We start from the raw sequence: 64,922 nt of genomic DNA, 5'->3' as shown, positions 1-64,922 counted from the left end.
AATGTGCATCGTGTTTCCTGGGGGATGGAATTGAGTTTTATGTCAAATTTATAGTGCACCTCGCCCCTCCCCCAGCCGTCTTTGTTGGGGGTGGTATGGGGTCTTCAGCACTCACACACTCCCAGCAGTGGGCTTTGGTTTGCAGTTGTTCCTGGAATTTCTCCCTGGAGATCTGGGTCTCCTTGTCCCAGAAAAGTAACTGGCGGCGGCGGCGGCGAGCAGGCGGGCTCTCTGGAGATGGGGGGGCTGGGGGCCTCTTACGCTGAGTGGAAAAGGGAGGTACGGCTATATGCTACTTTTTTTTCCTTTTCTGTCATACAGGTTTCTTAGGAAGGGCTGGGGCAGGAACTTTGGCAGCTCTTGAGTGTATTCATGTATCCAGTACATAGATATTACACTGAATGTTGTTGATTGCTATTGAGCATGACTCATAGTAACCTTATGAACAAAAGGCCTGAAGCCTTTCTATATCGCCATTTACCAAACTTAATAGAGTTTCCAGAAGCATATTGTTTAGGAAGTAGATGTGGCACTGAATGAAATGGATTAGGAAAAGAGCTCCCTTCACTATTTTACATAAAAGCCCCCTGTAGGCTGGCAGTGGCCTGGGTTGAAAGAGCACCCGAGGGAGAGGGGCAAAGGAGGTTTGGAAGGGACACTACTCACCTCAGGACTAGGTGGGGCTGGCAGATGCAGCTCTTGTGGAGGAGTCACTTCTGCAACAACACCTTAGGTTGTGGTTCTGTCCCCTTCACCCTTGCATCCACCCAGGCTAAAAGCTGAAAGGCCCTCAGGCAAGTTGGAAGACAGGATCCAATCTGCAGTAGCAGAAACTTTGAGGGCTTACCACACAGCAGGAACTCACCAGTGAGCAGAGCCCCTGGCTCCCATGGCGTGGGCTTCAGCTCTTCAGGGCCCAACACCTCACTTGGAAGTGGCTCTGCTGCCCCTTCAACTCTGAAGGGAAATGAACAAGAGAAATTAGGACACCCACCCACAGCACTGATGCCCCCATTGCCCTGGAGGTGGGGGGTCCTGTCCTTACTGTACAGGAGCTGGAGGTGAAAGCGGGGGCACTGGGGCTTCACCCTCCGGGGCTCTGGGTTCTTCCTTGGACACTGCAAAAAGAGGACCAGAGCTTAGAAGGCAAAAGAGATAGGAACACCACCCAGTTCCAGACTGTTCTTGCTGGGGGCCTGACCATCTGGTGCTGGGCGGGCTCTGCGCTCCCGAAGAGGCCTGGCATGGCGACGCTCCTCTAACAAGATTGCTTCATCTTCCTCGGCCATCAGCAGGTCAAGGTCTTGGCGGCTGACCTCTGGAAGGTCCTGTTCACCCTAGTGAGAGAATAGCAAAGAAAGGGTACTCGTATCTCATTTCTGAAAAGGCAAATGGGTCTAGGAGAGTGTACAGAGAAGGCAGAACTCTGGGGATTGGGCTGTCAAGCAGGTTTGAAACATGGGTCCTTATCTGTAAAATGGGAATAAAGATTCTGACTTCATAAGATATTTGTGGGGCAGTAATAGGTTAACATGCAGGGGACCACTTACCTCTATTTGTAGCATGTGTATGGGCTCCGCTTCCTGGAGGGTGATGGCCTCAGGAGAGAGCACAGTGCTTGGCATCCTGTCTGGAGGATCAGGGGAGTCACACTAACCTCCCTGTTCCTTTCCAAGACCCAAGACCCATACAGTGAGGCAAAGTACAGACTGTGGCGTCATGTCAACTTATTTTCTAGTCAAGTCCATGCTAATCCCTAGCAGTCTGGCCATGAGTCAGTGTTTAATCACTATTAGCCTCGTTTTCCTTTTCTGTAAAGTGAGAATAATTTTTTTACTTCATTGAGACACCTGTGAGACAGTTTATACACATAAAGTCCCTTTTGGGGCCAGACTTCAGCTCTTGGGCCTCCATATATCTCCTACCAGAAAGGTTCTCTGTGCTCACCTGGCTTCTTGGGCTCTGTAGTGACCTCAGGGGGTATCGCCTCAACAATCCTCTCTGGGGTCACACCCTCTAAGAGATGTCGAATCTTCGGGAAGGAATTGGGGACAAAAGAAAGAATTCAGCATCAGCCCCCTGCTATTCTACCTTCACAGCTTTAGATACCCAAATCAAAACCAAACTTGGCTGCTGACTTACCGTGATCCTATAGGACAGAGTAGGGAGATCTGGTGGCATAGGCTATAGGGAATTGGGCTTTTAACCCAAAAGTGGTGCCCCTCTGATGGTTCAAATCCACTAGAGGCTCTAAAGGAGAAAGACAGGCTCTCTCTTCCTGTATGGTTTATAGCCTCTCAAAAACCCACTAGAGTGTTAGCGATAAGTCAGTTCCACCTCGACAGTGAGTGAATGGAGAATAGAGTAAAATGGCACTGCAGAGTTTCTAGGACTATAGTCATTACAGGAAAAGTGTCACATCTTTCTCCCATGCATCAGCTATTGGGTTCAAACTACTGACCTTTTGATGAGTAGTCAACTGTGTAAACATTGCACAACCAGGGCTCCTTGATCTTCAGACAATGGAAGTACCCTTTTATGTCTAGCTCTCATTGTCTTAACATCAGTCTGTAGTGATCCCATGCCTCATCTCTCTTGCCATTCCTCTCCACCACATCACCTGGCTTTGGTTTTATCTATGCAACATGCATTGCACCCTATGTTCTTTATCATGAACAGAGGTGAAGAGATTCTTGACCTTATCAAGCCTATGCCAGGGAATACATTTGTATATGATCCCAACAAGTTGTTTGCTGTCAAGCCAGGACTCTCTAGTGGGTTTTTCAGAGACTGTAAATCATCTGAGAGGAGCCTGCCCATCTTTCCTTTCATGGAGCAGTGGGTAAATTAAAGCAGTTCAACTCCTTACTACTAGGCCATCAGAACTCCAACAAGAGTCAACAAAAGGTAAAAACACAGTTCTAAAAATGCATGGAGTTCCAGAACAGCTCTTCTAATTATGGAGATAAAAGGCATGAAAAGGGGTGTGAGTCAGGTCTATCAAGGACATGACTAGAAGAGCATGAGGATCTTGGCCAGGAAAGGAGCTGCCTCCTATGGAGAGAGCATCCTGGCAGGATGCCTGAGTGAGTAAATGCTAGAGGTTCTGCCTGTACCAGCCCAGGATTTCCTCTGGGGGGAGATCTATGGCAAGGCCCCCCTCCTCCTAACTCATTGTCTGGCACAGGGATAACCCTCCTGCACTGTCACTTCATGAGTTTGAGGTGTACCAGGGTCTACCTGAGGGATCTCAAAGGGGCTGGGAAGTTGGGGATCCACAGACATCATTCCAAAAAAGGGATCAGGAGCATCTTCCAGGGACTTCATCACGGCTAGGCGGTTAGGCAGCAGTCTGGGTCTGAAGGGAAGAGTGTGCTATCAAAGAGACGAAAAGATAGGTGGAAGAGGTGAGCTCACCACCAAAGGCTGGGTAGGTTTATTGCTAAGAGGATACTCACAGGTCAGGCTCTACCATATCGATGCGGATATGCATCTGGGCTCTATGCAGGCGTTCTAAGATATGTTGAATGTCCTCTGTGGGCAGGGCAGGGGGTGTCAACACGAGGGGCCTGGCAGCCTCATGTTTCTGTCCCACCTCCCAAACTTCCCCACCTTACCCACAAGGTACTGGCATTGCTGAGAGTAGACTCGGATTACACCCATCTGGAGCTGGGCTGAGAGATACAGGGAGAAGCGGGGCCGCGGGAGGCCAGGCCGTGGGGGCTCCACTCGAACCATCACATATTGAAGGATTTCCTCACTGAGGGAGAAGTTTTCATAATCGAAGATTTCCTACCTCAATGCTCAGCGAGTAATCAGCCCTATAACCCTGCCTACTCCAGCCATTCCCAGACCTATCTAGGAGCCAGCCGTCTCCTCTTCCTCGGGACTTACCAGGTCTTCGCCACATTGACCTGCAGGTATTCCCGCTTCACCAAGCGGCTGCCGCGCGTAGCTGCCAGCCTGGAACAGAATGGGTGGGATGGAGCGTCAGGCGGAGATTCCCAGTCTCCCCAAATCGCTCCCACCAAGGCCCCTCGGTTACCAGATGGTAGAGAAGCAGCCCGTGTGGCGCTGAAGCACAGTGGGGTAGTAAAACATCTTCCCTCCACAGGTTCACTCAACGTCTCCACCACTTCTGTTTCACTCTCAATCCTGATTCTTCAGGGTTCAGGATTTCCCGGGACTGTTGGAGAGAAGGATTTGAACAGTGGGTGACGGGGCAGGGTGGACCCAGAAAGCCAAGCAGATAATTGAGAAGATAAACATAACGCAAATTCGATACACAGAAACAGGGGCGCCCCTCTTCGCGGGTTCTGAGTATGCGCGACCTGTGGGGACTTCGACTTTACTTCTCCTACGCACCCTTCCGGAGTTAAGTTCCAAGTTGGAGATGCTCAGCTCCCCAAGAACTGAGTCTCAGCCCAGGTGCCAAGGGACAGCGGGTGTCCTCTCCAGCAGACCGTTCTCTCCAGCCTTAGGGAAAACTGCAGGCAGCATGTGCACCACAGCTCGGGACTAGTTACTCTTCTTCAAGACTAGATCCCGCAAAGCAGGGACTGTGTGTATCTAACTGCTTTGCATCTCGCTGCTTATTTGAGGGCCACGACCCTCATAACAGCCAATGGGATACAGAAGTCGGAATGGGCGTGAAACAGCCTGCGAGGGTTCGAGGCCTTAGGGGGAGACCGCGAGCCAATCAGAAGAACTTGCGCTCAACCCGGGACTTAGTTAGGTGTCTTCACCAATGCGCTTCCCTTCTCTCCTCTAGTAACAAGCTCCGAGGCGCTACTCCGCTGACCAATGAGCACGCAGTAAATCTCGGAGTCTCTGCAATCGCTAGTCTGGTAACAACAGCAGCGGACTAGCAAGGGAGGTCGGGGTCGTGGAGGGGGCAACCTTCGTAACTTGGTTCGGATTGTCAAGGTAAAAAGTATCTGACCTGAGTTGAGACCCTGCGCTTCCTGCTAAATTCCAACAACAATTGATTGATCTAATGCTGTGCCCAACTGTGGAGATGGATTTAGCAAGGGGGGGGGGGGGGGAGTTACATCGCCCTTGCCTGAAAGCGGAGAACTTGCCTGGCTCTCAAACAGTGAACCCCTTGGTTGAGCCGAATCTGGTTATTCTGAGCTGTGAATGTTTGGACTCAAAGACTATTTTCTAATGGATTCCAGGCATAGTTCTTGGCCTACGAAAACCATTATTATATCTTACTCTTTGGCCTTAAACCAAGTTGTGTAGTTGTACTTAGGGGTATTCTGGTGGCATAATCTATACAATTGTTGTGCTCCTAACCCCAAGACCACACAGCTCTGGCAGTTCAAATTCACCCCAGTTTGAAGGGCTAAAGTTGAGCAATCTCCTCCCATGTGATTTACAGCCTTAGAAACCCCATGGAGGGTCAGCTATGAGTCTGAACCTCTCAAGAGTCGTAGTTGCAAATCCCCTTCATTCCCCTTGCCTCTGCACAGCCTAGAACGGCTTCCCCCACCTTGACTCTAGGGGGCAGTCCGCCTCTGTAGTGCAATTGAGCTGGTCCTATCTTCTTAGTTTCCTTCCCTTTGAAAGCTCTTGAGTCAGGCAATTCTGTCTTTTCCAACCTGTATCTAGCCCATAGCTCAGTAAATAGTCATCAGATAAATAGGTAATTCCTGTACATTTACAGCCACAGCCTGTCAAAGGTGAAAGAAATTTTAGAAATTGCCTAGTTCAAGTCCAGCCTTATAGATTAAGCAACAGAGGCTTATATAACCCCTTTCTTAGCACACAGTAACCTAGTGAGAGTTGGTTGGGAACTCAACTCTGAAATTCCATTGCTCCTAGTACCATCCTGTTCCTCTATACCTGGCTAAGAGTGGGTTCTATTCAATAACTGTTTTCTAAGTGCTCATTTTGAGACATAAAAATAACATGGGGGCACCTGCCTTTAGAGTGGTTGCAACATAGTTTAGAATATAATCAAGCAGCATATGACAATTTATTCACTTGCTGGTCCATTCATTCAACAAGCATGTGCCAATCACTCTACTAGATACTTGGCATGTGGCAAGTTCCTATCCTAATAGAGTAGAAAAGGGGAGATGAGCAGGCAGAGAAATAGAAATATGTCTGGTGCTATGAAGACAAATGAGACAGCATTAAAGAGTAATGACTTTGTTAGGATTCACAGGGAAGACTCTTCTGAAGAGATGACATTTAAACGGACTCAAGTGAAATAACAAATCGGGTCCCTACCTGGAGGAAAAGTTGGAGGTTTGTTGTGCGGGGTTTGTGGTTATTTTTGTGATTTAAGTGGAAGTTTACAGAGCAAATTGATTTTGCATTCAATAGCTCATCCACATTTTGTTTCCTGATAATGTTTACAATCCTCACATTGTATTAGTGCTAGCACTTCCCACTCTTTTTCCGTTTGCCCTTTCCATCTGCCCTTTCCTACCCATTCCTCTCTTTTGAGCCTTATTTCTGGGAAAATGCTACCCTTTGGATCTTGTATGGTTGGTAGTTCTAAGGAATGCTTTCCTACCTGGTGTTACTGATTACCTTATAAGCCTGTCTAGGGTTTAGTTCAATGCTGATTTCTGTTCCAAATTTGGTGACTAAGGGCCATAGTCTGGGCATTCCATTAGACTGTATTAGACCAGTAAGTCTGGTTTTGGTTAAAAATGATTTTAAGTTTGTGTTTTTTCAAAGTTCGAATATTCTACATTTTTCTCCCACTCTTATCAGGATTCTACTGTGATCCCTTTCAGAGCAGTCTGCAATGGTAGCCACGTACTAGAGCGTTCTGGTTTCAGATCATGGGCACTGAATGAAATTCATGTGGTCCATTAATTTTTTTGAATTAATAGTCTTTGATTTTTCCTTACTCTTCTTCACTCCAGATGGGGAGAGACCAATAGCACTACCTTACATGACCACTTGCAGGCTTCTGTGACTTCAGCTGCTAGCCTTTGTGGATTATGCCAGTTAACTGTGATGTCTCCTCAGACTACAACGAAATTTTTTAGACAAAAGAAATAGCAAATACAAAGGACATAAGGCTGAAATGTGTTTGATAGGTTTAAGGAGCCTGGAGCAAAGGGACTGGGGTGGGGAGAAGAATGACAAGGTACAAGATTATAGAGGAAGATGGGGACCATATTACAAAGACCCTAGAAGTCCCTGTAAAGATTGAGCTTTTACTTGGAGTTAGGAGCCAAAGAAGGACTTTAAACAGTTATAACATGATCATATTTATAAGTTAAAAGGACTCTGCTTTGTTGAGAATAAGCTGAAGGTAACTAGACTGGAAGCAAGGAGACTAATTTTGGGTTAGATCTAAGAAGTAATGGAGGTTTGCTCCACCAGTGTTGGTGGAAGAAGCAGAGAAGTGCCATGTACTGGATATGTTTTTGAAGGAATAATGATGGATCTCTTGATGGATTTATGTGGTTTATGAGAGAAAATGGAAGTCAAAGAGATAACTGAGGATACAAAGTTCAAAATGGGTTTCAGCAAACTGAGGGCACAACAAAGTTTCTGCCCTAAAGGCACTTGGAACCTGATTTCTTCACATGCCTGTTTAGGATCTCAGCCTCTTAGAAAGGTGATGCACAAGATAGAAGAAAGCTCTCAGAGGCCAAGAGGCTAAAAGGCAGTTTTTCAAAGGAGAAAGCAAGAAAAAGATCTTTGGAGAATCTGGGTATTTGATCATGAAGGTCTAAAACACTTAAGGTCTAAAAGAGCAACAAGATAGAAAGGAATCTGGGAAGCCAAACTGGTGTCATGAGTAGAAAAGAGGAAGCCGGAGGATGTGGCAGTCAAGTTAAGTGGTGACTTGAGTCTGCACTCAACCTGGTGGAAGTGAATGGACAGAGAATTTGGGTGACAAGTAGCCTGATAAAGGAAGAATTGCCAGTTTAGTGGCAGAAGACAAAAGGTAAGAAGGGTGTTAAACGCTCTGAAGCCTCTAAATTCAGTGAACAGGTATTGGTGACATGGTAGCTATTATACTCACCTGTCTTTTGGTCCCCCCCCCCCAAATAATAATTTTTATTTGTAGTTCTTTAAAGTCTGAATTTTAAACAGATTCTTGAACTGGTAGCTCATAGCCATTAGCTCGTTCAACTTTAGCACCTGTCTCATCTCCAGTGGCTTTTCCAAAGCTCCCACCTTCACCATGAAGCTCCATGAGTTTGCCCAATTCAAACCTGGGCTTCTTGAGCATTTTTACTTTCCTAACAAATACATAAATAGATTGGCAAGCCTTTTCTATGTCTTTCCCAGTGCTGTCTGGAGTCAATTTATTGACCACTTCTTTCATTTGTCTGCACCTCTTGGGTCATGATTTCCGTAATTTTCTTCCGGATTTGGCGGACTTGTTGGTACTGAGCATAAGATGTCTTCCAAATCTGATTGTTGCATTTTTTTTGTAAAACTAACACAAACCAGACGAAGCAAAAAAACCATCGGTAGTTTTGACATCAACATGCGCTTCAATCACGGTTTGTCATTTTTTGACTGTGGAGCACATTTTGTCATGGGTTAAGATCCATGCCATGGAAGTTGGTGAGGCAGTTTTTGCTTTGAACATCCTCAGTAATTAATTTGAATTTTCTAAATTCAACATTATCATTTTGCAGATCATCAAGGCTCACTTCAAAAACATGACCCTTGAGTCCATCAGATGCAGTTTCGGTTCCTTCAGTCCTTGTGACTAATGTCTTCCCAGTATTTCTTATACTGAACATTGCTGATGCCTTTACATCATACCGATCTTTCATAGAAAATGGATCAACCACTTTCTTCTTGGCTCCTTTTTCTGCCACCTTTTGTAAGGCGCTTGTTCTTGTTGACCGCCATGGTGGTTCTGAGAGCGCGAAAAGGCTACTCACCTGTCTTTCGAAGGCCTTGGACAGGATAAAGAATCCAGCTTGGGAGTAACCTTAAACTGAGGTGACAGAACACTCATGCTATGAGGCAGTGCTAAGAGGGTGTGCTCAGCACCCCATCTTTCCCCACAGAAGACAGATACATGAGGTTTTAGTAACCTTTTCCTCTGATTTCTTCCACCTTCTCAAATTCATAGTTTCAGATTAACCTCAAGTGTCTCCTCTTTCCCTTTGAAACTTCATTCCAACTGCAGGCATGTCTTTGAAGCCTTAGCCAGAGGCCTCTAGGAAAGAACAGCAGTGCACAAATTTTTGTCTATGATTAAGTGGCTAAGGTCCAGTTGTCTTAGTGTCCCTCTTGGTGACTTATATCTGACCCCTCTGATTCTGGTTGTCTAAAAGGTCCAGAGAGTGCTGTCTAGCTTTCATCTTTGCTATATCATACTATTCTTACATGGACTCATAAGCCTCCTCTCAACAAATCAGATACTAAAATTCCTCTTTCAAGAAAAGTTTATTTAAAACATGAAAACAAACAGCCTAGGAGGCAGGGACACCAAAACATTTTATAAAGTGCTTGGCTTTACAACTGAGATGAGAAGAGGGGAAAAAATCTGAGTTTGAGCCATTTGTATTTTCCCAAGTCTTAGAGATCAGAATATTATTGCAATTTAAAAAAAAAAAAGAAAAGGCAAAAGAACGGGGTTGTAAAATCATCTCTGGGTTTCCTACCACCCAGAAAGCATGAAGAGTTCAAGGGGAAAATTGTCACATACAATCACTCATAATTAACACAGAAGAAGGCAAGTTACTAGTGTGGAGAATGGCCTTATTTAAAGGAGTGGAGAGGAAAAGAGGTGAGGAGAGAAGGGGCTCCCCCAGGCTCTGCATCAGGGGCGGAGAGGCTGTCTGTTCCTCTAGAGTCCTTTCCAGAAAATGTCGGGCAAAGGCCTGCTCCATCTGTACAGGAAGAGAGGGGCATGAGACCATCAGTGAGTGTAGCCAGGCAGACACTGCTTCTAATAGCTACCTCCCTTCTGGGAAACCACATACCCCACCCAATCCCAACACCACTGGCTGTGACAAACTAATCCACCTTGCTCTGTACTTACCTTTACTGTAATTAGATTCTGTGAGGTGTGGTTAGGGCCAGGACTCTCTTCCCAAAAACTTAGTGTTACCTGGAACTTGGGTGGGGGGCCCAGTCCCTGCAAGTACCGAGCCAAGTCTGAAAGAGAGTCAAGAGTTGGAAGAAAGAGAAGAGAGTGGGAAACAGGAAGGAAGAATCTGTGCTGGTATAAAAGTGGTATCAATCGAGCAACTGGGACACCAGCCAGCCAGCCAGCTGGAGCAGCTGTGGGTGGTTAGGTTACTGTGTTAAGCCAAGAAGAATGCTAAGCACCAAGCAGCTACTCATTCATGTGCAAACAGGAAAAGGTGCCCCTTTCTCAAAGTAAGGCATGTTTGATGTTGTTACAACTAATAGTGATCCTATGCACAATGGCTCTGAACCCTGCCCTATCCTGAGCCAATCTTACTATCCCTGACACACCTACCCCATTACTCTAGTTACTGTCAATCCATCTCGTTCAGGGTCTCACTTTCCTGTGTTGACTCTCCACTCTTACAAGCATGATGTCCTCCAAGTACTGGTCCCTCGTAGCCACATGCCCAAAGTATGTGAGATGGAGTTTCAAAATCCTTGCCTCCAAGAAGCAACTTGGTTTCACGTTCTCCAGGACAGACCTATTTGTTCTCATGCAGTCCATGGTATGTTCAAGACTCTTCTCCAGCAACATAACTCTAAGGCATCAATTCTTCTTCTGTTATCATTGATCATTGTCCAGTTCTCTGATGGATAATAAGTAATTGCAAAGTCCATGGCCTAGATCAGGTGTACCTTAGTCTTTAGACTAACATTGTAGATCTTTAGCACCCTGGAGAGGTCCCTGACAAGAGATTTTCTGAATGCAGTTCGTCTCTTGATTTCCTAACTTCTGGCGCCAAGACTGTTGATTATGAAGCCCAGCAAACTGTAATTCTTATCAACTTTAATCTCTTCACCGTTTATCATGATGTTTCCAAATGGCCCAGTGGTGAAAATCTTTGGTTTTTTAAGGGTGAGTTTCAATCCACATTGAAGAATAGTCCTTGACCTTCTGTAGCAAATGCTTCAGGTCCTCCTCAGTTTTTGAAAGCAAGGTTTTATCATCTGCTGTAGCAAATGCTTCAGGTACTCCTCAGTTTTAGAAAGAAAGGTTTTATCATCTGCATAATGCAGGCTACTGATGAGTCTTCCTCCAATCCTGATGCCACATTCCTCCTCATAAAGCCCAGCTTCTCAAATGGTCTGTTCAGCATATAGGCTGAAAAGGTATGGAGAAAGGAGGCATCTCTGACGCACTCCTTTTTTGATCTTGAACCATGCAGTGTTTCCTTATTATGTTCTGAAGACTGCTTCCTGGTCCAAGTATAGGTTTCACATGAGCATCGTCAAGTGTTCTGGGATTATTATCCTGAAAAGCGACCCTTAGCAGGGTTAGAGTCCTCATAGGCCAAAGTCTTGGCTACTAAACCACCTGTGTCCATGCCTTTGTTGCTGCTAACTTGCCCTCCCCAATGCTAGGTTACACATGCCCCTTGGAACATCTACACTGATCACCTATACTCATGATTCCACTCCCACAGTCAGTTTTAGTGCACACTGGAGGTGGGAACTGGAACTCCAAGAGCAGGTGGGTGAGAAGGCAACCTTAGTGGTTTGATTCCTAGAGGTGAGAACAGGGTGGCACCCAGGCCAGTGTGTGGTATATGCCAACTCTTCTGTGGATGTTTGTGTGTGCCCATGTACATGCAGGAGAGGGCCAGGAGCTCCCTGCGGACTTGTCTGTGCACTTTCACACACGTAAGCCTCAGTGCAATGGTGCTCCCGGAGATGTGATACTTAAGTATACTTAGGCTGTACTCAACTTGAACCTCATTTTTCATAGCCTTGCCCAGAAATGAGAGGCAGCAGGCAGCTAGTCTGGTCATACAGGGGGTATGCACTGCACAAGTTCAGGGGTGCCATGCACAGGTTAGGATGGAGGACAGTGTGGCAAGGCTATAGGGAATACCGGAAGGGGAGGGGAGGAGCTCAGGTGCTCAACTGAACGAACCTCACCTCTGCAGAAGGAGGCTGTTTTGAAGAGTCCCATGCACTCGTTGCTGGGCAGAAGATGTGGGCCTGGACCAGGGGGTGTCTGGGGTGCATCCCAGGAGATAGGGATCGGGCAGAGGCGCTGCACATAAAGGCCGTCAGAGTTGCTGGCCACTAGGATGCCCCTCTCGAGCTGGCTCAGCAGGCGCCGTGTGGGCTCCAGGGGGTCCGGTATGGGGAAAACGACTTGCTCTATGTTGCTCCGGGAGCCTGAGGGCTCGGCCACAAGACGGAAGTCCGGGCTGTGCACATGGGTCTCCCCGACCACACGTCCATTGTAGATAAAAGTAAGCAGTAGTGAGAAGTCTGTGGACAGAGAACGGCCCAGCTGCACTTGGTGCTGGGGAAGCTCACAAGCAGCAGCACTGTCTCTCCCCATCCCCCTGGTCAACACTAGACTTTGGGAAAATGAAATGGAGCTCCTTACAAATCTAAAGTCTTGGGGGAGCTCTGGTGGCCTAGTGGCAAGGAGCTGCAACTACAATCCCAGAGGCACACGGTTCAAATCCACCAGATGCTCTGCCGGGAAAAGGAGGGACAATCTCCTCCTGTACCAGTCAGATCTGATTTGACGGTACACTCACACAAAAATAAAACAAACAAACAAAAAACCCCAAATCTAAAGTCTTCATTTTACTCATGAGTAACTAAGGCTCAGAGGACGACAAACAGAAACAGGGGAGCACAAAGAGGGTAATGGCACTGAAGCCACAGCTGCACCTGCTGAGATTAGAAAAGCTGTCCTCCCTCCCTTTGCTTTACTCTCCATCTCTGGTGTCATCTGCTCCTGACAGGCCTTCCTCTTCACTGGTGACAGTTAATAAAGTGAATCACTTTAAGGGCTTGGGAGCTTAATGTCCAGGATCTTGAAATTTATGAGAAGAAGATTAGGCCTCCATTTAAACTAAAGAAGTGAATGTCTCAAGGTGGGACTTTAAGGAACAGGGTATGCAAGTTGCCATTTTGGAGGGGCAAGCTGTTTAGAGGATGACCAAACAGCTCCTGGAATTTTCACTGACAAGTCTATGGTGAGTTCAGCTGGCTGTCAATCTGATAGGTTAGACAATGAAGAATAGTCAGGAAGAAAACCAGATGGGAACAGTCAGCAGAAAAAAGTCAGAAACTCCAAGTACCTGAGTCTGGCGGGAGCAAATACTCCTGATCTCCTTGCGAGGGGGCCTCAGTAGTGTCTGCTCCTGGAAGAAAGGCGAAGGCACAGGTCATTTAGAGTGAGACTAGGTGTGTAGGACCAGAGATGGAGGAGGAGTTGGGCAGAGGGATGATACAAGAGGCAGGGGAGATGGTACCTTCCTGAGGCTCAGGGCTGTCATTGCTATTGCTGCTGCTGCTGCTACTTCCAGTGTCTGAATGGTCTGCTCCCTCATTGGCTCCACATTCCTATCAACACAAGTATCTGTCATTGGCCTGCCTCTTCCTGTCAGTGTGCCCTCAGACCTACTCAGTCCCTTCCATTCTCACGTTACTGAACGACTCCAGGAACAAGATGGGGGTGAGTGCAGATCTCTTCATGGTGCCTTCATCTTCCTTCATTTCAGATGATATGGAACTGTGGTGTCGCTTTAATGGTGATTTCTGGGTGCCTGACTGGGCTGTGGAACACTCTTGAGTTAAAAGAGAAGGATCAGTGTCATTAGCAGGAGAGAGTGTAAGAAAGTATGAGGCAGGGAAGGATGTGCAGAACTGGGAAGGGATCCTCAGGGCAGGGAAAGCACAGCAAGAATGAGAAGCCTGGAGGGAGGCCCAGCAGCTTCCAAGGAAGTGGACTGATTCTAGGAATAGTTAAGCTAAGGGCTTACCTGGGGGCAGTAACTGATACACCTTAAAGGGCTCAGCACCATCCATGTGGCTTCTCTCAGGAACCTCCTTAAATTCAGAACTCTTATTGAGGGCACAGCGCAGGCGAGTCTTCCAGGCAGCAGGGCCTTCAGGGTCTCCCTCCTTGTACTTCCCTTTGAAGATGGCCCATGCCTAGGAAAGGGAAGCAGTAATTACCAGGATACCTGTTAGAGATCCCAACAGCCTCTGCTGTTGCCATCTTGAAATTATCAGTAAAATTTGGGCAAAAACAAGCATTTTCATTGTGCACTGGGCAAAAAACTATATAGCTGGCTCTACCCTCTAATTTCCTTTATCTGAGATCTGGACAGACACAACCCTGCAGGGGAAGAGCAGCTATAATATACACTCAGCTATGTATACTCAGAAGGGAACCCATTCACCATTCAGGCCCAGTCACCTTGAAAAAGGCAGCATCTTGGTCCTCCCGGAAGTCCTGCTTGCCTGCATGCTTCCAGGGAATTCGGAACATGGTCTTATCTTTATCATCCCAGCATACCCCTGGGAACTTCCCGCTTTCCACCTGCTCCACCACCCAGCTCCGGAGCTTTCGAGTGCAGCGTGCCCTGACTGCCGCCATCCTGGAGGAGGAGAACAGTGGCAAACATCAGCAGAACTGACCCTTGAAGCGGAAACAGCTGAGACCCTGGCCCCTGGGCCTGACTCTGCCAACGGCTCCCAGGGGGCTCCCAGGGACCTCCTCATAATTCAGCCGTCTTCTCATGGCTCTGGCACATCTCAACATTTTCTGGAGGAGGCCTGTTTTGTTCCTGCCATCACCAGTAATTACAAAGTAAACATTCCTTTTAACATCCCAGGCTGAGAAGGAAATGTTGGATACTGATTTGAGTTTTAAGACTTTCCAGGACAGAAGATACCCATCGTGTTTTCATCCGTGAAAGCGGTGCTGTCTAGATACACAAGCACTAGCAGAGGCAGCAGCTGCTTTGGGGATGCCCTCTCAACTCTCTTCATCATAACCCCTACCACCTTTGATTCCACCCTTTACCCTGCTTTGACTGCCCTAGGGACAGAGAGGGGTGGAGTCACAGAGGAAATGGGCAGGGCTAGAAAGCAAGAAAAACAAAAGCAGGGTTAACAGAGATAGGGAGCCACAAGCCTTCCTCCCAAAACAATCCTTCCACACTGGTCATCTCTCCTGTGCCAGCAGGGCCTGGGATGCTGGCCCCTGGTCAATCTTGCCACAGGCCAAACCTGCTTCCCAGCTCACAGCCCTTCTGCCAAATCCTCAGCCTATAGAGGGGTGCAGCAAAAAGGTCCCAGACCACCGCAATCTGGCAGGGCTTCCCACCCCAGGCTCTAGGCTGATGTTGACCCTTGGCAGATCTTACCTGAGCTGACTGTGCAGGCTGTCCAAGCACTCAGCAACACTCAGCTCAGCTTTCTTGTGGGCAGTTTCCTGCTATCTCTCGGCTCCTCCTACAGTCCCCACCCTAAGTTTCACTTCTCCTCCCTTGAGGGCCTGTTCCTAGAAATCACGTGGTCTCTGTTGCGAGGCGACATTCTGCCACCAGAGGGCGGCAGCCTCCAGAAATCTGTCGGCAGCAGGAAGTGTTTGGAGGGGCGGCTAAGGGAGTCACGAGTAGGTGGGCTCTTGTCTGGCTCATCCCTCTTCCTCAGACACTCAATGCCTGGGCCCCTGACCTCTTTTGCTGGCCTGGGGCCTTTGCATTGCTGTGTTGTCTGTGCATCTGTACTCCCTAGAGTGCTCACTTGGTACATATTAAACTCAAAGATAAGGTGAATTGGATGAAAAAAAAGGGGGAAGCAGGAAGAGAGGTAGCTCAGGCTGGTTGGCTGGATGTGAAAGGCCTCCCTGCCCATCCACAATGGCAGTTCTTTCCTAGCCCCTTCATCCAGGGAAGATCTGATGGGAGGCTGCAGGGAGACCTTTTGGCAAAGCTCTATTCAACCCCTTTTTTCCCTGGTGCCCCAGGTGGTGGGGCCAGGAATAAGGACCACCAAGAAGTCTGGGCAAGCAGATGCCTCTTTATTGGTGCTGGAGCTGTTCCTGGGGCAGCTGGGCTCTCCTCAGGGCCGATGCCCTCATCTACTTTCTCCTGCGAGGGATACTCTGTCCCAAGGGCACCTCTTCTGTCAGCTTCTGCAGGGGGAGAAAGAAAATAATCCCAGAGGCCTGCCCTCAGTCACAGAGGGTGGGATTCGAGGTGAGACTGTGTGAAGACTTTACCTGGAACAGGCGGGCACGGTAGGCAGGGGCATCCTCTCCAGCCAGCGGCTGGGGACGCACATGCAGATAGCGCTCCATTGCAGTCTCCAGTTCCTCCACCTCATACAAGGTAGCCGGGTCCAGTGAGTGGGCATTGATGAGGCTCACTAGATACTCCTTGTAGTGTGCCCTGGAGAGACGAGAAAGCAAAATATTGACTTTATTGGGTTAATATTTAGTAAGTGTGCCTAGCACTTTCCTGGGCATGGGGATAGTCAGCCGAGTAAGACAGATACCTTTAGCCAGCTGCACACCAGTGCATGCTGCCTGCCACTACCTATCATACCTCTGCCCATAGAACCCCTTATTCCCATTCCCTTCAGGACCCACTGCTCCCACAGACCTTCTTTACTGCCTGGGCATACCTTCCCACTCCTACTCTCCTCCCCAACACCAAGCTCCATGCCCTGCCTGGCACTCACTGGCAGAGGCCGGCATAGCCAGCTGGGGTCTCCTTGCCACATGCTTCATCCTTGAGCCCATTGGGAACCTCTTTCTGCTCCATCACTCGGCAGCCACCTAAGGGTAAGGAAAAGGGACTGACTTGATGGGAAATGGTCAATAAACCTAAAGGCTCCAAATCGGAGACATCCAGGCAGGCATGAGATGGCCTCCAGGGAGAGGTGGTATTGGGCTTAGCAATGCCATCAGCTGCAAACCAACTATGATGCAGAAGTAAGGACCCTGTTCACCTTGCTTTCCATTCAAACAGACTTAACCCATAATCACAACTCCTCTCAAAAACAGATCTTTTTGTTGTTATTTAGCCCTTGGATGGTAAACTTATTCCATAAGGGCCTTATCCTCCTGACCTTTCTGTAGCCCTCATGGAACTGAAAACAGTGCTCTACAACTGGCAGGTTTCGTTAAGTACTAATTGAGTTAATGAATAAATCATCATTTGGGAATGGGAAAAAGAATTAGTATTGAGGACCTCATAGATGTCAAGTTCTTTAATGATGTATAAAAGTTTAGATGAAAGGTGACTATTACCCCCATTTTATAGAGGACAAATCAAGCCCTATGAATATCAATTAACTTGCTTGACGATACAAAACAAGTGAGCAAAGGACAGGCTTTGAGGCCAGGTCTAGTTCCAGACGCAAGCTCCTCACACAACAGGAGCCTGCCATACCAGCTTCCCTCCCCAAAAGCTTAGCAGTCACTCACCTCCAGGAACTGCCCTGGCCCCAGCTGGAGGTTCTGTATTAAACATCACATTATTGTCCTGAGAAGGAACAAAGAGATAGATGCGCATTCTGCCCTCGATGCCAGCACCTAGGTAGGTTTCCCAGCTTTTTCCTTCCTGTTGTTTTTATGTGCCATTGAGTAGCCTGTGACAAATAGCGATCCTATGTACAACAGCTCTGAAGCCTGCCATGTCCTGAGCTAGTCTCACTGACTTCAACACACCTACCCTTATCGCCCCAGTTACTGTATCAATCCATCTTGTCTGGGGTCATCTCCTGTGCTGTCCTTCAACCCTCCTGAGCATGTCTTTCTCTAAGGACTGGTCCCTTCTGGCCACATGCCCAAAGTACGTGAGATGGAGCTTCAAAATCCCAGCCTCTAAGGAGAAACTTGGTTTAGCCCTCTCCAAGATAGATTTGTTTTCTTGGTGGTCCATGGTATGTTCAATACTCTTCTCCACCACCACAACTCAAAGCCATTGATTCTTCTTCTGTCATCTTTAGTCATTATCCAGCTAGCTCTCTGATGCATAGCAAGTAATTGAAAAGACCATGGCCTAGAACAGGCACCTTAGTCTCTAGACTAACATCATTGATTCTCAGTACTCTGGAGAGGTCCCTGATAGCAGATTTTCCCAGCGCAGTTTTGATTTCCTGACTGCTGATGCCAAGAGTGTTGAGTGTGGAGGCAAGCAAGCTATAACTGTTAACACCCTCAATCTCTTCTCCATCTATCATTGTGCTGCCAATTGGCCCCCACCCTATAACTTGCCCCCATCCCCTAGAAAATCTATAAAGCCAACTAGCGTAGCTGTTCCTGACCTGTAGCAGCTTCTGAAGCCGGAGAGCAGCCCAGTCACGCAAGTAAAAGAGGCAATCTCGAGGGTGGTGGCCATGCAGGGACTTTTTCACTCGGCAGTTAGGGTCTGGACATTTCTGGAGGAAACCCAGATGAGAGATGGGGAAGTTGCAGATTATCAGGGCCTCAACCTTTGAGAAACCCCTACATATCTCAGGCAGGTAGTAATGGAAACTTTGGGAGGTCTGGTGCAAGCATGGCATGGGAAGGGTCCAGAGAGCAGTGCTTTACACACCAATGACCGCTTCTCATCTGAGTTGTTCCACAATTGTCTCTGTCCTTCCAACCCAGTGACAGTCTCCCACCCTCCAGTCCCACCTCCTTTCTGGGCTCACATTCTTGGCGTAAAAGGCATTGTAGCAGCCACTGCAGAACTGATGGCGGCACTGGGTGCAGTGAAAGTGCATGCAGCCTCCTCGGGCCAGTGCATAGGAGAACTTGCACTTGGGGCAGTCTGCAAGGGACAGGAGGTCAGGAAGGGGCCTGCCACTGCTCCTGTAGGCTCTTGAGAGCTGCAGGTGGGACAGACGACTGGCAAACAGGACAAGGAGGCAGCCTTACCAATTCCATTTTCCTGAAGATACATGGCCAGGCCTTGAGCTTGGTATTCTGGGTCATTGTTTCGTTTCCAATTCTGGAAATCCTCACAGCTCCGGCCTCGGTGCTGCTCCTCCCACTGTGAGAAGGAACATGTGGACATTCAGCCCCAGGTTCCAGCCCTTCTTAATGGCCCTTCCAGCAGAACCAGCTTAGTTATATCACCATCATACACTATTTGCTTAAATCCAAAACCAAGGACTTGTACTAGATTCTTTCATTTCCTCAGACACTCCATATCCGTCAGCAAGCCTGGCTGTTCTCTCACCCAAACTGGTGTCAATCCTGCCCCTCTGTTCATTCCCCTTGCTACCATTTTATTCCCTCCTTGCCATTATCAGGTCTTGCCTAAATCATAAATCTCCTGGCTTTTACTCCTATTCTCAGTCCTGTATCCCCAGAGTCCATTCTCTACACTGCAGCCAAAATGGTTTTAAAAATGAAGCCACAGTTTCAGTGATAATACTGATATTGTACTTTTGAGGTTTAGTGGTGGGGTCTCAGGTGTTAATTTATTCTTGGATTTTTTATTGTTGTTATGTGCCATCAAGTCACCTGAGACTCACATTATTATTATGCCATGAACATTGTGTTTTGAAATATTGATACATGGCTTTGTATTGAACAGGAAGCCATTTAAAAGTAAATAACATCACCTCTTGCTTAGCCTTAGAAGGAAGATAAAAATATCTTCCTTCTTGGCCTCGACCTGGCAGCTAGCTCCCTCTTGATCTCCTGCTACCCTCACCCTTGCTCTGGAGGCATGCAGCACTTATTTTTTTACTTTGTGCTTCTCAAGTGTTATTCTTTCTCTCCCAAATACTGTTGGCATGGCTAGCTTTTTTTAAAAAAAAATTTTTTTTATTATTACTTTCAATGAAAATTTACAGAGACTTTGATTTCCATTCATTCATTGTTGCACTTTTCTCCCTGCCCACACCTCCCCCCGAGTATACTCTTCTCTTTGAAAAGTAAAAGAAAAATCCTTTCATTGTTTTACAATCCCTCCCCCCCAGGTCCACTTCACTATGCAGCCTTCGTTCTGGACTCCTGTCATAACAAAAATACCTAATCACATATCCCTTTTAAACAGTTTTCTTCCTCATCTGTTTCAATGCAGTATACACTACTGAACTCATCTTTCTCAGTCTCCCCCCAACCCCGATGTCAGTCCTGTTTTACAACAGTGGCACCATGCAGTATTTGTCCTTTTGTGACTGAGATATTCACTCAGCATAATGTCCTCCAGGGTCACCCATTTTGAATATTTTATGAGTTCCTTCTTTTTTAATGCAGCGTAATATTTCATTGTGTGACTATACCATAGCTTCTCTATCCAATTGTTTGTTGACGGGCACTTGGGTTGTTTCCAACTCCTTGCTATTGTGAATAAAACCACCATAAACATGGGTGTGCAGGCTGGCTTCTTCCTAACCTTCACCCTTGAGCCTGAGTGAAATAATTTCAGAGATCTACCTGGCATCTCTATCCTAAACAGGTCCATTTTGTTATTTCTCATCTTAGATTTTTATTTTTTCTCCTCACAGAACTTTTTTGTTGTTGTTGTGTAACATCAAATCGGATGTGACGGGCATAGGAGGAGATTGCCCCTCCTTCTCTAGCAGAGCATCTTGTGGATTTGAACTGTGTACCTTTGGAATTGCAGTACAGCTTCTTTCCACTAGGCCACCAGAGCTCCGTTCACAGAAATTTTAACCAGATAGAATTACATCCTGTCCTCTTCCTTTCCTCTCTCCTTCCCTTCCTACCACTCTTCCTTTGTCTAGCTGCTTGCCTGGCTAGTCAGTAAGCTGAGTTCAAAGGTTCTATCCATTTTGTTCTCTAATTTTCCTCCAGAGTCCAATAGTACCTAGCAGCAGCTCAGCAAATATTTCTGAAAGATTGTATATTCTCTCACCTGGCGTTTGCAGCGTACACAGAAGGTCTGGTGACACTGAGGACATGTTGCTTCCAGCTGTTCCCGCTCATATATGAAGCCAAAGGAGCACTGTGAATACAAGAGCATAAAAATATATAAGGCCTGATCTTTAACCTTCTATTAACCCTTCAGTCAGCTCCTCTGGCCAGGCCACCTACCTGAGCACACCACAAGAACTTGGGGTCCCTCATCAGCACACCCTCAGTCAGCTTCTTATGGAACAATGCATAGGCATCTGGCTCGAGACTCTCTCTAAGCTGGTAAAGAACACATGAGTTATGGGAGGGGCGAGTTCCTGTCTAAAGCCCAGAACATCTCAAGCCCCAGGGGCTATAGTACCTGAATGTCAAGGGTAGAGAAGTAGCTAAGTAATTGTGTGTCATCAGTGAGGTCAGGGCGACCGCAGGCGGGGCACACCATGTCCGTGATGTGCTTCTCCTTCAGAGCAATGGTGAAATGCTGGCGGAAGCAGTCAGGACAAATGGTGCACTCACAGGAAGTCAGGGCCTGCATCTAGATTTGAGAGATAGGAGGAAACTGGGAGGTCAGATGTCACAGGTAACAGGCTCAGAAAGAAGCAGCAGCTATGTGTCTACTGAGACACCAGGCCCTGAATAACAACTGGGCAGGGTGAGCAACCTCAGATCCCAATAGGTGGTAGGCAGACAACCAAAGGAAGGAAGACAGGTGGAGGAACACAGGCAACAGTGAGACTCAAAGCAGATAGAGTGCATGTACTACTTCTAAAGATACTCACATTCAGTTAAAACCAAACTTAGAAACAACATTCTTGAAATAATAAAACTACAGAGTTAAAGAAAAGGTAAGTGGTAGCCAGGGAACTGGGTAAATAAAAAATACTTTAAAGGGTAGCATGAGAGCATTCCTAATCTATGTTGACTGCAGTGATGTTCACATGAAGCTATACATGGGATAAAAGTGCACAAGAACAAGAACAAATAAATGCATATAAACAATGGTGAAAACTGAACAAAGTCGGCAATCTAGTTACTGCTGTAACATCAGCATCTTTGTCTTGATGCTATATTATAATTGTCAATATAAAAGGAAGCTGGGAGAAGATTAAATGGAATTTTGCAGTTTTGAAAACTTCCTGTGTAGATCAGGAACCTACAAATAAAACCAAAGACTATAAAATTCATCAGAGAAAAGCTAGGAAGAACTCTAGAAGCCCTAGTCCACAGCATGAACAGTCTTCCAAGCATAATGAAAAACTTAAAATCAGGAGAGAATAAAATAGATGAATGGGACGTTCTAAGAACCAAATCCCTATGCACATAAAAAAATTTCTCCAAAAGGTGAGAAGGAAACCCACAGACTGGGAAAAAAATATTCAGCAATGACTTATCTGATAAGAAACTTTTATCTAAAATTTATAGTATACTCCAGAACCTCAACAAAAAAAATGTAAACAATAACAAAATGGGGACAGGATATGAAAAGGTACTTCACCAAAGAGGACACTGAGATGGAAAACAGAAAGATGAAGAAATGTTCAAAATCACTAGCTATTAGATGCAAATCAAAACAACTACAAGATACTATATCACCCCAGTAACAATAACAAAATTCAACAGGATAGCAAAGAACAAATACTGGTGAGGCTGTGGAGAGATTGGAACTCTTATTCACTGCTGGTGGTAATGTAAAAAGGTACAACCACTATGGAAGGTGGTCTGGCACTTTCTCAGAAAGTTGGAAATAGAGATGCCATTTGGCCCAACAAGTCTACTACTAGGAATATATCCTAAAGAAACCAGAGCTTCTAAACAAACAGATGTATGTTTACTGCTGTATTATTCACAATAACAAAGAGATGGAAGCAATGCAAGTGCCTATCAGCAAGGGAATAGAAAAACTATGGTATATTCACACAATGGAAATATGCAGCATTGAAAACCAAGAAACTCATAAAATATTACACAACATGGGTGACCCTGGAGGACATTATGGTGAGTGAAATATCTCTGTCACAAAAGGACAAATATTATATACCATCACTGTTATAAAATAGAACTGACATGGGGGTTTGGGGATAACAAAGAAAAGAGGGGATAAATAATGAATACTGCATTGGAACAGGTGAAGAAAAGAACTGTTTAAAAGGAATATAGATTAGGCATTATTTGTATGACAACAGTCCAGAATCAGAAGTGTATAGCAAGGTGACCTGGAGGAGGGTTTGAGGGGAGATGGGAGGAAATTATGCAACAATAAATGAATATTTTCTTTTAAAAAAGCAAACTGGGGTGTAGAGAGAAAAATGTGCAACCATGAATGAATGAAAATCCAACTTTTCTGTAAACTTTCGTTAAAATCACAATTCAATAAAATGGAAAACATAAACTTCCTGTGAATCTACAATTGTTTCAAAATAAAAAGTTTAAAAAAAACCCCCAGAGATGCCTAATTGAACAGGTCTGCATTTGGCTCTACCAATTAAATATTTGATGATACTGAAATATTACTATTATTTGTTTCTAGCATACCAATAGTATTATTGCTATGTTTAAAAACAACTTATCTCTTAGTGGGCAAATACTAAGCTATCTGTAAATAAATCATATCATGTGATACCTGGGATTTACTTCAGAATAATCATCTAGGTCCATGTGCAGATGAAATAAAAATGGGTCACGCAGATAGTAAGTGAAACTTGGTAATGAATACCTTTGAAGGGAGGTGGTATGACAGATTTTTTGTAATACAATTTTCTGTACTATATTATGCTTGAAAATTCCCATAACAGAATAGTGTAAAGGGAGGGAGCCTGATCTTTCCCTCCCCTTTCCAGAATACTTCAGGGGTCCATGGGCCACTGGGAGAGAGGTAGGGAGCTGGTGATGAGTGAGAGTCAAAGGAGAGTGGAGTAAATCTAAGACCTTGTACAATGCAGAGGGGATTACCCGGTTACGGGGAAGGGTCCAGCCGCACACAGCACATTCCTGGGCAAGCAGGCGGCGCAGGAAGGCCCGGTCATGGCTGTGTCTCACAGCTTCTACCACATCTCCCAACTCATAATTCCTTGGCGTCTCCTGCAGCAGCGACAGCGCCAACTCTGCCCGGCCCCAGCTAGGGAGCGCATAGACTGCCAGCAACCGCCTGACAAGGCTCTGTAATGTGATTGTGGATGGGAAAGGAAAGATGTGGCCATCAGAATAGAATGGTCCTTCCCCTCAGCCTTCCCTTTGCCTCGCCAGGTGAACCCTTGAGCTCCTTCCCTCCTTCCAGCACCTGCTTATCTGGTCCGTCCCAGGATGGAGTGGGCTCAGGGTCACTGTCCCAGAGGCGCTGATGGAAGGGCTCAAGGCGCTGGCGCTGCAGCTCAGTCAAGGCACGTGCCACATCCCCTCCATGCTGGAACAAAGCCTGCAGAGACCCCTCCTTAGGCTCAAAGCCCAAGGACTGGAGCTCTTGTACCTGAAAATTCAGAGAGAACATCAAGGAAGAAAAGCAAAGAATGTCAGCGATTACAAAACCCTTAACCCTCAATCTTGTCCCATTTCAAGCACAGCAGGTACCTTCTTCCGCCGGGCCCTCACACACTCTTCCACAGCTTCATCAAGGTTGCCGTGACGGTCCAGCCAGGCTTTCCGAGCCTCCTGACAGGAAAAGGCACCCAGTCCTGGGTTCCGTTGTCCCGCCAACTCAGCCACCATCTCCAGAACATAAGGCAGCTCAGAGTGCAACCACTGCAGGGGGACCTCAGTGCCCGAGTACTGCAAAGCGGAGAAGACCTCTTCTGGGCAGGCCCCTGCAGCTTCCCCTTCCTAAAGCACAGCCCCACCCAGACAAAGAGCTCATCAGGAAGGGTAGCTTTCACCATGGCTCAAACCAAAACAGCTGAACTCACACACAAGGGCTGTGTGATCCATACACACTATTGATCTGACATAAGGGAAGTATTCAATAATGAGCTTACTGCTAGCATTGACATATTTTATAAGAATTCTTATTGTTAACTACAGCCTCTTCCTTTTCCTACTAGCTCAGCCCAGCTTCACCCAATGCCCACTCCTCACCCGGATCATCACCACTAGCTGGAGACCTTCCTCTCGCATCTTATCTTGGCGTTGCTTTTCAGGATCCCTGCAGGAGCTAGGCAGTGGGGTGCTGAGGCGTTGCAGGGATGCAGGCTCGGGCTGTCTCTCTTCCAAAGAGCTGGCATGGGGCTGAGGGGCATGCTGGCCTGGGATGGGACTGCTGGTCCGGTTGCACATCGCACATACCCAGCCAGGGCCTGAGTTGCAGAAGGTACAGTGGATACAGGACCAAACTTGAGTCTGGGGAGAGCAGAGCAAAGTTTTCCCCTGCTGGGAAGACAGAGAGAATCACCTGGCTAGCGCTCAAGCTAGAAATATAAGGAGCTAGAAGATGAAGGAGATTAAATAGCATGGAGAGGGAGAGAATGGTTGGAGGTAGCAGGTACAAATAATGACAGAGGAAGGCCAGGAACAGATTACCTGAAGGGGTTGCAGGCAGATGCCAGTGTCGTGGGAATCTATTAGCAAGCTAGGAGGTTGGGCCAGCCGAGGTCGCTCACATATGGCACATAGCACAGCTGCTGCCTCATTCTCAAAAGTGCAGCTTTGGCAGGTCCATCGGCCCCGTGCAAGCTCATTTTCTGGGCTCCCAGCTCCTTGGTTACCCTCAACCCCCATCCCTAAGCCTTTACAACCTCGAGGCCGATCACAGGCCCCACAAAGCACTGCCCAAGGCTCATTTTCCATGGTACAAGCAGCACAGTGCCAGGGCAAACGGGCGTTTGCAGGGTCAGGGGAAAGAAGACCGTTGTCTCCCAGGGCTGGTAGAGAGGTCGACTGGGGCCTTGAAGGGGCTGGGACAGATAGGCTGTAATGAAAAGTGAATACAAGCTGCTGAGATGGTACGTGGATTCCTCATTCTTCAGCACTCCCTTCCTCTGCAAAATGACAGATGGCTCTGGCCATTGTCCATGTTATTATCTCTGCTTAGAATACTTTCACACTCACAGCCTGTTTAAGTGACAGACTAAAGCTCACTTTTGTCTAGTAGATATCCCTGCATGAAATTGACCTATTCTAGTTATTTAAAAAAATAAAATAAGGGGAGCTCTGGTGGCCTAGTGGCAAGAAGCTGCAACTACAATCCCAGAGGTGCACAGTTTGAATCCACCAGATGCTCTGCCGGGGAAGGAGGGGCAATCTCCTCCTGTACCAGTCAGATCTGATTTGACGGTACACGCACACAAAAATAATAAAATAAAATTTTTAAAAAATAAATAAACAATAACAGACAATATATAATAAGGGGATGATCAGCAGAATATCAATAAAGAAAGGGAAGACACAGAAAGGTATAGAAGAATTAATTAAATCTGAATTACAAGGAGTGTGATTACACTCTAGATATTTGAATTAATGTTAAAAACCAACATGAATGACTAAATGAAAAATTAACTTGCTTGGTAAACTTTCACTCAAATCCCAATAAAAAAGTAAAAAAATGATGACTGAGAGAGCCCTTCAGGTTGTACCGTTGCACTATTTGCACACCCTAAAAGCCTATCTTATTGATGCTGCTATTCACTTGATGAATATATCTATAAACTCTTTGTGGACAGTGACTGGCTGGTCATCTTCAACACAGTCTTTAGAACAGAATGTAGCACATAGAAGCCAAGTGGCTTTTGGTTTTATGAATTTCATTATCACCTAGAAGAAAAAGCCCCTTACCTGGGTATTCGGTTGGTGGTCTGAGGAGCTGCAGGGAGGGACTGGCGGAGGTGATGGGCACGGGACGGATGCCCATGGAAGAGATGGTCACACGCAGAGCACAAAGTCTGTTTACAGGCTGGGCAGTGCAGTATGCCTGGGGCAGAACCACAGAGGAAGCAGGGCCCAGGAGTGGGGTCTGGAGGAGGGAAAGAATAGAATCTATCTCTGAAAAGTGCATGTTTACATTGGAATCTGTAGCAAGAGAGAAGATCGGCCACAAGATTACTTTTCAACATATCTGAACCCAAAGAAAGAACTTTGGTCTCTTTAAAGAAACAAATTAAAGTGACCATGAAAGACACAAGATTCCACAATTCCATCACTGGGTCTACTATCCCCTCCTCCTTACAGCCCTAGAAGACTAATACCTTGGGCTGAGGGTGTGATGAGGGATCCAGGAGCAATTTCTCTGAGTATAGGGGTAAACTCCGAAAACTGCAGCATCTGAGGTAAGAGTGTCAGAGAATGGGCAAGGGTGGAGGGCCAAAAAGCCCCTCACTCCCTACCCTGTCTCCCTTCCTTACATCATCTTCCACTTTGTCTTGCAGCAGCTGCTCCAGTGCCTGCTGTTGCGGGTGAGAATTCTGCAAACAAGATCAAAGGAGTTCCCATCTAGAACCTTTGAACAAAGCTCTCCCTCTGAGCCTTGTCAACACTCTGGGAAGCTCTGAAGTTGCTGCTGGGAATATTCCCATAGTTCACCAGCACCGGGTCCCCAACTGGCCTCTGACTCAGATAAGCCCCCAGCCCTGGTGTTTGAGTCCAGAGGACCGGACAACACCTCACCTCCAAAAGCAGGCTGAGCTCTGTCCGAAGCAGCAGTACTTCCAGTGTGACTGTAGCAACCTGACGCTCATCTGGCTCCTCCTGCCCCTCAGGGAAGCTCAACCCATCTGGCTGCTCCTCCGTGTAGCCGTACAATCGTAACACATCCCGGCCCCCCTGTCATACATTCACAACCAGTCACAACCCAGCAGGCTCCTTCTCCCAAAAGGGCTCCACTCCCTTCTCAGCAATCTCAGCCTTGCCCAGTCCCCACCTCCCACGAGGGCCGGGGTTTTCACCTGTACAGCATCCACTGTACTGTGAAAGACAGGGTTGTTAAACTTGACCCCGCGCCAGAACCGGGGTCGCTGAGGGCAAAGGAGGTTGCGGCCGTATTTCTCCAGGATGTTCAGAGCCGTGGACAGGCCGCCGAGGTAGATGTGGGGCTACAAAGAGCAGAGAGCTGTGAGCCTGGCCAGGTCCCCAGGCCCTCGGTCCTCCCCCCGAAGGGGCAGGGCCTCACCTCCCCATGAGCGTTGCAGCGAACCAGGCGTGCAGCGTCCAGGTGCCGGTAGCGGGCCGACGGCGGCAGAGAGGTGGTCAGAAGCGGCCGGAGCTGCTCCAGGGAAAACGTCTGTCCAGAATCCTTCCTGAGGGCACTCTCCAATTGCTCGCGCGCCTCCAGGAAGGCCCGCTCCTCCTCCTCCCACGGCATCCTGAGATCCGAGTCAGCTCCGGGCTCAGGCGCAGGCCGCGCGCAAGCCGCGCGCCGCCTCCAGCTTGGTGTCTGGCTCTGTGGATCAGAACAGGCCAGAGAGCCACTGCAGCAAACTCAGGATCCCGCCACTCTACGGCCCCCAGCCCCAGGACAGGGTTTGCTGGAGACAGGAAGTACTAGGAAAGAGGGCGGGCCTGCGACCTTGTCTTCAGGGGAAGGGGCGGGACTTATGGTAAAGGGAAGGTATTTATACAACGGGGGCGTGGTCAAGAACAGATAGGCCAGGTCCCAACCAATGAGAAGGGCAAATGACCACAGTCTCCTCCGGTTTGAAGATACGGGGCGTGGGGGGGAATGTTGTGTGGGGGGGATGTGTGTTTTGGGGTGTGGTCCGTGGTGTGTTGAGTGTATGTATGTGAGTGGTAGTTCTTACTTCATGAGAGGTTCTGCCTCTTCCTGCATAGCTTGTGGCACGGGATCAGCCCTCTTTCTTCAGTTTCTTCCTATTTCTGGGGCTACTCAAACATGTTCCAGAGCCCACTAAGAACATTCTGCCTGGCTGCTGGGGACAAAACTCTGACAGGCCCTAGCCAGTTTCAAATGAGTCCCCCCACCTTCTTTTCCTGAAGGCCAGGTATTTTCCTGGGGAGAGCTCCCGCCCCTTTGTATACAGTTCCTCCCCGCCCCAGATCCTTCCTCTGACATCCACTCGTGGTCCCTCTCCGTCCCTTCTCTGCGGTCGATCTTTCCTCGGGAAGATTTACCGCGGGACAGCGGCTTCCCCATCGCTCCCCTGGTCCGGCCCAGCCCTCTCTGCAAGCCCCGCCTCCTCCAGGGGACAGCCCCACTTTCAGTCCCCTGTCCGCTTTGCTCTAGCCCCTCCCTCAGACAGCCCCCTACACGGGTGACCCAGCCGGTACCGCCTCCCCCAGTGACTTCTGGCGGGGAATGACCAAGGAACTCCTCTCCGCGTGCCGCCTGCCAGGGAGAGGAGGGCGGAACGAAGGGGGCGGGACTAAGGGGGGCGGGCCTGGACCTGGGGAGTGAAAGCGAAAGCCCAGGCCGTGAGCCGGGAGATCGAAGATTCTGCAACTGGAGGAGCATGGCCAAGCCTTGTGGGGTGCGCCTGAGTGGGGAGGCCCGCAAACAGGTAACTGGGGGCTAAGAAGGCCAAGAAGGAGCATGGGAGCTTGCAAATCCAGGTGCTCCGGGATACCACGACCACACCAGAGAACTCCCCAAGCCCCTCACTTTCATGGTTTCACTTCTGTTCGGGGATTCCCAGATTCCTGACCTTTGGCTAGTCTGCACTGAGCGAGGGTCTCCCAAGGGAAACTGAATGCTGATGGGAAAGGACTGAGTCACAGTTGGAAGGCACTCCATTGCAGGGTGGGTTTTACTCTTGGCATCTGAGACCCTTAACCAACATCCCGGTACTGCCTTCTGTGCAGGTGGATGTCTTCAGACAAAATCTCTTCCAGGAGGTAAGTCTTAGCGATTTGACCCAGACGTTTAGGCCGATAGTTGTTGAGGGTTACAACCTTCAGAATGGCTTGCAAACCCGCCTTGCACTTCTGCCCTACTTCCATTATGAAGCCTTCCTAGCGTGAATTACTAATTATTTATCTCTGCCTTTAATCTTACTCCTCTTGAGACTCTACTCCCCTTCCGCTTTCATTCGTCTCTTTTGGTGTGTCCTAGTGGCTGTGGAACTGCACTGCCAGTCCAAAGGCACATGAGCCCAATCGACCAGCTGCTCTCTGGGTAAAAGATAGGCAGTCTCCTCCCTTGCAACATTTAGTCTGAAAACCTGCTTAGGGGTCAGCTATGAATTGGTTCTAACCTAACAGCTCATAACAACAAATTTTGGTGTGGAAGGAAATGCAGTACTATCACAGCACTACCCTTGAGTCTACACCTACCAGCTTGGGCAAGTCCCTTATCTTGTCAGGGCATCATTTCCTCATTTATAAGCCTTGAATTCAGTTCTTTCCAAGGGCCCTTCCAGCCTCAGTTCTCAATCTCATTGAACATCTTCTATGATTTACCCCACACTTGCCATGTAATAACCCACAGGCTGAGGAATTTCTCTGCACATTCTTGCCACAGAAGATCATATACCTGAATCAACTCCTGAAAGTAAGTAGTGTGGGCCCTTCCTGCCTCATCCCATGTCCTGTCTCCCTCCACCTACCCTTTCTAGCTAACAACTGGACTCAGCAGCAGAGAACAGTTGTGAATGGTGGATAGCAGCATTAGGGTGAAGAGGCCTGAGCCAGGGTTGGGAGGGTGGGTGGGAAGAATGAAGGGAAAACTTCGGGAAGTTGCTGGGCAGGCAGGCCCTGACGGTGAGCTCTGTACAGGAGGACTCCTTCAATGTGACTGACCTGACTTCCCTTCGGGCTCCACTAGACATCCCAATCCCAGACCCCCCACCCAAGGATGATGAGGTGAGGAACTCAGGGTACAGGGCTTGGACTATAAAACCTATCAATAAAGATAATAACTCTTCAACTCCATGACATTTCTAAATCTGTTTCCTTCAATTCCATTTTAGATGGAAACAGATAAGCAGGAGAAGAAAGAAGGTAAGAAAGGAAAGGTAGATGGAGAAAGGGGAATGGCATATTGACTCCTGAATGAGAAGGAGCCTGAGTCTTCTCTTTCTCCCAGTCCCTAAGTGTGGCTTTCTCCCTGGAAATGAGAAGATGCTGGCCCTGCTTGCTATCGTTAAGCCAGAAGTCTGGACACTCAAAGAGAAATGCATTCTAGTAAGTCTGAAAATTGGGGGAAGAAGAAAGAAAGAAAATAAATAAGGTCAGGTCCTGCTGTCCTGCAGGGATGCAAAGTCTTCATTTTAGGACCTAGTCCCCAAATAGGAAACTTGCTTCCCTGCCTCAGACTTAGATGCTCTTTGTTTTCCTCCTTATTCTGAAAGACCTCTGGTATCATAATGGTGCCCAAAAGTCAGAGAATGTACTGTATACATCTTTAAACTCAGAACCTACTGCTGTAGTGGAGATGGTGTGATATAAAGAGTGGTTTAAGCACGTGGGCCATAAAGAGAGAGACTGCTTGGGTTCACATAGTGACTCTTAGCACTTACCTAGCTGATTACCTTAAGTAAGTCACTTTGATTTGCTGTGACTCAGCTTTCTTATCTGTTAAGTGGGTATAGTAAATATGTCTTGAAAGGTTTCTGTGATAATTAAATGTGATAAATAATACATCACAAGGGTCTAGCACATTGTAAGTACTCAAATAATACTTATAATTAGGAAATAGCAATAGTTTTATTCAGGATACCTTTTAACATAGGTGATCACGTGGATCCAGCATCTGATCCCCAAGATTGAAGATGGAAATGACTTTGGTGTGGCAATTCAGGTAATATGTTGACTTCTGAGTGAGGGGACTGAGAGTGGGAAAAGATTCAGAGAGTAAGGGATAGGATGTAGACAACAGCCAGTGGGAGGAGGGAGAAACTGATGGAAGAAAAAGGCAATGGGATGTTTCTTTGTTTCCTACATCTTTTATCACCACAGGAGAAAGTGCTGGAAAGAGTGAATGCAGTCAAGACCAAAGTGGAAGCCTTCCAGACTACCATTTCCAAGTGAGGGCATACATTTGTAAGGATGACCAGTCCCATCAGGACAATGGTGAACTTTAGGAAGTGCCTGAGGGAGGACAGATTCCTGAACTCCCATTCCTAGGCCTCTTTTCCTTATTCTGGCAGGTACTTTTCAGAACGTGGGGATGCAGTGGCCAAGGCTTCCAAGGAGACCCATGTGGTGAGTGGAGAGTCCACTAGCCTTTAAGCTGGGGCTGGTTGGAGGTGAGAAGGAGAGGAGCAGGAGGAGTGAGTTTCCTTTTCTTATTTATGATCTTTCCAATGCAGAGACCATCAAGCCAAAAGCATGCGCTATGGGCTTCAGAAACCTTGATACTTTTCTCTGCTTGATCCTGTGGGATCTTATTTTTTGATAATGAGAAAGGATTAATTATCAAGTAATTTATTTCCTATAAGAGGAAACTAATGTCCCAAGCTCCTGTGGGGCTGACTCAACTTTGCCTCCCACACTCCAGATGGATTACCGGGCCCTGGTACATGAGCGAGATGAGGCAGTCTATAGAGAGCTTAGAGCCATGGTGCTGGACCTGAGGACCTTTTATGTGAGTGTTGAGTTAACCACTAATGGAAGCAAGTGAGGTGGGCAGGGAGCAAAGGCCAGGCCCTGACTGATGCCCCTCTGGATTTTTCCTTAGGCTGAGCTTTATCATATCATTAACAGCAACCTGGAGAAAATTGTCAATCCAAAGGGAGAAGAGAAGCCATCTATGTATTGAGCTCCTGAGTAGGAGGGAATTAAATGACTTGTACTTTGTGTGGATAGCTTCTGGTGTGTGTCATTTATTCAGAAAACACTTACTGTTATTTGTGTCTAATTACTGGGTGTCTGTATGACAAAGGGATGGGGTTACCAGGAAGACAAACAAATTAGATGCTTATCCTAAAGAAGTTGTCGTAAAGAACACTTCTTTAGGGTGGACTGTTATATGCTATGATAGCCAGACAAATAACTTGCTTCTTGAAATGTCACAAGATTATTTCCATCTGAATGAATGCACGTCACTTCTTCCATGAATGGAAAAGATTCTAGAGAAGTTCTGAGCATTTCTTACCTAGAGCGATGTGCTTGCGTTCCTCCCAGGCCTTCTATGTTGTCCTCCTGCAGGATTTTCCTATTCATGAATAAATGTATACCTTTCTTCTTTGCTAATAAATCTGTTTAAAAAATTGCACAGCAGGGTGTTGGGATTGTAGTATTACACAATGAGAATGATGGAACTGTAGGATTTTTTGCATAATTCTCTTTTCCCATTCATCAAACAATTACTATATTTATGCCTGCTTTTTTAGGTTTAGTTCTGTTGAGATTATAAGAACAAGGTCTCCTTTAATGTGATTTTTTAAATGTGATTTTTGCAATAAATTCCATAGGCTCAGAAGAGTGAAGAGACCATGCAGGAAAGGAAGACCCCAGATGAGATGAATTGATACAGTAACTAGGCAATAAGGATAGGTGTGTTGGAATCAGTGAGACTGGCTCAGAACAGGGCAGGCTTCAGAGCTGTTGTGCATAGGGTCCCTATGAGTTGCAGGTGACTCGAAGTCACATAATAACAACAGCAACACTTAGTAATAAATGGTCATATTCTATTTTTAATTGAGAGTGTTGAATTGCACTTGAGAGTTGGGGAAACTTGTCTCCATACAGTATTTCTCTATTTCTTGTAAATCTTAAACAATATGAAGGACACCAAACCCACTACCACTGAGTCAATTCTGTCTACTGGATTTCTGAGTCTCTCAATCCTAACAAGAGCATGCTGCTTCATCTCTTTCCCACAAGAGTGGCTGGTGGATTTGAATCACCAGCCTTTCAGTTAGCCGCCCAGCACATATCACATTATGCCACTTTAAGAAAGGTCCTTTACAAAGGAGTAAAAATGAACAAGCCTAAGTGGGGTGAAGGGAAAGGCAACACACAATAAGGGGTTGGTCAGACACAGTAAAAATTTAACCACAATCAATGGCAATTAATATTATAAAACCAAAGGTCTATGAGTGATTGCATGAAAAAATCAGTGTGATTTATATATAAACTTACCCTTAAAAGTTTTAAAAGAACTTTATTATTTTAAAAGAGACTCCTTTATTGCCAATGTATTATTAACATTAAGGAGAGCCATGGGGCCCAGGAGCTTAGGATCATAGTTGTGGGGAACATCAAGGTCAACTAGTATAACTTGTCCACAAAGATAGTATTCTACTTTGGTGAGTTCCAACTAGGATCTTAAGTTTGTAAGCCATCATGTAAGTGAGCTGTGGTGCTGGAGAACAGTGTTGAATATACCATGGAATGCTAGGAGAACAAACAGGTTTGTCCTACAGAGGGTGAGACCAGGCTGCTCCTTGGAGGCAAGGATTCTGAGGCTTCGTCTGACATACTTTGGACATGTTTCAATGAGGGACTAGTCCTTGGAGAGGGATGTCATGCTTGGAAGGGTGGAGGGACAGGTCAAAAAAAGAAGACCCTCTATGAGATGGATTGATTCAGTGACTGGGTCAGTAAGAGTAGGTGTGTCATAGACAGTAAGATTGGCACAGGATAGAGCAGGATTTAGGGCTGTTGTACATAGGGTTGCTATGAGTCGCGGGCAACTGATTGGCACATAACAACAACAAGCCGTCGCGTAGGTACAACTATTGGTTTCTCCCTATCTAGAGTGAAGGAATAAAAGACTAGTGCTCTGGTGGTCTAGGGGCAAGAAGCTGTGCTGCCATCCGGAAGTCATGTGGTTGGAGTCAGACAGCTGCTCCATGGGAGAAGGAAGGGTATAGTCCCCTCCAGTGAGCTTAACTGCCTCTGAAAACCTATTCGAGGATCAGCTATGAGTCAGTTCCAACTCAATGTTACTAACAATAAGTTTCTGAAGACAGTCGTGTCTTACAAATTTAAATCTTCATGACTCTGAAACCAAAACTAGGTGGTATTTGGCTGCCACAGCTGACTGCTAACAGGGATCACAGTAGAAAATCCGTGAGAGAATGGGAGGAGAATGTGGAACAAAGCTAAAAATAATAATTCTAAAAGATCAGTCTGACTGATCTGACAGAGACTGGTGTGACCCCCTAAACTATAGCCTTCGTTGTTGTTATGTGCTATCGAGTTGCCTGTGACTCATAGCAGCCCTATGTACAACAGCCACTCTGAAAGCCTGGAACTGTAGCAGGAACTCCCTTAACTTTCAGACATTAAAGAGATCTATAAGGTGAGCAATAACAACTGGGAGGAACAAACACATTAAAACAATAAACCGTGGGAGATCAAAGGGGCAATATTTGCCCAGGAATAAAGCCCACAATGCAGGTAGGGATAAGAAAGTACACAAAGAAATGAGAAACACCGGGAGGAAGTGGGAAATTGGTTTTACATCTGTTGTAGTTTACCACCAGGTCACAACCAACCCATAGCTGACCCTCCTGTGAGTTTTCAGAGGCAGTTAATCTCAGAGGCCAGGATTGCCCATCTTTCTGTTGCAGAGCATCTGGTGGACTTGAACTGCATGCTTTCAAGGATTGCAGTGCAGCTACCTGCCATTAGGTCACCAGAGCTCTCTCCAATGTTTTACAACATTGTTGTTGTTGTTATTGTTAGGTGCTGTGAGTCACCCGAGACTCATAGCAACCCTGTGCACAACAGCCCTAAATCCTGCTCTGCTCTGTGCCAATCTTACTGTCTCTGACACACCTAACCCCATTACCCCAGTCACTGATTCAATCCATCTCATCAAGGGTCTTCCTCTCTTGCGCTGTCCCTCCATCTTCCCAAGCATGATGTCCCTCTCCAAGGACTAGTTCTTCCTTGCAACATGTCCAAAGTATGTCAGGTGAAGCTTCAGAATACTTACTTCCAAGGGGTAGCCTGATTTCACCTTCCCTAGAACTGCAGCCTTCAATATGGATTGAGGCTCAATATCAAGAAGATAAAGATTCTCACCACTGGACCAATTGGCATCATCAGGATGGATGGTGAAGAGATTGAAATTGTTCACAACTTTAGTTTGCTTGGCTCCACAGTCAACGCTCTTGGCACCAGCAGTCAGGAAATTAAAAGATGTATTGCCATGGGAAAGTCTGCTGTTAGGGAACTCTCCAAAGTACTGAAGAGCAATGGTGTTTCTCTGGAGACTAAAATGTGTTTGATACAGGCCATGGTCTTTGCAATCACTTCTTATGCATCAGAGAGTTGGACAATGACTAAGGAGGATAGGAGGAGAATTGATGCCTTTGAGCTGTGGTGCTGGAGAAGCGTATTGAGTGTACCATGGACTGCTAAGAAAACAAGCAGATTCATCCTGGAGAGGGTTAAATCGGGCGGCTTCTTGGAGGCAAGGATTCTGAGGCTTCATCTGACATATTTTGGACATGTTGTAAGGAGGGACTGGTCCTTGGAGAGGGACATAATGCTTGGAAGGGTGGAGGCACGGCACAGGAGGGGAAGACCCTCTATGAGGTGGATTGATTCAGTGACTGGGGTAATTGGTATGGGTGTATCGAAAACAGTGCGACTGGCACAGGACAGAGCATAGTTTAGGGCTGTTGTACATAGGGTCGCTATGAGTCACAGGTGACTCGACAGCACATAACAACAACAGAACAAACCTGTTTGTTTTCTTAGCAGTCTGTGGTATACTCAATACTCTTCTCCCAGCACCACAGCTCAATGGCATCAATTCTCTTATCATCCCTAGTTATTGTCCAGCTCTCTGATGCATAGCAAATGATTGCAAAGACTATGGCCTCTATCAGGCACACCTTAATCTTCAGACTGATATTGTTGCTCTTTTAAATTTTTTAAAAAAAATTTTTGTGTGTACTATCAAGTCAAATCTAACTAGTACAGGAGGAGATTGAACCGCACACCTCTGGGATTACAGTGCAGCTTATTGCCACTAGGTCACCAGAGCTCCCATTGTTGCTTTTCAGTACTTTGGAAAGGCCTCTGACAGCAGGCTTTCTCAATGCAATGAATCTTTTCATTTTCTGGGTGCTGGTGCCAAGAGTGTTGATTGTGGAGCCAAGCAAATGAAAGCTGTTAACAATTTCAGTGTCTTCACCAATGGGTCCCATGGTGATAATCTTTGTTTTCTTGATATTGAGCTTCAATCTATATTGAAGGCTTCAGTCCATGAGCTTCTGCAGCAAGTGCTTCAGGTCCTCCTCAGTTTTAGCAAGCAGGTTTGTATCATCTGTATAACGACAGAAGTTGTAAATCAACGTCATGAGACATAATGCATAAGAAGCTTCTATGAAAAGCCACTTTGCTCTCTAAATTTTCACTCAAATCACAACTTAAAAAAAAAAAAAGGCATCCAAGGGTCAACTACCTGTAGTTGGGAGAATAACCTGTAGGCTCATGAGTAAGTGACAGGCATGGAGTACAGATCTATTTGTTCTATGGCAGGAACAAGGTAGCAGGTCTCTATGCCTTCAGGTTTGAAGAACTGCTTCGGGACAACTAGAGCGACAGCAGCCCCACTGTCTTTACAGGCTTGTGGGGGTGAGTAGCACAGATAACAGGCAAAATCATTCTGTAATCATGAGAGGAAGTCAGGCTGTTTGTTAGATGCCCTTGGATCAGTTTTAATTCAAAGGCAAACCCATATCCTACAAAAGAAATACTGTTGTTGTTTGTTTGTTGTTAAGTGCTGTCACAGGCAACTCATAGTGACCCTATGAAGAAGAGTCCTCAACGCTTGTGTGTCTTTCATCCTCTCTCCAGGTTCATAGGGTTTCTGGAGGCAAGCTATTATGAAAGTGGATGCCACTCCTGCTTTCAAGCTTGTTTTAATCAGGGAGCTCCACCCTGCTCTCTGTCCGCACTGGGTAATCAACCATTAACACACTTGACACATCAGTGTCACAGTGTTCAGCCTCACAGCAACCACAAGTTACCACTGTACAGCAAGTGGACACAGCAGGGCTATACGACCTAGAGGAATGTTTGAACAAAAATAATGAAAGACTGGCCTGAGGGCCACGGATTAAAAGTCAGCCACCTTTGCCTTAGTAACGTCGCTTTCTGTCCACTGGGCCAACTGATCTCTCTCTATGTTGATGTTGTTGTTGTTAAGTGCCGTCGAGTCGCAGGCGACTCATAGCGACCCTATTAAGCGACCTAATCTTTTTTTTAAATGTATTATTAATTTCAATGAAAATTTACAGAGACTTTGGATTTCCATTCATTCGCTGTTGCACTTTTCTCCCCTCCCAACCTTCCCCCCTAGTACACTACCCTCTTGGAAAAGTAAAAGAAAAATTATTTTATTGTTTTACAATTCCTCCCCCCAGGTCCACTCCACTATGCAGCCTTCATTCTGAACTCCTGTCATGACAAAAATACCTAATCACATATCCCTTTTAAACAGTTTTCTTCCTCATCTGTTTCAATGCAGTATACATTATTGAACCCATCTTTCTCAGTTTCCCCCCAACCCTGAGGTCAGTCCTGTTTTACAACAGTGGCACAATGCAGTATTTGTGTGACTGAGATACTTCACTTAGCATAATGTCCTCCAGGGTCACCCATTTTTAATAATATTGCTTCAGTTTCTTGTTTTTCAATGCAGCATAGTATTCCTTGTGTGAATATACCACAGCTTTTCTACCCATTTGTTTGTTGATGGGCGTTTAGGTTGTTTCCAACTCCTTGCTATTGAGAATAAAGCCGAGATAAACATGGGTGTGCATGTATCTGCTTGGATGTCAGTTATGGTCTCTTTGGGGTATATTCCCAGTAGTGGAATTGCTGGGTCAAATGGTATTTCTATTTGCAACTTTTTGAGAGAGCGCCATACAGCCCTCCATAGAAATTGCACCATGTTACACTCCCACCAACAGTGAATAAGTGTTCCAGTTTCTCGGCAACCTTGTCAACATTTGCTGTTCTGTTATATTTTGCTATTCTGACTGGGGTGAGATGATATCTCATAGTTGTTTCCTCAATTCATCTTCTTAAGTGGTTTCCTCTCTTGCTGACTCTCAGCCAAGCACAATGTCTTTCTTCGAGGACTATAGTTCCTCTTGATAAGGGATCCCAAGCATGTGCTACACCGTTCTCATTTCTAAGGACCTTTCTAGCTATGTTTCTTCCAAGACAGATTTGTTGAGGAAGCTCAACCAATAAGCGCGTGGACAATGCTTAGAGTTGGGAACTCTTTGCAGTTGGATGAAGACAAAGGCTGCTGATTGGTAAAATGAAAACCTCTAGGCCTATCAAGGAGCAGCAGTGGGCGGGACTTCAGAAGCGGGTCTGATTTGGAGCGGCCCCGTTAGGTTCCAGTGAGACTTCTGGATCCGCGCTCGACGGGTGGGGGCTGGAGAAGGCGGAGCCCCGGGGTGCAGTCGGGGCCTCCTCCTAGGCTGGTCCTGGAGCGGGCACCGCGACGGAGCCCGCCTGGAGACCGAGACCAGTCTTTGATCCAAGTCAGCGTCACAGCTGAACTTAAGTGAGGGAGAGCGTTGGTGGGCTTGGCGATATTCAGAGGAGAACACCAGGGTTCTGGAGGGAGCTGCACAGACACAAGCTGGGGGTTTGGAGGGAGTAGTGTGGGAAATTGGTATTAATTGGCTTGCTTCACATCGGTCAGGCCCTGTGCGCCATGGGAGAGGTGGAGATCTCAGCCCGGGCCTACGTGAAGATGTGCCTGCACGCCGCTCGGTACCCGCACGCCGCTATCAATGGGCTGCTGCTGGCGCCAACGCCTGGGTCCGGAGAATGCCTATGCCTTACCGACTGTGTGCCTCTATTCCACAGTCACCTGGCCCTGTCCGTCATGCTGGAGGTCGCCCTCAACCAGGTGCCACCGCTGGACATCCGCTAACGACATAAATGCTTCTAAACCCCTAGCCAATCCCATCCCTGCCCCTCCTGAAGATAGTGCGCACCCATAGGGCCAGAACACGATTTAGTTACAGATGGCCCCTTTCCTGTGGCAGGTGGATGTGTGGAGCGCGCAGGGCGGTCTGGTGGTGGCAGGGTATTACCATGCCAATGCAGCTCTGGACGATCAAAGGTGAGTGGGGTCGCCAAAAGCAGAAGGCAAGGGGTTTGGGGATAGGGGGTCAGAAAAAAAAAATCCTTTCATCTTTCCTTCATCAGGAGCAAATTTTGTACATCTGGCAGTATGCTGGTTACTAAAGGAAAGAAACATATTAGTAAAGAAATATAAAGAAGAAAAAGATAGCATCAAGGAACCCTAGTAGCACAATGGATTAAGCATTTGAGTGCTAACAGAAAGGTTGGCTTCTCCTGGGAGAAAGATGAGGCAGTGTGCTTCCATATGAATCTGTAGCTTCAAAGCCCTGGGAGGCAGGTCTAGCCTAGATCTCTGTTTGTTTAGTGGTAAGGAATTGAACTGCCAACACAAAGGCAGCTCAAATCCACCAGCTGCTCTGAAAACTCACTGGAGGATTGCTTTGAGCCAGTTACGATGCTATTGCACATACTTGACAATCATATCTATATCAGAATCCACTCAGTTACACTGGGAATGGGAAGATAGTGTTGCTCTAGCATAGCTAGGGGATGGAGATGACAACAGGTTGATACTTTAACCAAATGCTAACCTGCTCCCTGCCCTACCTCAAGTGCTAAAAGAACAGAAGAAACCAAACCAATACTTACTAAAAAGGAATTAACATATACTTAAATAAATTACTTGTATTGTTGTGAACTGTCAAATCAGAACCAACACATAGCTGACCCTCTGGTGGGTTTTCAGAGTCAGTTAATTGTATGGGGAAGAAATTGTCCATCCTTCTCCAGGAGAGCAGCTGATGGCCTCGAACCTCATGCTTTCAGGACTGCAGTGCAGCTTCTTGCCATTAGGCCACTAGAGCTCCCTAAATTACTTATAACAATCATATAAATAGATCTTGTGTCCAAGTGGTAAGAAACTGTGCTGCAATCTTGAAAACACATGGTTCAAATCAAAAGCTGCTCTGCTGACTCGCTGGTACACAATAAAAACAATCATGTAAGTGGATCATATTATACATCTGCAGAGCCAACTCACCACAGATAAAGATACTGGAGCAGTGGGGGGAGCCTTTAAATAGTCAAAGATATCCCACAAAGGCTAAAAAGGAGCAGTAAAGTACTATTTCTATTGGATTAGGGATTATAAGTAAACTAGAGATAACTTAAAGTATTAGAGGACTTGCATAGGTTATATATGCAAATACTGCTTCATTTTAGATATGGAACTTGGTATCCATGTTGTTCCTGGAACCAATCTCCTGCAGCTATCAAGGGATGACTGTTTTATTTTGTAACCTGCTTCCCTCTCTTGAATAACTACCTGACGTATTTCCATTTTTGCATCAAGATCTATCTTACCCTAACAGCTGTAGCTGTATAAACATAAATTAAATGTCTGAGTCAGCACATGTATAGTATGAGGTTCTGATTTCTACTTTCACCAAGAGTCAACAAGATTTCTCTCCCACAGGAAAAAAAAATTGTACATCAAACAGAGCTTACACCTTCTGACCCCTTGACTTCTTTCCTCTAAGCCCAGCTATAGGGAAAGGCCCCAGCTGCACCCACATCTGAAACCTGGGAGGCCCAGCTCAGATGCATGGGGTCTGTCCAGTCAGCCCCTTCCTCTGATCTTTCCTCTACACAGCCCTGGGTCTTTGGCCTTGAAAATTGCTGGACGAATTGCAGAATTCTACCCTGATGCAGTACTTATCATGGTGAGTCTGGGGCTTCAGGGAGGAGGAATCTGAAGAAAAAGTAGGGAGTGGGATCCTGGAAACTGTCACCTGCTTGTCTTTGTTCCCCAGCTGGATAATCAGAAGCTGGTTTCGCAACCTCGAGTGCCTCCAGTCATTGTCCTGGAGAATCATGGTCCCCGCTGGAGCCCCAAGGATAAGAATTTGTGAGTCTCCCACTCTGTTCACTTCTTGGGAGGTCCAAGGCTCCTAGGCTCCCTCAGCTCCGTCCTAAGGGTCCTCCCTCTGCCAAGTTCTGTGTCTGGTCCACTGGTTTTCCATGGGGTTTACTGTTTCAGAGTGATGTGGAAGGACTGGGAAGAGTCGAGGCAGATTGTAGGAGCAATGCTGAAGAGCCGGGCCTACCAACACCTTGTGGATTTTGACTCTCATCTTGACGACATCCAGCAGGACTGGACCAACCAGCAGTTGAACAGCCAGATCAGCCAGTGGATTGGTCCCACTAATGGAAATGCCTGAGCTGGGGGCAGTGAGGTTAGGATCCAATAAAGAGACTTGGGTTGATGGGCAGTGGTATGACTATATTTATTGGGAGAGGTGAGAAAGACCATAATAGCAGAAAAGTGGCAGAAAAGTCTGGAAAGTCCCCAGTAAAAGGCAGGAGGATCTCTGCAGTACCCATCACAAAAAGGAGAGTTGAGGCCCTCAATAGATCATTCCCTTTGTTTCTCCCCTGGGCTTCTTGAGCTTTTCGAAGTTCTTCAGGATGATGTCATATAGCACAGCCTAAAGGATCAGGGAAAGTGGATGTTAGCTGCAGATGCAGTTGCTCTGGGCCCCATTTCCAGCCTCATGAAGAGATCACACTTCATCACCCTTTACCCCTAGTCTGCAGGGTTGGGGAGAGTGGCCCAGGAGATCTGCCTTTGCCCATCCCTGCCCTGCCCTGCCCCGGCCTCCTCACATAAGCATTTCGAATCTCCATGACCATCAGTCGGATGTCCCTGTACTCTGCCTCATCCAGTTCATGCACCAGCTGCCGATAATCGCCCTGAGGGAGATTAGGGGATCAGCCTGACTTTGTTCAGGTGTGTCCATGCCCTCATGAGTCCCAACTTGGGCCACCTACCACATGGGGCTGCTTGGCTGCTTTGGTCACTGCATCTCCCCGTTCAGAGAAATATCTGTGGGTAGTTGGAGACACATGAGCCTGAGAAGGTGACATGAGCGCTGGTCTCTGTACCCCATGCTAAAGGCAGAGTGTGCATGGGGGTGCAGTTGTGATAACTCACTTTGAGATCTGGGTGTGGAAGCCTTCCAGTTTGGTGTGAAGAGCAGTCATCAGCTCAAACACCTTTTCCTGGGGAAAGAAAGCAGGAGGGGAAAGTAGAAGGAAACATGGGCTTGAAGGGACGGCAGGGGCACAGGACAGCACTCACCTGGACAGCCACTCCAAAATTATTCCCATCTTCAATCCGAGGTATCTGCAGCTGCAACCAGGTTGTGACCTGGGTCAAGGGAATGGAGTCTAAGTCATGATAGCCTTAGCCCTATTGCTATAAGGTGAGTCGAAGTGTGACAGGTCCATCCTGAGTCCTAGGGATTGAACTTATAGCTTCTCTTGCTTTGGCCTTGCTAAGACCTGGCAGGTGGTGTGTCTTAACTGGCAAGGACCAAGGAGGATAAAAGGTTCAACCTGAAGCCTGGGGGTAGAAGTGGGAGGGCTCACTCACCAGATTGAGTTGCTCAATGACATCTTTGATCTCGGGCTTCAGGCGTTGCAAGAGGTCCACAATCTTCTCATTGCAGCTCACTGGGCCACAGGGAGGACCTGGGGAGTGGGCAATGGGTCAGTCACATGTCTGGGCCTGTGTGAGGGATAGGGGAATGCAGAGGGAACATTAAGAAGTGGGATTCAATTGTCTTTCCACCATTGTGATTACAAATACCTTTGTCTTCATCATCCCCTTTCTTTTTTTCATCCTTATCTTCCTTCTGCAGAGAGAAGAGCTCATAGGAGTCAGGCTTAAGGTTGATTTCTCCCAAGATGGGTTCCCCTTCCCAGCTCTCCCAAGCTTGCCTCCTGCTGTTTCTTCCGCTCCTCCTTCTCTTTCTCCTTGGCTGGGTCTGGCACTGGGATATCCAAAGGAGCCTTCAGATTGTTCAGGTTGACTTCATTGAGAGCTGGCTCCTGGTGCAGGGTGGGAGGCAGGCTAGAGGCCAGTGCTCCTCTCACTTTTTCACTCTCATGGCCACCCTGGATTCTCCTGGTAACCCTTATTCACCATCCCCAGTACCTTTAAAAATGCATCCAACTCAGAAATCTTCTTGGGGAAATAGCTCCCGAGCAGGTTCTCTGTCTGTTGAGTTAGGAATAGGAAAGATAAAGGTCAGAATCAAAGGCCCTTCCTAGCTAGTGAAGCAGGCCAACTGTTGCCAAGTAAAGGAAGGCTGAGCAGTGGAAGCTGGGGACCAGTTAGGGTGCTGATGGGGCAGTCTTACCTTGTTACACAGGTCTTCACGGAACACATCCACCTATAGAGCACAGGAAACCCTTTAGAAACCTAGCTTTAAGATCAGCTCATTTGAGAGCAATTCCTTTAGGGCTGTGTAGAGCTTGGCCCTGGGGAAGGGTGCAGGTGTGTTGGGTGGTGGAGGAGTGGATCAGAGGAGGATGAAATGGATCTCTGGGGTGGGGTGGGGTGCTGGATTATGGAGGTGGGCACATCCCTAGGAGAGAATAGTGGTTCATGTAGGAACAGGTTCACTGGGCACTTGGGGAGCCCTAAGAGGCCATGTAGGAGAGCCCCCTTTGACTAGGGCAGTAATGTCCTATGGTGTGAGACCTGGAGCCTTGAAGTGAAGGTCACAAAGTCTGTGTGTGGCTTTGGCCCTGGGCCAGCGGACTTCCCATTCACGCCAGCTCTTCGCTTCAGCTCACCCCACTGAACCATGGCCACCTCGCCTTTTCCTATAGGAGGTCCTGGCTGGCCTCCCGTGGGCTCAGGTGCTTTGCAGGTGTAGTAGCTTTAATCGAGTCGTGTCTTGTCCCACTCGTGTCTGGGCTGAGGGTTGGTGATGGATGCCTCCAACCTCTCCGAGCCACGCCCCCCTAGAAAGGGCCCTTCCCTGAACCTACAGCGCTCACCTTGGCTTGGGCTTCAGGCAGGACCCTGAGCGTGGCCATGGCCGGGGAGGGGGCCTTGCGCCGTGCGTGCAGCGAGGAGTGGGAACTGGGAAGGGAAAGTGAAAGCAGCCCGCACGGCCTTCCTGGGTAGTAGGGAGTGGAGGTACCGGAGGAGGCGGGGCCGAGCGAAGAAAGGGGCGGGGAAGCAGAGGGAAGCCGGCGGGCGCGGCTCCCCCTACAGCCTGAGAGGAGCAGTTCCGCCGACCCCTTCCCGGCCGGCCTCCCCAGCCCGCGCGGTCTCGACTCTGCCTTTCTCCTGCCACTGCCTCCTTTCAGCTCTGCACCATCGCGCCTGCAGGCTTCCAGCCTCCAGACGCCGGCTTCTCCGGCTCTCCACTCAGCCCTTACCGCATTTTTGCTTCCAGCCTCCTTTTCTCCCACCTCCCATTACCGCCTCCCACCCATAAATCTTGACTTGAGGTCCCATTGCACATTCTCCGAGTTGAAGCAAGGTTTGACTTCCCTTTATTCAGGCTAGTATGGACCCCTGGTTCAAGTTGTCAGTGCTGTCATCCTGTTTTAAGTTCAAATGCCCTCTTCGAAGAGAACTCTGTTCTTTCATGGATTTCTGATATTAACCAGTTTAGTTTTTGAGAGGATTTTGTAGTGGTTTAGACCAGGGGTCTGCAACCATGTTTCTGTAAAGGCTCAAATAAGGACTATTTTTGGGTATACGGCTTATATAGTCTCTTACTTTAACAGGAAAGAAGTCATAGGCAATACATAAATTCGTGTTACTGAGTTCCAATGAAAGTATGGTCACAAAAACTAGAATTTTATATAATTTTGTGCCATGACGTATTTTTTTAACCATTTCAAAATGTAAAAACCTTAGTTTGCAGACCACTGCAAAAATTGGCTATAGGTAGTTGTTAACTTTTGGTTTTGAGCACTGGCAATGGGTCCATATTGTGGTCCTTGGCTCTTGTTTTTCTAGCAATGCACAAATTACCTAACCTCTGTGCCTCAGTTTCCCCAACTCCACGATGAGAACACAGATCTTCACAACACTGCTGATGGTTTATATAAAGAACTTATTTATATGTGCCATCTAGTCACCTGTGACTCATAGTGACCTACGTACAGCTATGAACTCTGCCCTATCCTAAGCCAGTCTGTCTCCGACACACTTAACCTCATTACTCCAGTTACTATGTCAATCCATCTCATCCAGGGTCATCCCTGGCACAGATGAAGTATCCCATTCCTCTCTCACAGAGCAACTGTTGGATTTGAACTACATGCCTTTGGGATTGCAGTGTAGCTTCTAGGTCACCAGAGCTCTAGTTGTTATTATTATGTGTGTGTTTTTCATCTGTCTCTCCTAGTAGCTCATATGCCTAAGACTTTAGAAATCTTGCTTTTTTAAAAATTCACATGGCACGAAATGATGCTAGACTTAATAACTGTTAAAATAAATGAGCACACACAGATGGAAGCACTACTGAGTGGGGTGATGAGATGCTCAGTGCCTTGGGGAATGAGGACATGAACTTCACTAGAGGAGGCTGGAAAAACAAATCCACCAGACTGGAGATGGAGTACCTGTTCAGCCAAGAATGATATATCCATAGCTAAGGGTACTGTTACCTGCCTAGGAATGGCCATTCCTTGCCAGCACAGGCCTAGAAAGCATGGTGTTTGTAGAGTAGGAGACAAAGTCAGGAACCCTGGTGGTGTAGCTGGTAACCAAATGGTTGGCAGTTCAAACTGTTAAGTGTCACCATGAGTAGGCATAGACTTTACAGCAATGGATTTTAGAAGGGTGAAACGATAATGGGTGGTATAGGGGTGGAGGTCAAGCATAGGGGAGGAAACAGGAAATTCAAGGTCAATGATAAGGAACAGTTGAGAATTTGTGACTACCAGCCCTTCTTCTTCTCCTTCCCATCCTCTCCAGGCCCCAGCCAAATGATAAGATGAGCCAGAGCCAGGCCTGATGTGCCTTTATTTCTTCAGTTATGTTTGCGGCTGGAGCGGGGTCGAGGAAAGAGCCCATGGCCTGGGCTCCCTGGGGACCAGGGCTGGTGATACCAGCTGCCATAGGTAAGGTACCAGGCGAAAGTGCCTACTGCGGCACCTACCACTTTGTGAGTATACTGGTGGAAGTAGATGACAGTACAGAGCAGCAAGAAGTTCCAGAGCCCCAGCAGCAGCACATTGAGCAGGAAGACGAGACGCAAGGGGGTGCCAGCAGGCAGCCCGTGGGCCAGATACTTGGCAAATACTGCTGCTTCTTCAGCCATAAGCAGGCAGCAGAAGGTGAGTAGGAAGGTGTGGGAGGAGACAGTGTAGCCTCGCCACTGGTGGCCTGCTGCCAGGCAGCTACGGCGGTCAGGCAGCTCATGGAGCAACAGTCCCTGGGGCAGAGGCTCAAAGCAGGAGCCTGTCAGGTCCTCGATGAGCAGGAAGGCCCTGCCAGCCCCTCGCCACACAGCTGCCCCCACCACTAGCCGACTCAGGTGCCGGGCAGTCACTGCTACTCGCCGTGTGGCCAGGAACACTACCAGCAACACAAAGCCCCCAAGGAAGGTGCAGGTCCAGCCCCACGCTGAATTCACAAACTTTCTGTAGGTAGAGAAGGGAGACTAATGAGATGCCCCAGCCCTATCTCCCCAATGTGGTCTGCGTTCCCATCTCTGCTCTTTCATCCTATAAACTGGTGTCCCATCATCGTTAGTTCTGCTCCCTATGTCCTCCCTAACTCCCACCCATTTAAACTCTGTCATCTCTCCTTTGTGAACCACTTAAGCTTCTAAGATCCTTATTTCCTCTCCAATCATGCTCCTGCTCTCATTCCCCTTCCCCCTTACAGTTCTCTTCCCCTTCCCTGCCCCCAATCTTCCCTTCAACCTCTTGGCCTATTTTTAGTGTCCAGACTGGCAGGAGGACAGAAAACTGGAGAAGGGAACAAAGATCCCAGAGTGCAGGGAACCGGCTCCATGGCCTTGAGTGGACTCACATGTTGAAGAAGTTGCCGTGGCTGGCGAAGATAGTCCGAGGGTTGACATGGAACTGGAGAAGGGGCCCAAAGATGACCACTGCTGCTAGCCAGGCGTGGTAGAGGCGCCGTAAGCAGGGGCTACCCAGGAGGTGGGCAGCCTGTTCACTTCCAAAGTACAGCAAGGCAGAGGCCAGCCAGAGCAGCACCTTCAACAGGCAGCCCAGGAGTGCTCGGATTCGGGCCCCCACCCCTGACCCTACCACCGGCCCCCGCTCCATGTTCCCTCCCCTCCCCACTAACTGCTTGCTCTGCTAGACAGCTGAGGAGGGGCTGATGGGGCTCCCCCCTAGACAAGGACTGACAGTAACAGGTGTGGCAGACACAGAACAGAGCGCTGTTGGCAGCTGGCAGGCAGGGCAGGGGAGGGGGGCAGGCAGGGCAGGGGGGGTGTTGCAGTAAGGGGCCAGGGTGGAGAGCTGTCACGTCAGCAGGGTCATGGCTGGGGGTGGTGGAAGTGTGTTCTCTAGGGGCCTTTGTCCTTTCCTATTAGGTCTGTGTCCGCTGCTCTAACTATGCTCAGGTTTATGTCTGAGCTAGGCCTACTGTTCCGAGCTGTCCTTGTTCATAGCCTGGTTGGTTTGCCTGTGAATATTCAATTCTCCAAAGGCTCCCTCTCCTACCCTTTATTGTGTTTAATCTGAAAGAAATCAGGGGTCATAAAAAAGAAAACTAACCAAATCTTGGGAGTCATATTTTTTAAAAAAATCTCTATCTGCTTTATTATCAGTGTGGTCCTGGTCCTTTCTCCTGAGGCTCAGAGCACAAGAGCCAGGATTTAGTGGGGCTGTTGTACATGATATCACATCCAACTTATGAAACTGAGACGACAGTGTGGGGTCCTGCTCCAGATCCCATCTGGTCTGAGGAGATCACAGAATTGGTTTAGCCCCAGAGCTGCTGTAGTAATCGTGGTTGTACAATGCACAAGACATTATAATTTCAGGGGCATCATTTTTGGTACATTTATGAAGGTCAACAATAAAAATTTTTATTTATTTTTGTGTGAGTGTGTGTGTTCCATCAAATCAGATCTGACTGGTACAGAAGGAGATTGTCCCTCCTTCTCCAGCAAAGCATCTGGTGGATTCGAACCGCACACGTCTGGGATTGCAGTGCAGCTTCTTGCCACTAGGCCCCTAGAGCTCGCAAATAAAAATTTCTTGAGGAGGGAGTTCTGTGCAAGATGGTGGGGGCCCTGATGACTCTAAAGATCAAGTATACTCGCAAGCTGAGGATGAGCAAAGTGAGAACCTAGGAGGAATACTCCTAGTCTGGAGTCTACTAAAACCTTTGTTCTGTCTTCCATTCAATCACTTGAGGGCCTCAAATTAGCCCTGGCTGGCCTCCCAGTCTGGCCACCAGGCTGAAGCAACAGACTGGAGAGCAACCTATCGAAGTATTCCTGATAACTTTTAAAAGAACTTTTTGTCTGTCTGCTTCATAACTGGTGATGGAATTTTAGAGCACAGTGGAGGCTACTTTAAGTAGTGAAAGGAATGAGCAAGGAAGGACACCTGGATATCTGAGACCAGCTGTGTGACACTGGGAAAAGTAACTCTTCATACAGCACTCCTTAGTCCTTTCTCTTCTTCTGTGAACTGAGATGAATCAGATGATAAGGTTCCTTCTAGATCATAAAGCATAATACTTGACCCCAATCCTTGAGTTAGTGGTTTTCAAACTTTTCTACTCATGGATTCTTAACTTTTGATAGCTTATGAACTTTCTTGTATGTTTTTACATACATAAGACATAATATTTTTATGTAACATAAAACTTTTATAATTTTAAATAGTTTTAAGGACATCAGTTCCAGTGATCATATTATATATGGTAGAATAAAATAAAAATAAAAAATAGACCTATTATTATAATTTTTTTTAACTGTACATCCATGGTGAAGATTGCATCTTTTTTTATTATTATTTTTTTTGTGTGTGTGTGTGTATACTGTCAAATCAGATCTGACTGGTACAGGAGGAGATTGTTCCTCCTTCTCCAGCAGAGCATCTGGTGGATTTGAACCGTGCACCTCTGGGATTGTAGTACACCTTCTTGCCACTAGGCCACCAGAGTGTGCCCATTCTTTTTTTTTTTAAATTATTATTCTTTTTAAAATATCCCATGGCGAGAGAGGCTGGAAAACAGAGGCTTCTGAGTGAACTCAATCTCATAAGGACAAGTAATACATAAGTCCACTGTAGTAAAAATAGAAGGATAACTAATAAGATGTGTATAAATGTCTAAAGAGGGAAGGAGAGGGAGAATGGGGAATTAGGTGGGGGGAAGTCACAGGTAAAAAAGTTTAAAAAAACCAACCCTCATGGAATTTAAACACTATAGTGATTCAGAATTTCGCCATTATCCATTTAAAAACTGATTTAAAAAAATTAAATTTTATTATTTTGTGTGTGTACCATCAAATTGGATTTGACTAGTACAGGAGGAGACTGTCCCTCCTTCTCCAACAGAGCATCTGGTGGATTTGAACCACGTACCTCTGAGATTGCAGTGCCACTTCTTGCCACTATGTCACCAGAGCTCCCTAAAACAGATTTTAAGTTTCAGAAATCATGTATCTACTCTACTTTTCACAAATGATGTTTTTTATGCCTAAAAGTTTTTACTAGTGGCTTTATCATTCTCTAAGGGGGGAAAAAAAGCATTTATTAATGACTTTATCATACCCTGAGGGAAAAAAAGCATATACTTTGAAATTTAATTTCATTTTAATCTCCTGTGAACACAGGTTCTAAAGTTATTTTTCCCTTTTTTGGGTTGACTTCTCATTTTAACTGTCAAGAGGGCCAAAGATAATAATGATACAACAAACATTCACAAATTTAGTTAACAAATAAAAATTGTATTGAAAATGCATCTCTTAATAAGCATGGCTGATTTGTGGGACCTTGGTTAAATGAGGTTTTGAGGACACTACTAACTAACTTGTCCCTGGTTTGGTGCCCTGGAAATAATACAGGTTTTGAGTGAGATGGGTGATGTTTCTCAGGTAGGTGAAAGAGAGGACTGATAGAGAACAGGTGGGATAGGACATTTCCTCAGACAAGGAAAGAGAAGGCCAAGGACTGGACAAATTATCCTTTAAAAACTATTTATTTTGCATCACATTTTTCTGAGAAAGTCTTTCTGTATTCCTGGGGTGTGTAACTCTGCTTAGAAAGTAGAAACTATGATTTGTAAAGAAACATCTAGTCAGAACTGGATGAGATTTCAGCTCTCTCATGGACCAGAGTTTGCTCTGGTGCATGCCCCTAGTTTCACTGCGTATCTGCGTCCTCTCTAGCTATGAGTTTCTCAGTGTGAAGTTCCCAGGATAGGCCACCAAGTAAAGTGTCAATGAGGTTCTGTCTGGCTCTGTTTCATGGGCTGCCTCTGATGTTGACAGTATTAGCTCCAGGGCTAGCCTTAGAGCTGAGCTAATGTGGGCACTCTTGAGCTCCAACTCACAACATGCTCACTCCCCTGCTATCTCTTTGTCTACTCGCTGGGAAGTTTCTGAGGTTGGTGAGGGAATTGTTATTTCCCTTCACTGGAGTGTCAATGCATCGCTTTCCCCCCATGGAGTACTGGAGGTGAAGGTGCTGACAAAACTATGCTTCCTTAAAGTAAGAATCTGAGAAACCCCAGAAAAAAGAGGCAGAGAAAGACACTGAGGCAGGTTCCCACAAGGAGTTTATTGAGGGAGCCAAAGCCAGTGAGAGGACATAGGAGTCCTACCTCAATCATCCCCCTTGAAGCTGCTGGGCTCCTGCATGATGGGACACTCTGGTTGAGGTGGGCTTGCATGGGGTGGGGCTGCATGGAGCTTCTGGAAGCTACCGCCCCTCATGCCATAGCCTCCTAACCTCAAAGACCCAGACATATGAAAGAGAAGATGTAACCCACTCCAGGAAGGCTCTGGAAAACACCTTTAAGCATCTCACCTTGCCCCACAAGGTTAGAACTCTAGTGACCACGATTTCAGGACAAAGGCCAGGTTGCTAGACCTCTGAATGGCCAGTCTAATCCTCAAACTGAAGGCTTCGGCAAAGGGCTTGGCAGAGGTGAAGAGGCATTGACTCGTCAGTTCAGACCTGTCTTTAGGCTTACTATTCTAGAAACCAACACTTAATATCCAAAACACCATTAAAAACCACTCTGGACAGTCCTCCTGGTGGCAGAGGCCACACCCCAGATAATGGCAGTTCTGTCAGACCCAGGGCAGAGATAAGAACCAACTTGGGTGTGGATGTGTGAGAGAGACAGAGAAGAGAGAGAGAGAAGACCTCTCTGTCCTGAGGGGTGGATCCTCCAAGGGCTCAGCTGGGGTCTAGAAGCTTGGGCTTCTGTTTCTCCCAGGCAATGCCAGTCATTCATTCCTCCAAACATCCCCACAAGGGAGAGGGGAAGGAGATGGCGGAGAATTTGTCGAGAGGCTCACACATGTATGGGGCTGGAGGTCAGACCTACTGGGGAGAGGAAAAGGCCACAGAAGGGCGGGTCGCTGGGGCAGGGGCACTGGGGCGTTCCTCGGACTCTGGTATGTCATCCCCGAAGTATTCAGACTGGCGGTACTGCCACAGACGCAGGTTGCCGTCCCACTGCAGGGCAGAAGGTAGTAAGCAGTCAAAAGGGTGCTGCCCCACGCAAGCCCAAACCCCAACACTCACTGGCACCCCTAACCCTGGCAACCTCACCGAACTGCTGACAATCTTCTCCTCGAAGGGGTGCCAACTGACATCACGTACACATGCCTTATGGCTGGTCAGTTTCTTCACGATGTGGCCACTGAGGAGGTCATACACTGTCCAAGAGAGGCCAGAGTGAAGCAGCGCTGCTCGAGGCTCTTCAAACCATCTTCCACTCCTCCTGAGAGGCTGAGCCTCTCAGACAACTTCCTACTTTTCCAGGAGTCTACCCTAGAGGACTGTTATATCTCAGTTCCTTTTCCCTAGTCCTTTCCCTTCCTCAGGGAGCCCTGATGGCACAATGTGTTATGTGCTGGATTGTTAACAGAAAGGTTGGTGGTGGTTTAAACCCATCAGTCACTCTAGGGGGGAAAGGTGAGGCAGTTTGCTTCTGCTGAGACTTACCGCCTCAGGAACTTGATGAAGGGTTGCTTTGAATCTGAACTGAGTCTACCACAAACTGGTTTTCCCTTTCTTGGCTTGAGGAAGTGGCTAGTGGAGGGTGGGTATCTTTGACTTTTAACTAAATCTCACAGAGCTTACAGTTTAAAAAAAGGAGCCCTATACAAACTTTGTAGGTAAACCAGTGTAAAATAAAAAAAAAATTGCAAGAAACTAGTATAATTAAAAAAATGGATTGTATATAATAAAAAAGATCACATGTAACAATAGTAAGAATATGGAAATAGAGGCAATATCCATCAACAAATAACAGGATTGAGAATTTTTGTACAGTCACACAGTGGAATACTACAGCATTCAGGAGCAATGATTTTGAAAAGTACTATATAACATAAGAAAGGCTAGAGAGCATTATGCTGAGTGAACTAACTCAGATGCATAAGGACAAATACTGTAGAAGATCATTATTGCAAAAACAGAAGGAAAACCAGTAAGATATGTATGAATATCCAAAGAGAGAAGATGAGGGGACTGGGAGGTTTGAGAGTGGGAAGGGGGGAAAATCACAAGGTCACAGAGTTTAGTGGATGGAGGGAGAGGGTGAAAAAAAAAAGTACCTGGATGACACACAATGTAAACAAATTATTGTATGCATACCAAAAACAAAAGAATAAAAAAGGAAGGCCCACGTTTCAAATCCACCAACTAAGAAAATGGACAATCTGCCCCTATGAGATTTACTGGTTCTGAAAAGCTGCTCACTGGAAGGTCAGTTTTGAGTTGCTTCCAACTCACTGCATATAGCAACAAGCTGGGCAGTTAAACAGTCAGCTGGTAACTGCAAAGTCAATTTAAACCCACAAGCCACTTGACAGGAGATTTTGACAATCTGTCTGCTCTTGTAAAACACTGGAAACTCTACAGGGTAGTTCATTCTACTTGGTCTTAAAAGGGTCTCTGTGAGTTGGAATTGACTTAATGGCACACACACAACACAGTGAAGAAAATGTAATGTTGCTTTCTGCAAACATTTTCTTAAAAGGTCACAAGATTTAGAAGGAAGTACAACAGTGAACAATTGTCTCTGCAGGTATGTGAGCCATGTGTCCCATATCTGGAATGGATCCATATTTATCCTTATTTATTTTTCTGCATGTGTTCTATCTGTGTCTGCCTTTACTACTTGCTAAGGTCTCTTATAGTTCATCTGCAACTCCTTTTTTGGACTGGCTACAAAACAGAAATTTAATATCTTTACTGTCTGGAATCCTATCTTCCTTTTCTTAATACAAAATGTTGAGGAACAGAATAGTTTCTATTTCTGTGCTTAAGTCTTGCCTGCTCTAAGTTAAATAAAATTTCACTTAGTTGTTATTCAGCTTTTGAAAGATAGTTCAAGAGGATTAGGGAGCTCTGGAGGCCTAAGGGGAATGAGCTGAGTTGCTAATCTTAAGGCACATGGTTCAAATCCACCAGTGGCGCTACGGGAGAAGGATAGGCAATTTCCTCCCATGAGATTTATTGCCTCTGAAAACCACTATAGGGTCAGCTATGAGTTGGTTCTGACTCTGACTCGATGGTACACCAACACCACCACAGGTGGAATGTCAGAGACACTTCTGTCCTTCCTTAGTTCCCTGTTCTGACATAATCCTTACCAACCACTTTGCCAGTGGAGCATCCGCTGTAGATGAACTGCTGCCCGGTGCTGTGGGTCGGCGAGAACCGACAGCGGATGAGGGTGTGCAATACCCCGTGGCCACGATAGGTCATCAAGGAACTGTCCCCTGGGAGTTTCAGCTTCCGCCAGGCTGGGTGAAAATGGAGGGAGAGCCCTAGGTTAAGGAGTCTATTTCTGAATTCTCCTATGCCACCAGTCCTTGGCAAAGACCAGTGCTCAGAGGTTAAGTGCCTTTCTAACTCTCCACTGGTGACTCTTTCCCCTCCTAACAGTCAACTAATGTTGATGGTTTAGCAGCAGAATGATTATGTTCCATGTGGGAAAACTGGATTTAATTCCTGGCCAATGTACCTCCTGGACAGTCACTACCCTTCTCTTCCAGTGGAGGTCTATGTGTTGTCATGACACACAATAGGTTTCGATAGTGTTTTTAAACTAAGAAAGCCTGAGGCCCTGCTTCCAAAAATCAGCTCCTTAACTACACACACATACAAAAAAAAATCCACGAAATCACAACAGTCCCATCCACATCAGTCATGGGGTGGTCAGGATTAGGCAGTGTCTAGTCAATTGTAGGTAGCATTGTCACAGCCAGAGGCTAACTAGATGGCAGCTAACAGCAGCAACAACAATCTACTAGTATGGCCTTGCTGTTTAAAGACAGTTAAGTAAAACTGAGGGAACCTTTGCTCTTCGCCATGATCTGGCAAACAGAAGAGTTAAAAGCTTCAGGACTCAGCCTCAAATGAGTCATGTCCACTCTGTCTACTGTGAGCTTTACCAATGGTTAAGTGGTTAAGTATCTGAATTGCCACCCTGGCTCTCAACTGTCCAAACCTCAGGTTCTCCCTCCCACTCTCACCTTTCTTAGGCACCTGCTGCCAGCGGTAGTCCCAGTTTTGTTGTGTGGCAGCTTGGCGTGAGGCTTCCATGCCTTCCCGGCTGGAAAAGCGCCTAATGTCCCAGAGTTTGATGGTCTGGTCTTTGGAGTTGGAGATGAGATAGCGGGCATCACCCTGGGGATCCAAGGATGGACAGTGAAGGTTCGGGGTTACCAGTGCCAGTGCCTGTCAGTCTCACCTCCTCTAGCTGAGGAGTAACAACATCAGGCCTTGGCCTTCCTTCTTCTTCTATTGATCTTACCTTCGTTGTTCTGCCTCAGATTTCACCCCTAGTGAGATTTCCCTTTCTCTGCCCAGGCCATTGGCTGGTCCTCCTATTCTAATCTGGATTAGACTCTCTTCTACCCATTTACAGCCACGTCCTACTCCCTGAGGATTAGCTGGTACAGATGGATCTCATGCTTCCTTACTGAACCCCTTCCCTAAACTTTAGGTCCTGTAAACCTTGGCTAATAAGGAACTTGGCAAGTTCCCACACTAGTTCACTTTGATGCTCTGCAGGACAATAGGAAGCTCAATAAGTATCCTGACTGTGGCATCCTGCCTCTCCCCTCACCTTGCTGTCAATGAAGGTGATGCCATCCTGATGACCAGCCAGTGCACCCACAGGCTTGGGGTCATCCTCCCGCATGGTGCGTCGATCCCACACTTTACAGATAGCATCATCTCCTCCAGAGAACAGGATCTGGGAGCTTATGTCAGCAAAGGCCACTGCATTGACATCATCTTCATGGGATTCAATCTACAGGAGAAGGGCAGGGTATCTAGGCCTGCTTTCTAGGCTATTTAACAGGTCATAAAACAGGAGACAGAGGTTCAAAGTCTTGGAAGTAATACCTGAAGAGTTCGCCTGTTCTGTTCTCGGTCAAAGACATATAGGCAGCCATCATTAGCCCTGAAAGTGAAAGGATAAAGGGAATTCTGGAGCCAGGAATGAGAGGAGTGACCCCATATACGCTCTGTAGAGTTTCCACTGAGAGGTTCTGCTGAGGTAGGTGAAGACATAGCAGTGTAGAACTCCCATCTCATGATGGGGAAATGATGAGCAAAAGGTGAAGTAACTTGTAAATGCTGACCTTGGAGAAGGACTCCACATGGACAGAGTACGGGTGTCTAGTGCGATCTCTGTGACAGAAAAGCAATTCCTGGGAGAACCCCTAAGTCGCTGATTAAGAGGGACATGCTTTGCATACTCACCCTCCCAGAACTTCTCGTCCATCTGAGGAGACAGCAATGGAGAAGACAGCAAAGCGACGCTCATCTGGCCTGAAGAGAGCCAAGAATAAGTTGAATAAGTGGGTTTCCTTTCAGTTTTTGTTAATCTACAAGAAATCTGATGACAGTTGTGAAGTACACTCTGAAAAGGGGAAAAGAACCTGCCAATATAAGCTGGAATGTAGATCACTTTTAGTGAAAACCTAGAAACTATCCTGCAACTATCTTTAACCCTGGTTCTCTGGTTGACAGGATTCAGGGTGAAACCTGAAACCAGTCTCCTTTTCCCTCTAAGCTGGAGTGCCAGTTCAAGAGGTTTGCTCCTGGAGAGCCTTCCTTGAGAAGTTTCTGATGAGTCTGAGCAGGAATGGAAGCCAGTACCTTAGATCCAGGGCAGTGTGTGTGTCTCCCTCCCCGTAGATGTTGCAGATATGAACTAAGAGGAGAGAAATAAGAATTGTTCAGAGTTAGGGAAGGAGACTGGAAATGCTGATAGGGAAGAGACAGAACACAGGTAAGGATGTCAGACCACCTTGGTGAGATCATCCCAGGATGAGGCATAGAGTCCTGGTTCATAGGTGACAGCAGTATGGAGATCTCAGAGGGTATGGAAGTCTGGGTGTACTCACTATAATCAGACCAGCTGGAGTATAGGAAGTGGCTCCCATCAGGGGTGAAGGCTACATCCAGGACGCTCCAGCCTACATCTCGGGCCTTGATGCTCTTGAATTTATGGAAGCGACCATACCGGCAGTCATACAGTCGTATTGTCTGGTCTATGTAAGTGGATACCAGGCAGAATTAGGGTGTACCTTCCACAGATCCTTTCTTGATCAGACCTCTTTCAATCAGGGTGTCTGTGATATCTTTCTTTTATGGTGAGAAGCATTCTCTGGTTAAGCAACCCAAAGCTAGGGCTTTGGATCTGAGCTTTGTAGCTCACTCAGAGGGAAATTCCCCATCATACAGAAGTGTAGGTTATGGGACCAGGGTGTGGTACCTTGACAAGCAGACATGAAGATCTGACCATCTTTGCTATAGATGCCACAGAAAGCCTTCTGGGAGTAGGTATCAGTGAAGCTCAGATCATTGGGCAAGAAGCTAGGGAAGTAGAGGGAATGTGAGGGTAGAGGGAGATCAGTGTAAGCTAGGACTCCCGGGAAGAATTTTAACAGAGCTGAGATATCAGTATTAGTTATGTTTTCTTTTTGTCTTTGGGTATAATCTCTCTTCTTTTCTACCATTCTCTAAATTTATACACTTTTCCACCTTGTATACTTTCAAAGCTGCAACCCCGTTTAAGCTAATGTTATTTTCTCTGAGAACCTTTCACTGCCCCTTCAAAGTTTAGGTAATAAAACTTATCTTGCCCTTAGAGTCTCTTCATCAAGCCCCATACTCACTGAGACATCATTCGAGACTGTTCTCCAAGGGAGAAGCTTTCCCGGTGGCAGAGGCCCCGTTCTCTCTAGATGGAAGGGATTGGGGAATACACTGCTAGCAGAAAAAGAGGGCCCTTCAGTCACACCAAGGCCCCACCTCCAAAGACACTGCTCTTGCTACAGAAATGGATACCACACACAGGTTTGCCCCTAGGAACTCCACTGCAGCTGGCCAAGAATTCCTTAATCTAAGAGCTCGAGCAGTCCTTGGAAAGTTTGCTTCTCTCCTCTCGGGGGTTAGTAGAGCTTCTGGCTATCTGAGCAGGCTGGCTGGAGGTGGAAAGGCCTACCTGGTGCAGCATACGAGGAAAGCTGTTGTCCTGGGCTGCCCGTTTAAGCCCCAGTCGCCCTGTGGCCAATTCCACTTGTGTCTTGATCTCATTGCACTCCAGCTCCCGGGTGTCAGGGGTATCATCCACTGTGAATACCAAGGTGAAGCTACATCCCAAGTCTTCTAACTTAAAGGACACTAAGCATAATCGTGCCCAAATGTAGGAAGATGGACCTCCACCCAAAATGTCTGAATATTGGACTATAAAGACTGATGATCCTAGCTATCACATTTTCTTCTTTCAAATTAAACTATGGTTCATTACAAAAATGGGAAAGGGGAAAAAAGTTTTCTAATGAGTTTTCCAAGTTTATGGTCTTAGTCTGAATTTCCACTTACCAGGTGGGTTGTATCGGTCTCCCAGACGACCGTCCCAAGCACTGTCATGTTCTTCTTCCGAGTCAGAGAGGGCCTGGATGAATTGTAAATTTGCTGCACCTCCGCCCTGCACCAACCTCACTTGGCCTCTGTGGAGAGACCCCCCCAGGATAAAAGGGAGAGCCTCTTCACTTAAACCAACCACTTTCAGAACTAATGGCTAGCTAGCCTCTTGGACCATCCAGAACACAAATGCCGTTTTGTGAGTTTGAAGCTGACTGGATCTTGGCTGTTATTTTTGAGCTCATGTATAACACAAGAGAAAATGAATTCTCACTTTTAGAGCAGGAAGAGAATCATAATGGACTTAACCAAGTTGACTGTCCAGGGAGCTAAAAACTCCGACACCATTTCCTTCTGAGTCCTACCTGAGGAATTCAGATTAGAATTCAGTATTCTAAGGAGATTTCTAAGCTCATCTTATGCCCAAAGAACCATAAGCAAAGAAACAAAGCCAGATACAACCCTTTCCTGTCAATTTCTTGTGGTCACTCCCTACTAACCATTCTTTCCACAAGAATGATTGAGTTGGTGGTAGGTCACTTTAAACTTGTTTTTCAAGTAAACCCACATAGCCTCATATCATATATCACTATGCTTTATTTACTAAAGTTCAACTCCTCCTCTCCTAACTCTTCTCTACACCCTCCATTTAATTCTTTCCAGAGCACTGCCTCTGCACTTTAAAAAAAAAAACTTATTTAGAAAACAGATTACAACTGAATAGTTATAGGCTGAGAGGACCCAATAGGCTCCTCAAACATAAGAGTGAGTCTTTATGGTCTGCTCTAAACAAAACAATTACTATTACTATGGCTATGGAGTATCCATATACCCCTATTACTTTGGGTATGGAGTTGAGTGCTACTGACATTATTATGGGTTGAATTATGTCATCCTAAAATATATGTTGTAAATTCTTACTTCTATACCTGTAATTATAATCTCATTTCAGAATGAACTGTCTTTCTTATTCTAATAAGACGAGTATAGGGTATACTCTGAGTCAATCTCTTCTCATATTTAAAGAAATTAAGTAAGTTAGCAGAAGAGAGATGAGGTAAAGTAAGATGCCAAGATACATGGTGTCTCCAAGGAACTAGGAAGCAGGTTGAGAAACAAGGATCTTTCTCTAGAGCCAACAGAGACAGAAAGCTGTTTCCGAGAGCCAGGGCTCTAGACTTCTAGCCTCCCAAATTATAAGAAAACAAAATCTTGTTTGTTAAAGCCATCCACATGTGGTGCTACTGTTCAGTAATAAGAGATAAGGACAACAGAATTTGGTACTAAAAATGGGGTGCTGCTCTAACAGATATCTAAAATGTGGGAGTGGTTTTGGAACTAGGAAAGAGGTGGAGGCTTTAAGAGGTTTTTTTCAGGTTTTGTTTCTTGTTTTTTTTTAACTCACTGTTGCACATCTTCTCTCCCTCTCCCATTTAAGAGTTTTAAGAGTGCCTAATAGTAAAAATCTGACTATGCAAAAGCATTTGCCTGTGTTTATGACAACAATTTCTGGATAACACCATGTAGAATGGGAATTCCAGAATACTTAATTGTGCTTGAGTGGAACTGTTACACAACCAAAAAGCAGTTTTTCAATCAAGACAAAAGAATACTGGATGGTTTAAAAGAAGGAAGGATGTGTGTCAGAGTTGTATACTTTCACCATACCTATTCAATATGTATGATGAGCAAATAATCTGAGAAGCTGGACTATAATAAAAAGAATACAGCATCAGAATTGGAGGAAGACACATCAACAACCTGTAAAATGAGATGCTTAACATTTGCTTGCATAAAAAGATGACATGAAGCACCTACTGATGAAATTTAAAGATTAGAGCCTTCCATATAGATTACACCTAAATATAAATGTGGGGTAAAAATCTTCACAACTGGACTAATAGCGTGTAAGACGTTTCTGGAGAGTTAAAGAGAGCTGACAAGCTACCATTCTTCCGTTGTGAAAGCCATATAAGTATAGTAGCCATGGCTGTGTGATACCCCATGGCTCTGGGCCTCAATAAGGGCCACAAAGTCATCAAGAACATGAGCAAGCCGAGGCACAGCTACCATCGAGGTGCCTCACCAAGCACACCAAATTCACTCAAGACATGATCTGGGAGGTAAGGGCAAGAGGGCCCTCAAGTTTATCAAGAAAAGGGTAGGGCCACACATCCACACCAAGAGGAAGCAAGAACAAGTAATGTCTTGACTGTCATAAAGAAGGTAGCTACCACGAAGGACTGAGTGTGCCTTACTGGCTTCCAAAGCCCTCACCCATCTGACAAAGTAAAACGTAATAAACAAATTAAAAAAAAATTAAGCTGTTAAAGAGCAATAATATCACTTTTAGAACTAAGGAACACCAGACCAATGCCATATTTTCAGTTGTTTTATATGGATGTTTAAATTGGACAATGAATAAAGACGACAGAAGAAATGATGCCTTTGAAATATGATACTGGTGAAGAATATTAATGATACCATTGAGTGCCAAAAGAACAAAGAAATGTGTCAAGAGAGCTTCTTAGGAGAAAGGAATGGGACTTTGTCTTACATACTTTGTGCATGTTTTCCAGAGGTATAGTTGTCATAGAGGAACATTAGACTTGGTAAAGAGAAGAGTCAATTAAAAAGAGGGAAAATCTCAATTAGATGGACAGTTACATTGTCTGCAACAATGGGCTTCAGTACTGAAGAGGCTGTGAGGATGTCACAGGATTAGGTAGTATTATTTTGTTCTGTTGTACACAGAGTTGCTAGGAGCCAAGGCAGGAATCAATGGCACCTAACAGTAAAACCTAAATAACCTTCAACAGATTGTTGGTAGAACTAAGAATGTCAAAGGCAATCCTAGTGAGGGCACAGAAGGAAAGTGAACTACAGAGAAAGTCTTCTATTGTCTTAAAGATTACATGTGCCAGCAACCAAACGTTGCTAGAAATGTGAATGTTAAATGTGCTTCTGGTGAGGGTTTAAATAAAGAACAACATGCGACAAAACAATGAAGGAAGGGTTTGTCTGAATTATGTTCAAATGTTTAGTGGAAGTTAGAACTTCTAAGTGATAAACCTGGATTTCTGGCTATGATTTCTAAGTAAGATCTTAAAGGAGGTTTCATAGTTTCTCCCTACCACATACAGTAAATGGTGAGAGAAAAAAGAGAGACTTAAAAATTAACTTATGTGTAAAATGGAAAGAGAATATAGAGATCTAGAAAACGCTGTTTTACAAAGTAGGTATAAGAAGCCTAGAATTTTCACTGAGGTATGATTACATGGACTTTTGTCAAAGACGGTGAGTCTGTAACCAAATGATCAAACAAATCAGCACAACAGAAAACTCATCATCTTAGACTGAAGAGAGAAGAACTGAAAGAATGCTGTCTGGCTCTTAGAACTCTGCAGGCAGGAAACAGCCTAAAGAAGCTGTATCTATTGTCTCCCCCCAAAAGGAGGATCCTTATTGCAGTTCAGCAGTTAGCAGAACAGTTGGAAAGAGTACAAGAGGCATTGAGTTCTCGGTTTCCAGGAGTACCCATCTTCTGGCTCTGAAAGGGAAGGGCCACAGACACCCAGGTTTCAAAGAATGAGATCTTTGGTTCTGATACTGCTATTAAAGGATGTAGGGTGATGGGGGTCACTACTCAAATCTGAGGGGGTGGGGCTGCTTTGCCCAAGAGGCAGAAGAACAGAGTCTACCAGGGCCAAGAGGATAGTGCTGCCCCTCAGATGTATTAGGAAAATGGAGCTATCTAAAACTGAGGGTGTAGAGTTGCCACCCCAGTGGACCTAGAAGATGGAGCTGAAGCCCTAAACCCAAAGGCCTCCATGCAGATACCCAACAACTAGCCTGGAGTATGGGCCATTTCAAAGACAGTCTTACAAAAGAGAGAACTATTTTAAAATCCTGACAGCTAAGATACTTTATTCTGCTGGGTTTTGAATTTGCTGGATGCCTATTATCCCTTCTTTACTTCCAATTTCCCCTGTTTGTAACGAAAATGTCTACCTTGTGCCTATTCTAGCACTACACTTTGGAAACAGGTTCTATAGGTTCACAGATGAATAATTTTGCCCCAAAACTGGCTATGTCTCATCCACATTTGATTTAGATGATTCAGAAGATGAGAAGATGAGATTTTGAACTTGGAATTCATCAAAGACTTCTGATATGATGTTTCTCATATGGCAAGATTTTTTGGGGCCCAAAGAGTGGAATGTTATGGACAGAATAATGTTCCTCAAATCTGTGTGTAAATCCTAATCTCTATGGCTGTGGTTATAATCGCACTCAAGAACAAGTAGGTTTTGTTATATTAATCAACAGGGTAAGTGTAAGGTACTTCAGGGTCAATCTCTTTTGATACATTATATATTAGAGATTACACAAACAAGCAGAAGAAAGATAAGACTGATGCCAAGACACACGGGGATCTCTAAGTAGGAGCTGAAGCTGTAAGGGCCTTTCTCCAGAAACAATACAGAGAGAAAGCTGTTCCCTAAAACCATAATCTGAATTTGGACTTCTAGTTTCCTAAACTGAAAACACATTTCAGTTGGTTAAAGCCTCTCACATCTGGCATTTCTTTCCTAACAGCACTAGACAAACAGGTGCCCAGCAAGGAAAGGCTGTTCTGCTCACATACAACAGCTACTCCAGCTAACCCTGTTCCTTAATCTATGTAACTTCCCTGCCTTCAGGTGGGATCGGAACTGTGGTGGTGCCTGGTGGGGACACACCAGAAGGTAAGTTACCTGCGGAGGAGATAGGCCAGTACCTGGGCCAGATCCACATCTTCATCCTCCTCTTCCTCTTCCTCACTCCGCTGCAGGCCAGTCCCTCTTCGGGACAAGCCCTCAGAGGGGTCTCCGGACCCAGATCCTGCGCTGCTGCTGTTCCTTGATCCCATCTTCTGCTCACAGCATCCTTAGGACTTGGCCAGAGGCTCTTCCTGTCAACTCCTTGGGTATAGTGAAAGCAAAGCCTGCTCTAGGAACACCAGGATCCCCTGAGTTGGGATGGTAGCTATCTCTAGAAAAGTGACCCCCTCCTAGGGACAGAGAACCCTTCTATTTACTCTGTGACAACTCCCAAAGCTTCGGGAACACAAGCTTTCCCAATCTGTGAAGCAAAGAAAGCAGAGAGTGAAACCTAGAGCGCTACCCTAACTCACCAATCAAAATTATTTCAATAGGAATTCCTCAGTTGTCTACCCCAAACTCACCTATCAAAGTCCCTAAGGGAAGCGTAGTCTCAGGTAACCTCTGGGGCCCACCAATCAAAATCTCTCGCGGAAGAAAGAACCTCGCTTACTTATCTCATCTAGCCAATCAAAAGCCGTAGGACTGAGAGACCCCCCCCCGACGCCCCCCTTACCGGCCAATCAGAGAACTCTCTTGAGAAAGTCGGTAGTAGTGACAGCCAATGAGGTTAGAATTTGGTCAACCACCCCCCTCCTTCCTTGCCTCACGCCCACGTGGGGTACTGGGGGCGTGTACACCAGGCGAGGAGGCAAGGAAGAAGCCGGAAAGCACACCTAGCTGAAGTCGGTGGCTAATGCCCCATGCTAGTTCACCCACCAGCCAGGAGCGGTCGCAGGGCACGCCGGTGCGCGGCCTTGTTTACATCGACTGGCGCCGTAGCATCGCCAACCGCTTCTCCGTCACGCGCCTCCTTCGTCACACAACTCCCGGCTTTCCGGCCGGCAGGACGCCTACGTCATGCGACGCCCTTGACGGTCCCGCCTCTCTGGCCCGCTAACTGGACCTCGAATCTCGGTGATTGACGGGTGGGCGGGAGAAAGCCTTTGGAGAGGCTGAAGGGATAAAAAGTGCGTGATAGAGAAGGGGCGTTAACTCCTGCTGGGAGGAGAGAGTGGAGAACATATTGTCTCTTCAATAATGAACAGAGTGAGACTTCATGGCTGAGAGGCAGGCCTTACGAAAGAAACTGTTGGTGATTTGCTACCAAGAGATGGCTTGTGCTGCTGGTCCCTAAAGTTCTTTTAACTTCGCAGACTTATGACAATCTTGAAATCTCCTCTGCCTAAGTCCTTTTCTTTTTGCTGGTTCCAGTTTCAGTCGGGTCTACGCTAAAGAACGCCATTACCCAGCGTCTCTAGGGTGTCTTCCGGTCACGGACTTGAACTCTAAGCCGCCACACCCTCCCTTCCCGGTTTAGCTACCGGAAGTCCAGAGCTCCCGGGTTGATGTAGGGCAGCTCTTTTTCGTCGGTCCCTAGCCTCTCCGGCTGCTGATCCCTAGCCCCTTTCCTCGCTCTTTGCAGACGCTCCCTAACGCGCCCTCTTGCTTTGGAGCTTTTCCGGTTCCCGTTGTCATCTTCACAGTTCTCTGGT

The 64,922-nt window shown here is 46.5% G+C and overlaps 8 protein-coding genes across 14 annotated transcripts in view; 2 read left to right on the top strand and 6 right to left on the bottom strand.

Moving 5' to 3' along the window:
• The window catches only part of REC8 (REC8 meiotic recombination protein), a 5,818-nt gene extending 1,717 nt beyond the window's left edge, over positions 1-4,101 (bottom strand). Inside the window, exons 1-12 of the mRNA XM_006883315.1 lie at positions 4,046-4,101; positions 3,895-3,963; positions 3,618-3,760; positions 3,459-3,534; positions 3,241-3,358; positions 1,948-2,032; positions 1,551-1,630; positions 1,202-1,337; positions 1,046-1,118; positions 866-957; positions 667-716; positions 116-262 (exon numbers count right to left, since the gene is read on the bottom strand). Of these exons, the coding sequence (XP_006883377.1) occupies positions 116-262; positions 667-716; positions 866-957; positions 1,046-1,118; positions 1,202-1,337; positions 1,551-1,630; positions 1,948-2,032; positions 3,241-3,358; positions 3,459-3,534; positions 3,618-3,760; positions 3,895-3,963; positions 4,046-4,101 (1,125 nt within the window). The remainder of the gene's footprint in view (positions 1-115; positions 263-666; positions 717-865; positions 958-1,045; positions 1,119-1,201; positions 1,338-1,550; positions 1,631-1,947; positions 2,033-3,240; positions 3,359-3,458; positions 3,535-3,617; positions 3,761-3,894; positions 3,964-4,045) is intronic.
• A 5,540-nt stretch (positions 4,102-9,641) lies between these two features.
• On the bottom strand, positions 9,642-14,509 carry IRF9 (interferon regulatory factor 9). Its single transcript, XM_006883314.1, has 8 exons — positions 14,330-14,509; positions 13,890-14,061; positions 13,552-13,694; positions 13,380-13,470; positions 13,206-13,268; positions 12,037-12,378; positions 9,986-10,101; positions 9,642-9,833 (listed from the first exon to the last, which is right to left on the bottom strand). The coding sequence occupies exons 1-8, from the start codon at positions 14,507-14,509 to the stop codon at positions 9,642-9,644; spliced, it is 1,299 nt and encodes a 432-aa protein (XP_006883376.1).
• A 1,421-nt stretch (positions 14,510-15,930) lies between these two features.
• RNF31 (ring finger protein 31) lies at positions 15,931-28,022 on the bottom strand. 2 transcript variants are annotated; one of them, XM_006883176.1, is made up of 21 exons: positions 27,831-28,022; positions 27,607-27,753; positions 27,329-27,484; positions 27,067-27,126; positions 26,911-26,986; positions 26,501-26,678; positions 25,250-25,637; positions 24,809-25,099; positions 24,308-24,556; positions 24,021-24,206; positions 23,693-23,899; positions 21,105-21,278; positions 20,924-21,022; positions 20,745-20,834; positions 18,791-18,905; positions 18,565-18,683; positions 18,193-18,306; positions 17,351-17,408; positions 16,603-16,699; positions 16,142-16,310; positions 15,931-16,054 (listed from the first exon to the last, which is right to left on the bottom strand). In XM_006883176.1, the coding sequence occupies exons 1-21, from the start codon at positions 28,020-28,022 to the stop codon at positions 16,001-16,003; spliced, it is 3,219 nt and encodes a 1,072-aa protein (XP_006883238.1). In that variant the 3' UTR covers positions 15,931-16,000. The 2 variants fall into 2 exon arrangements, with proteins under 2 accessions (XP_006883238.1, XP_006883239.1); XM_006883177.1 differs by lacking the exon at positions 27,831-28,022 and having other exon boundaries at positions 24,308-24,388; positions 27,607-27,641.
• Positions 28,023-29,068: 1,046 nt separating this feature from the next.
• Positions 29,069-32,416, top strand: PSME2 (proteasome (prosome, macropain) activator subunit 2 (PA28 beta)). The gene is made up of 11 exons (XM_006883175.1): positions 29,069-29,175; positions 29,477-29,509; positions 30,102-30,164; positions 30,389-30,475; positions 30,583-30,613; positions 30,699-30,796; positions 31,344-31,412; positions 31,571-31,638; positions 31,762-31,816; positions 32,112-32,198; positions 32,292-32,416. The coding sequence occupies exons 1-11, from the start codon at positions 29,128-29,130 to the stop codon at positions 32,370-32,372; spliced, it is 720 nt and encodes a 239-aa protein (XP_006883237.1). The 5' UTR covers positions 29,069-29,127; the 3' UTR covers positions 32,373-32,416.
• A 6,832-nt stretch (positions 32,417-39,248) lies between these two features.
• EMC9 (ER membrane protein complex subunit 9) lies at positions 39,249-41,860 on the top strand. Its single transcript, XM_006883174.1, has 5 exons — positions 39,249-39,452; positions 39,592-39,668; positions 41,283-41,352; positions 41,443-41,537; positions 41,670-41,860. The coding sequence occupies exons 1-5, from the start codon at positions 39,255-39,257 to the stop codon at positions 41,848-41,850; spliced, it is 621 nt and encodes a 206-aa protein (XP_006883236.1). The 5' UTR covers positions 39,249-39,254; the 3' UTR covers positions 41,851-41,860.
• Positions 41,861-41,891: 31 nt separating this feature from the next.
• On the bottom strand, positions 41,892-44,581 carry PSME1 (proteasome (prosome, macropain) activator subunit 1 (PA28 alpha)). 3 transcript variants are annotated; one of them, XM_006883172.1, is made up of 11 exons: positions 44,480-44,581; positions 43,834-43,866; positions 43,629-43,691; positions 43,412-43,522; positions 43,281-43,326; positions 43,065-43,162; positions 42,771-42,839; positions 42,624-42,691; positions 42,461-42,515; positions 42,296-42,382; positions 41,892-42,117 (listed from the first exon to the last, which is right to left on the bottom strand). In XM_006883172.1, exons 1-11 carry the CDS (start codon positions 44,516-44,518, stop codon positions 42,037-42,039), a joined length of 750 nt encoding a protein of 249 aa, XP_006883234.1. In that variant the 5' UTR covers positions 44,519-44,581; the 3' UTR covers positions 41,892-42,036. The 3 variants fall into 3 exon arrangements, with proteins under 3 accessions (XP_006883234.1, XP_006883235.1, XP_006883233.1); XM_006883173.1 differs by having other exon boundaries at positions 42,288-42,382; positions 44,480-44,518; XM_006883171.1 differs by having other exon boundaries at positions 41,892-42,382; positions 44,480-44,518.
• A 1,866-nt stretch (positions 44,582-46,447) lies between these two features.
• On the bottom strand, positions 46,448-47,839 carry FITM1 (fat storage-inducing transmembrane protein 1). The gene is made up of 2 exons (XM_006883170.1): positions 47,481-47,839; positions 46,448-47,086 (listed from the first exon to the last, which is right to left on the bottom strand). The coding sequence occupies exons 1-2, from the start codon at positions 47,738-47,740 to the stop codon at positions 46,474-46,476; spliced, it is 873 nt and encodes a 290-aa protein (XP_006883232.1). The 5' UTR covers positions 47,741-47,839; the 3' UTR covers positions 46,448-46,473.
• Positions 47,840-51,840: 4,001 nt separating this feature from the next.
• Positions 51,841-64,371, bottom strand: DCAF11 (DDB1 and CUL4 associated factor 11). Of its 4 annotated transcripts, XM_006883167.1 has the most exons (15): positions 64,147-64,371; positions 63,322-63,528; positions 58,523-58,650; positions 58,143-58,270; positions 57,814-57,878; positions 57,411-57,511; positions 57,040-57,186; positions 56,792-56,846; positions 56,393-56,461; positions 56,033-56,090; positions 55,752-55,937; positions 55,156-55,309; positions 54,271-54,423; positions 52,220-52,326; positions 51,841-52,123 (listed from the first exon to the last, which is right to left on the bottom strand). In XM_006883167.1, the coding sequence occupies exons 2-15, from the start codon at positions 63,474-63,476 to the stop codon at positions 51,989-51,991; spliced, it is 1,641 nt and encodes a 546-aa protein (XP_006883229.1). In that variant the 5' UTR covers positions 63,477-63,528; positions 64,147-64,371; the 3' UTR covers positions 51,841-51,988. The 4 variants fall into 4 exon arrangements, with proteins under 4 accessions (XP_006883229.1, XP_006883228.1, XP_006883230.1 ...); XM_006883166.1 differs by lacking the exon at positions 64,147-64,371 and having other exon boundaries at positions 63,322-63,689; XM_006883168.1 differs by lacking the exon at positions 64,147-64,371 and having other exon boundaries at positions 51,989-52,123; positions 58,523-58,595; positions 63,345-63,531.
• Positions 64,372-64,922: the final 551 nt, after the last annotated feature.

The sequence above is a fragment of the Elephantulus edwardii genome, unplaced genomic scaffold (assembly GCF_000299155.1).
Source record: "Elephantulus edwardii isolate Elephantulus edwardi_28Jun2011 unplaced genomic scaffold, EleEdw1.0 scaffold00026, whole genome shotgun sequence".
Lineage (NCBI taxonomy): Eukaryota > Metazoa > Chordata > Mammalia > Macroscelidea > Macroscelididae > Elephantulus > Elephantulus edwardii.
This window is presented reverse-complemented; position numbering and strand designations above follow the sequence as displayed.

What these genes read in the sequence shown, in the direction of transcription:
- IRF9 (XM_006883314.1), bottom strand. Translation starts at nt 14,509, where the DNA reads ATGGCGGCAGTCAGGGCACGCTGCACTCGAAAGCTCCGGAGCTGGGTG. An exon ending in GTATCAGTTACTGCCCCCAG is followed by an intron (nt 13,695 to 13,889) that starts GTAAGCCCTTAG and finishes TTTTAACTCAAG; the next exon opens with AGTGTTCCACAGCCCAGTCA. An exon ending in CAGCCCTGAGCCTCAGGAAG is followed by an intron (nt 13,269 to 13,379) that starts GTACCATCTCCC and finishes CCTTTCTTCCAG; the next exon opens with GAGCAGACACTACTGAGGCC.
- RNF31 (XM_006883176.1), bottom strand. Translation starts at nt 28,022, where the DNA reads ATGCCGTGGGAGGAGGAGGAGCGGGCCTTCCTGGAGGCGCGCGAGCAA. An exon ending in CATCACACCCTCAGCCCAAG is followed by an intron (nt 26,679 to 26,910) that starts GTATTAGTCTTC and finishes TCCCTCCTCCAG; the next exon opens with ACCCCACTCCTGGGCCCTGC. An exon ending in GTGTACGCTGCAAACGCCAG is followed by an intron (nt 18,906 to 20,744) that starts GTGAGAGAATAT and finishes TCCTTCTCACAG; the next exon opens with TGGGAGGAGCAGCACCGAGG.
- PSME2 (XM_006883175.1), top strand. Translation starts at nt 29,128, where the DNA reads ATGGCCAAGCCTTGTGGGGTGCGCCTGAGTGGGGAGGCCCGCAAACAG. An exon ending in GTGGGGAGGCCCGCAAACAG is followed by an intron (nt 29,176 to 29,476) that starts GTAACTGGGGGC and finishes CCTTCTGTGCAG; the next exon opens with GTGGATGTCTTCAGACAAAA. An exon ending in ACTTTGGTGTGGCAATTCAG is followed by an intron (nt 31,413 to 31,570) that starts GTAATATGTTGA and finishes TTATCACCACAG; the next exon opens with GAGAAAGTGCTGGAAAGAGT.
- EMC9 (XM_006883174.1), top strand. Translation starts at nt 39,255, where the DNA reads ATGGGAGAGGTGGAGATCTCAGCCCGGGCCTACGTGAAGATGTGCCTG. An exon ending in TGGAGGTCGCCCTCAACCAG is followed by an intron (nt 39,453 to 39,591) that starts GTGCCACCGCTG and finishes TTCCTGTGGCAG; the next exon opens with GTGGATGTGTGGAGCGCGCA. An exon ending in GCAGCTCTGGACGATCAAAG is followed by an intron (nt 39,669 to 41,282) that starts GTGAGTGGGGTC and finishes TCCTCTACACAG; the next exon opens with CCCTGGGTCTTTGGCCTTGA.
- PSME1 (XM_006883171.1), bottom strand. Translation starts at nt 44,518, where the DNA reads ATGGCCACGCTCAGGGTCCTGCCTGAAGCCCAAGCCAAG. An exon ending in AGGGGATGATGAAGACAAAG is followed by an intron (nt 43,163 to 43,280) that starts GTATTTGTAATC and finishes CCCACTCCCCAG; the next exon opens with GTCCTCCCTGTGGCCCAGTG. An exon ending in TCATTGAGCAACTCAATCTG is followed by an intron (nt 42,840 to 43,064) that starts GTGAGTGAGCCC and finishes CCCTTGACCCAG; the next exon opens with GTCACAACCTGGTTGCAGCT.
- FITM1 (XM_006883170.1), bottom strand. Translation starts at nt 47,740, where the DNA reads ATGGAGCGGGGGCCGGTGGTAGGGTCAGGGGTGGGGGCCCGAATCCGA. An exon ending in CACGGCAACTTCTTCAACAT is followed by an intron (nt 47,087 to 47,480) that starts GTGAGTCCACTC and finishes CTCTACCTACAG; the next exon opens with AAAGTTTGTGAATTCAGCGT.
- DCAF11 (XM_006883167.1), bottom strand. Translation starts at nt 63,476, where the DNA reads ATGGGATCAAGGAACAGCAGCAGCGCAGGATCTGGGTCCGGAGACCCC. An exon ending in CTTCATGTCTGCTTGTCAAG is followed by an intron (nt 57,187 to 57,410) that starts GTACCACACCCT and finishes CCACTTACATAG; the next exon opens with ACCAGACAATACGACTGTAT. An exon ending in CACACTGCCCTGGATCTAAG is followed by an intron (nt 56,462 to 56,791) that starts GTACTGGCTTCC and finishes GGCTCTCTTCAG; the next exon opens with GCCAGATGAGCGTCGCTTTG.